Source organism: Micromys minutus (assembly GCF_963924665.1).
Source record: "Micromys minutus genome assembly, chromosome: 1".
Taxonomy (NCBI): domain Eukaryota; kingdom Metazoa; phylum Chordata; class Mammalia; order Rodentia; family Muridae; genus Micromys; species Micromys minutus.
The window spans coordinates 223,025,066-223,097,154 of record NC_137969.1 but is presented as its reverse complement, the minus strand read 5'-3'; the positions used below and the strand labels follow the sequence as shown (position 1 = coordinate 223,097,154).

General features: G+C 37.9%; 2 protein-coding genes across 9 annotated transcripts in view; both read right to left on the bottom strand.

Moving 5' to 3' along the window:
* The window catches only part of GPHN (gephyrin), a 448,543-nt gene extending 435,476 nt beyond the window's left edge, over positions 1-13,067 (bottom strand). For all 8 annotated transcript variants that reach the window (XM_080942493.1, XM_080942494.1, XM_080942495.1 and 5 more), the window contains exon 1: positions 12,856-13,067. In XM_080942493.1, the coding sequence (XP_080798619.1) occupies positions 12,856-12,919 (64 nt within the window). In that variant the 5' untranslated portion in view covers positions 12,920-13,067. The remainder of the gene's footprint in view (positions 1-12,855) is intronic.
* Positions 13,068-31,410: 18,343 nt separating this feature from the next.
* Positions 31,411-42,822, bottom strand: CCDC196 (coiled-coil domain containing 196; the record flags this gene model as incomplete). Its single annotated transcript, XM_080912895.1, is given in 10 exon segments — positions 31,411-31,572; positions 31,857-31,915; positions 37,028-37,169; positions 37,551-37,610; positions 38,078-38,134; positions 38,138-38,161; positions 38,337-38,414; positions 41,132-41,228; positions 42,521-42,673; positions 42,776-42,822. Coding segments are annotated over 10 exon segments (879 nt in total).
* Between the last annotated feature and the right edge of the window lie 29,267 nt (positions 42,823-72,089).

The window sequence follows — 72,089 nt, the reverse complement described above, 5'->3', positions numbered from 1 at the left end:
TTAATTCAAGTGTAACTTGTACAATATGAGTGTTAATTTTACAAATACCATTTTTAAAGTTTACATTAAAACAAAATGTTCAGCACTAACTTTTAAATACATAAAGAAGGGGCTCATACCATTGAAATGTTTCATTTTTTTATATTCAAAAATAGTATTTTAGGTACTCAAGATATTCAATTATTCTTACCTGAATAGTCTAAAGATCATGTAAATTACTTTTTTCTTAATGTTTAAAAATCAGAAAATAGATAAGTTTTAAAGTTTAATTTCTAAGAACTCAAATTAAATTTATTTTCTTAGAAAATAAGGATTTTTTTCCTTAACATTTAAATATCAGGCAAGACAACCAGTCATGGTCCTGAAATCGTCAAATACAAAAAAAAAAGATATTCTAATACTTCCCAAGGACATAATAGGTTAGGATCTAAGAAGGTAAGAAGGGAATGTCATGTATATAAACATCATAACTAAAGTTAATATATTATAGATTCAGGTATTGGAGTCTATACTAACTAATCTTCAGAATAGATTGAAAACATGACTGTTAAGAACATAGTCATACCTAGGCTTGAATCTTGACATTGCCACTAGTATAATCCTAAACAAGTTACATAACCTCTCTACTATTCAGGAAGGATGAAAGGAATAAGATAGTACCTTTTAAAAGTTGAAAAGATTAAATAGCATATCCAAAGCACTTTATATAAATAGAACCTGTAAGTGCCCTATAAATGTCTTTTAAACTTTAGTCAGCAAAAAAAAAAAAAAAAAAAAAAATCATGTCCAGTGTCTTATCTTAGCAGAAAAGATATAGAAACTTAAAATTTGATATCAAAACTTACTAAATGTAAAAAAACAATCAAGCTTTAGAGTTATACTTAAGTCATTCACAAAAAAAGGAAAATACAACAATATAAATAAGCCATGAATGTTCTCAAGTCAGTGTTAGAATATAAACTCCAAGGGCAAAAGATAATTTATTTACTGCCTTATTACTTACTTAACGGAAGGACTGATGTTTCAGAAATTCATAAGTATATCTTTTCATTTGTTTCTCATACTAATCCTACACAGTAAGCATAATTACATATATTTAAACCCAAGAACACTAACGTTAAAAAAAAAAACTGGCTCAAATGTCTTTTATAAGTGACAGAGGAGGCATAACTTTTGGCAAATGTCAAAATGTTGTTTTGCCCACTAAAAGAACAAACCTTCAAACTAACAAAATTTCAAATTTTTACCTATAGTTTCAGATTGTCAAGGTATTTTTTAAAGAATTATTTTTATTTATATGTGTTTGTGTATATCATGTGTGTGCAGGTAGGAGAAGGCACCCAGAGTTGAGGTTACATATAGCTGTACACCACCTGATGTGGGTACAGGGAACTAAACCCAGGTCCTCTGGGTGAGTAGCAAATACCCTTAACCTCCGAGTCATCTCTTCAGCCCCATCAAATGTTCACTTTTTATGAAAACATAAAACTCCATTAATGTAAAATACTTGTGCAGAGTATGGTCAACAACTAAAACACTATCTAAAAAACTGATACAAAACACAGCATTATTATATTTCATCAAAAGAAATGTAGAACTTTTAATAAAAAACTCCTCAATTCCATCTATATGAACTCTAAGTCCAATAATAACAGCCAAATATTGATTTATATAAATGTTGACAGGTGACTTTCTAAGGTAGTGTATATATTTCACATCATCTATTTTTTTTAATTTATTACTTCTATGTAATTATTTCATTAGTCAGTAATAAAACAAAAGAAGCAAGAAATGCAAACACCTACGTGAAGAGTTTTAAAACTTAGTTTTAATAAGATGTATACACATGAAACTGCTAGAAAACCATGCAAAAACAACATAAAAAGGATTAGAAATACAAACTAGTTATTTTCACATGCATTATCTTGCTCTTAAAAGTTTATATTGAAGAAGAAATATGTTGCCAGTGTAATTCTAGAAAAAGAAATTCAGAGAGACTAAATAACCTCCCTGAATAAAAGGTACATGTATTAGTGAGAATTGTCGTAAAAGACAATGACAAAGAAAACTAAGGAAGCACTTGACTGGGCTTATATGGCTTCAGGGGTTACACCATTATGTAGAAAGAAGGCAGCTAGAACACCTGAGAGTTCACATCTTGTTCCTTAAACAGAGATAGAAGACACAGGGAATGGCCCAACTCTTTTGAAACTTCAAAGCCTGGCCCAGGTAACACATACCTCCTTCAGTGAGGTCAAAAACCCTAATCTTCAAATAGTTCTTACACTAGAGATCAAGTATTTAAGCATATAAACCCCTAAAGACATTTTCACTCAAACCACCACAGATGACATCCAAGTTTGTCTGGCTCTAAAGTCTTTTCTTCACCAGGAAGCCTCTCAAATGTATATCACTACAGGACACAAACATTTTTAAGACTGTTTCCCTACAGAAAAACAAGCAACACATAACTGAAGAGTTTAATTTCTAGGAAAGATTTTATTAAATGAAGTTTAACCTGAGTCTTAAGCTAAGTAAGTGTAAGAGTAAAATGATTTGATGCCATGAAATTTTTTCATTCTTTTAGTTTAGAAATTTTAGTCTAAACTTTCATTTAGTTCATAATTATATGAACTTTTAAACATTTTAACATGTCTTTCTTATTTTCTTAAAATTTTATGTATAATCTTCCTTCCCCCGTAATCTAATTATAAAGACAAAAAAATTAAATCTAATATCCTGTATTTTTCTTTTCTTTTTTTTTAACTGTAACCAGATTTATTAAAGATACTTTTCATAAACAATCATGTTATTCATGCAGTACATGGGCAGACAATTAACAATATACAAGAACTTCCAAATTCCCTTCTTGTATAGACTACCAAAATCAGAAAACAACTGTAAAACCCAGTGAAATCTTCATTCACTGCTTCGAAAAGGGGAAAGTAGCTTAGAGTGAGGGCTGACACTTCACATTAAGGATGTTGTTTAACAACTTTTCATGAGCCAACCCTGACTTTCAGGAAATGAACATGGCAGAATTATCAATCTGAAGATCCACAATCTTTTATAAAAGAAACCATTGCTCTTCTGAGAACACTTGATGAAGTCACTGCAAAGTCCACATTGTCCAATAGACTTGAAAACCAATTTTGGGGGTCAGGTTTCAACAGGTCTCTGGTTTTAAGGCAATTATGTTTACAATGATGGTACACAGGGGAAAGAAGTTATAAAAATGAATTTAGAGTTTTCCCAGACCACAAGGCATGTTGTGCCTTGGTTGCCACCTATGCAGGATACGGTCTCAAAATTATCAAGGAAAAAGGTTTTCTGTCCTCAATCCAGCTTAGGTGATATTTTGTTATTGACACATGATCCTCCCCTACCCTCCCCCCACAATGAAGTGTTCAGCATTCGAACAATATAGTTTTTTTTTTAAAAAAGTAAAACAAAATTCTGCATTTTTATAAAACTTGATAAAAAATAGTATTTCAAACTATACAGTCACCAGAAGTACACAGTTATCAAAAGTGCACATACATCTCTTGGCATCTCCAGCACCTTCCGCTTTCTGTACCTGGTCTGTGTTGGCATCTCCATTTTCTGCAGGATTATTTGCATCCTTACCGGCATTGGCTTCCCCCTTCTTCCCCTTGGATACTTTTTCTCCCTTCTTTGCTGGGGCCTTTTTAGGCTTGGGCTCAGGTTTTGGAGAAGCAGGTTTATCAGACAACCTTGGAGATCTTGTCTGTGGCTCATCTTTCACCTTGGCTTTGTCTCCTTTAGCATCCTCTTCAGCCTTTCTTTTGGGCATGGCAGCCACAGAGGACATCTGCACTGAATGCGAGTATACAGCAGCGCGCCAGTTTGGGTTTGGTCCATCCTGGGGTTGTCCTCGCTGCTTCTTCACACTGCTCGCTTTTTTTTTTTAATTTATTTATTATATATAAATACACTGTAGCTATCTTCAGACACCAGAAGAGGGCATTAGATCTCATTACAGATGATTGTGTGAGCCACCATGTGGTTGCTGGTATTTGAACTCAGGACCTCTGGAAGAACAGTCAGTCTTAACCACTGAGCCATCTCTCCAACCCTTAAATTTATTCATCTATGTATATGAGTGCTCAGTCATACACATATACTTCTGTAGGCCAGTAGTGGGATCAAATCAAACAGGTGGTTGTGAGCCACCATGTGGGTGCTGGGAATTGAACTCAGGACCTCTGGCAGAAGAGCCAGTGCTCTTAACCACTGAGCCATCTCTCCAGCCCATCCTATGTTCCTAAAGGAGAAAATATTGTCTTGAGAGCTTCTATCATCTTACAGAATAAATATTCCTTTATAGTGGCTTGAAACAAAGAGAAGAATTTAATGTGTTTAAAATATAGAACTTAGCCAGACTAAGATTAAAAATACAGGGAACCACCAAAGAAGCTAAACAACAGGGAAGACCCAAGGGAGGATGCTTAAATCTCACTTAGAAGGGTGAATAAAACAGTCATAGGAGACAGATGAAGGGAGGGAACTGGGTCAAGTGAGGATGGATAGGGGAATATGGGGAGAGACAGGAGAGAGGGCCAGAAAAGTGAATGGAATTTGGGGGCTGGGTGGCATCTCTAGGATGTACTGGAGAGCCGGGATGGAGGAGGCCCCACGGAGTCTGGGGGAGGTGACTTTAGCTAAAACTTCTAACAGAAAGGGATATAAAACGTCTTGTAGCTCGCAGGACTCCCAGTGGAGGGATAAGAACACAAACCCACCTACAAAACTTTTGACCCAAATGTGTCCTGCCTACAAGGTGTACAGGGACAAAGATGGAGCAAAGAATGAGGAAATACCCAACCAATGACTGCCCCAAAGTAAGACCCATCCCATGGGCAAGAACTCTGACACTATTAATGATACTGTTATGCTTGCAGACAGAAGTCTAGCATAACAGTCCTCTGAGAGGCTCTACCCAGCAGTTAACTGAAACAAATGCAGAGACTAAGAACCAAACTTTTGATGGAACTCAAGGAATCTTATAGAAGTGTTAGGGGAAGGACTGAAGGACCTGGAGGGGAAAAGGACTTCACAAGACCAACAGAGTCAAGTAACTTGGACCCTTGGGGGCTCTTAGAGACTGAACCAAAGAGCATACATGGGCTGGACCTAGTGTTCCCTACCCCCTCAACCCTGCACATATGTAGCAAATGTGCAGCTCAGGTCTTCATGTTGGTCCCCCAACAACTGGAACGGGGGTTGTGCCTAAATCTATTGCCTGCCAGTGGATTCCATTCTTGTAACTAAGCCAGCTTGTCTGGATTCAGTAAGAGAGGATGTGCCTAGACCAGCAGAGACTTGATGTGTCAGGGTGGGGTGATACTAGGGTGGGGTTCTCCCTCCTCTCAGAGGAGACAGGGAGGGGAATGGGGAGAGGGACTGGGTGAGGGTAGGCCCGGAAGGAGGGAGGCAGTGATTAAGCTATAAAGTGAGTAAATAAATTAATTCTTATGCATATTACTCTACATTCCCAAGCAGACTTCTTTGGTATATATGATAATAAAAATCACAGAAATTAAATATATGTGCACACACACACACACACACACACACACACACACACACACAAGATGGATGGATGGGGGTGTCTTCCAACATTCTAAACACCATGCTCTTTAAATCAAATCCTAATACCAGAAAAGAGTTTAAAATCTCAGAATAAAAGGAACTGGAAAAAATGGCTCAGCTGTTAAAAACACCTGCAGTTCTTTCAGAGGTTCCATGATTCAGTTCTCAGCACACATATCAGACAGTTGACAACCACCTATAACTTCAGGTCCAATGGATCCAAAACCTACTTTTCCCTCCCTAAGCAATTAAATATACATAGTACACTTACAGACAAGGAGGCACACACACACACACACACACACACACACACACATATACACAAATTAAAAATAGTTTTAAAAATAGACTGGGAATCAAATAATGTGTTCTCTTTAAATTTCTTTGACATTTCTGATTTTATTTTAAACACACACAAATACTCCACACTGCCTGATTTACTTATGTTTATTTTAATGGGTGCTCTCCACCCATTTACAAATGAACTAATATAATTGACACTGAAAAAATAGATTGTCCAGAGTCAGATTATCCCTTGATACAATGCCATGTACCCCAAAACTATAGTAATAAATTTTTATCTCCTTTTCTAACTCCGTTTTCAAAGTAGCAATGTTCTTAATATAATAGATTTAATTCTTCTCTTTCAGCACATATAAATAAAAACTGGTAAGCTACTGTGAAAGTTATTAGAGTTAAGTTATAAAATTTTCATAAAGTTCTATTTAATCAATTAAACACAAATTAGCTTATTAATTCATTAAACAATCTGGAAAGAATATTAAATTTTACTTTTTACAATATTAAAATTTACTTTTCGGGATCACACAGAATTGCTTTAATTATCATTTAACCAGATAAAGTAATATTTCTTCCTTATTTTTTTCTCAGCCCAAGTCCAAAGGAAGAAAACTTTGTGAACTGCACTGCTTTTTCACCCAAGATTTCTATTTTTAACACCTCAAATCCCAAATATACTTCATTGTTCTTCAATCCTATTTACAGAAGCAAAGCATATATTATCTACTTAACTGACTTCCAAAAAAGTACCCTGTTCAACTTATTCAGCAATCTATCACTAGCAAGAATAAAAATAGACTCTTATTCATCACTTCTTCCCAAGTAGCCGACTGTTGACTCTCTTCTACATTCTCTCAAGTCAGGGAGTCAAATTTTTAACTTATTTTCATTTTGTATTTATCAGTGTTTTGCCTGCATAACACATGCATTCTCAGAGCTCAAGGATGACAGAATTTCAGACAGGATGAGCTTTCATTTAATTGCTGGGAACCAAAGCCAGGTCTTCCTACAAGAGCAGCCAGGGCTCTTAACCAATCAGCTATCTCTCCAGGCCTCATATGTGTTTTTAATATAGTTGAAACTTGCTATATACCAACTAATAACCTAACGTCTTTGGCAAATAATGTTAGTATTGAGTTGATTGGAAGTTAAATTGGAAGCTGGGATGAGGCTTAATTGATAGAGTGCTTGCCTCGCATGAACAAAGCCCTGGGTTTAATCCTAGTACTTCATAAAATTGGGCATAGTAACACATACCCATAACCCCATCCCTGGGAAGGTGGAAGTAAAAGGACCAGAAATTCACATTTATTCTTGGTTACATCATTCAAGGCCAACAGCTTTTTTTTTTCTATATTGAATAAATCTCTCATTTTCTCTAATATATTGCTTATATCTATGAATTCAAGAAACAACATAGTTGAGAAGTAGACTTCTCTTTAACTCTAACTCTACTCACGAAAAAGGTAAAATTGCCATAGCATGCAATTCCTTACATAGAACTTAGGTTTTATTTTCAATAGTGACTTGCCTACCTAATGACATTATTCTTAAAATAAAGATGTATTTGTATATTATTAACAGGAGTGCAGCTCAATGGTAGTGCTTGCCTAGATTGCAAAAACTCCCAGAGTTCGATCTACAGAACAAAACGAAAGGGGACTTGGGGGTGGGGAGTACAGGGAATAGTGTTATATGACTTTGAAAAATTAAAAAAAAAAAAAAAAAAAAAAAGATGTTTGGACAACCCCAGAGTTAAAGAGTAGAATCTCCTAAGCTGACAAGTTAGTATTTTGTCTTATGTTCTAAACAATTACTTCTAAATGACTGAAATACTAAGTATTCTTATAACTCTACTATCTTTATGTTCTACCTTTTATTTAATTCCTACTCTTATATTTGTTCAAACATCTCTTAGTAATTTTGAATCCACAATTTAATATAGAAGTATATAATTATTTGAGGAAAAAATGTTTTATTCTAGCCACTTGTGGTACACATCTATCATCATTATAACACTCCAGTACAGAAGCAAGAGATCCCAAGTTCAAGACCAACCTAAGTCATACAGAAAGGTTCCATCATAAAAACTTAAAATTTCAAAAACAATCATTCACCAAAAAAAAAAAAAACAAAAGTGCTCATCTTTTTCTAACATGAACTAACTACTCTTAGTCAAAATTTAGGTAATGAATTATCATCTTTTTTTAGGTACCTTGGTAACAAACATTATCAGAGTTACCTACTAAGATAGAGAATTCAAACTGGAGCATGATCTCCACTGTTTCATGCATTCATTATTTCTCTGGCAATATTGCTATAGAGGTTTTAAAGTAATAAAAGTATTTGCTGCCTAGATAAACAGCTTCTTTCAAAATAGGAAAAAAGATGTAAAACTTGACACATACAAAATATAATGTCTGCTATGTAATTGCTAAGACTGACTCCTAGTATAAATACTAACGTTGTTTAAAAGATTCTACATCTGCCCTACATCTCTAGTTTTGTGGTAGCAGGTATTTGTTTACCTGTCTTACATTAATCATTATCAAAATATCACTAGTCTCCAATATAAATAGTGACAAACTAGAGAACATTAGAAGAAACATTACTAAAATACTAGACTTAGGTCACCAAAACTATTTAATTTTCATTTCCTACAAATCTACACCAAATAATGACCAGTAATATATTTATTCTTAGAGACATATAATCTTCAACATAAAATGTTTCACTGTAAGGCTAGAGAGGACTTTGGTGTGTAAAGTTGCAACCTGAATTTGGTCACCAAGATTCACATGTTAGAAACAGAGAACTAGCTTTTGAAAGTTCTGACTTCCACACATAATCTATTACACCACATGCACACAAATAAAATCAGAAGATGTATAATCTAATTTCATGTATATACCGTATATACATTCTTATTTTCCAGATAAACAAGCAGTATAACTAAAATAACAGCATTACTTTATCACAAGCTGAGTTTTAAGTCCTAAATGATTCAAGATAGTCAGGCCAAAAAGAAAAGCCATTGTTAGCAATGTTTAGACATTTCCCTTTCTTTTAAAATTCCAAAAAACTTAATTCATATAATAAGTTGCACAGACTATACTATATTTGTTAAATTCGTAACTGAAATGAAGATCAGAAAAACACTGAAGGAATGGAGAGTTTCAGAGGACAAATTCTATCTTTCAACTGGGGACAACAATGACATAAAGAAGTCAATTAAGAACTTTATAAGTGGGCTGGAGAGATGGTTCAGTGGTTAAGAGCACTGACTGCTTTTTCAGAGGTCCTGAGTTCAATTCCCAGCAACCACACAGTGACTCACAACCATCTTTAATGGAATCAGATGCCCTCTTCTGTTCTGTTTGAAAACAGCTACAGTGTACTCATATACATAGAATAAATGTTCAAAAAAAGAAAAGAAAAAAGAACTTCAGAAGTAACAGTACAGTATTATTCAGACACACTGTAAAGTGTTTATAGGGGTAGAACCATTCCATATTTCCCACTATGTTTGTAAAACAGCTTTAGACAAAACACTTAAAATTACTATTGTGAAATATTCTGGGAGACTTTTCCCTATTCCAGCCTTGAAATTGAGATCCTGCTTTGACCTCAGTCTGACCAAAGCTGTTATGGATATATACCATCGTGTCTAGCACCGGGGCATTTTCTTAAATCATTTCTTCTACCTTTAAGAAAGCTACAAACTGCCAGGGCCATGGCGGCACACACCTTTAATCCCAGCCCTCCGGAGGCAGAAACAAACTGTTGGTCTACAGTTCAAAGCCTGCCTGGTCTACAGATGGAGTTCCAGGGCAGTCAGGGCTACACAGAAAAGCCCTCTGTCTTTAAAAACAAAACAACAACAACAAACTAACAAACAAAAACAAAAGTCATAAACTAGCTAGATATGATGGCACAACTATAATCCAGTGTTTGAGAAAAGGAGTAAGATGGCAGGATAAAGAGCTCAAGGCTAGCTTGGACTACATAGCCTTATCTAAAGGGGGAGGGAGGGAGGGAGGGAGGGAGGAAGAGAGAGAGAGAAAGAGAGAGAGAGAGAGAGAGAGAGAGAGAGAGAGAGAGAGAGAGAGAAAGAGAGAGAGAGAGAGAGAGAGAGAGAGAGAGAATATAACTTGAATGAATCAGTTTCAACTTTAGCCTTTTAATTTACTCTAAAATTTAGGAGGAAAAAAATCATTTAAAGTAAAACTTCTAAAATCCCAGACCTTGAATGGCATAGCTTCACTTTCAGAGGATTGTTTTCCCACTGCAAAGATCCCATGGAATGTCAATCCACTGGATTAAGCTGTTTGTAATAAAAATCAACTACTCGGATTGGAAGTTAGTGCTATTTCTACTGATTTTTCTCCATGCTTTTAGGTTCTATCATAGTAAGCAACATTGCATTTATATCAGTAACTCAAGAAACATCCCTAGAGTTACTTCTGATTTTAAATATCCATTTTATCATCAAACTCTATTGTCCTGTTAACATTTCATCTAAATTTTCAGCTTCTTTTCATCCTTCAGCTACACCACTGGTATGGCTGGCCTTAGATGTTTCCTCCCAGACCACTGCTGTGTCTTCATTCTCATGAGACAGCTCCCCTAAACTGTCTTTAACTCCATTGTCAACCTTATCTTCTCTCCCTGACACTATGCCACCTACCTCTTCACCTGGCTTTTCAAGGCCTTCATGCTGAATTTTTATTCTGCTCAAGAGCCTCATCTTCAATCACATATTTATTTATAAGGTTGCTGCTACTGACTTTCAACTCCCCTTTAAACTGCCAATTTCTTCTTGACCCTATTAAATGTACTAAATTTTTCCTTCGGGTAATCACATTTTCTGTTAATCAGTTTGAACACTGAATCCCTTTCGCATCTATGCCCAAAATTCATAGGCAATATATTTAGACAACTTTTAGTAATGTTTAGACAACTGTATAGTAATGATGCATTTAACAATTTATCACTCATCAGTGTTATCCCTATCAGAGCACAGACAAGGGCTGTATCTTTCAAACCACTCAGCAAAACACCTATGTACTGTCAGTTGACCAAAATAAGATAATTAACCAAGTGAAAATACAGGGCAAGAGTCAACAAAGCATGCGCTTTACAAACAAACCCTTCAGTTTAAATATTAAACATCTAGGGCCTTTCAATTTCTTCAGAGAGCTTACCTATTTTTGTTTCTATAAAAATTTCACGTTCATTCGTCTATTAATTTTCCAAAAAGCATGGCCAAAATCAAAAGTTAGTAGTTAGTAAAAGGGTATGCACACTTACATCACACTGTCAGATTCTTTTAAAGTCAACAAGATCAAATCTAAGAATTGTAAGCTACAACTGAGTTTTCATACAAGGAAACAGTTGCAGCCAGAAAAGATGCACACCATCTGCATATTCTGATGGGGGGGGGTCCTTCCCTGCAACTGATTTAGATTAGTTTCTTTACTCCAGAGGATTTGATTCAAAAAAAATTCAATAAACTGCTCTTAACATCTGCAAATATGCATCATGGAAAGGAAACCCAGTTACTAAAAGGGGGAAACAAGAACAGGGGTATCCTCTTTTCATAAAAGTCAGCAGCTAAATTAAGCTTTGTGGTCCGTATCTGCGGGCAGAATCAAAGATTTGTTTCTACTTTATAATAAAAGACAGTTGCATTCAATTTAGTTCCTTCCCAGGCATCATCTCAACCTGTCAGAATTCTACAAAAAAAAAAAAAAAAAAAAAAAAAAAAAAAAAAAAAAAAAATTAAATGAAGTAGGGAAAACACTAGGATTCCCTTCTACATAGCTTCTTTTTCCGAAATCACATCACTAAGTCTTGGATTTCCTTTACTCCACAGTAAGCCTCAGACTCCAAATATAATTCTTTAGCCTCCGCTTCTCCATTCAATTACACTTGAACCACGCCAACTACAGAACCACAGCCGAAACCCCTACAAATAGGCTTGCTATTCATCTTGGAAGTCGTGCCCTGCAGCAACTGCCTATCTCCAAACCCAGGGATATCACCCAAATACAACGCAACGGAATCAGACATGCAGAGCACACACACGACTTCCGCGAGGGAGGGAAACGCGACCCGGGAAAAGTGCGCTCCTCACCAGCCTCGGGACCATCCACCGAGGAGGTAGAATGGGGGGGGTTCCCAAAAGGGAGGGGGAGAAAAGAATCCAACTGGGGGAATCCTTCCTTCTCAAGAAAAAAAAAAAAAAAGGTTGGATCTCCTGGCCTCGGGAAGCAGCCGGTCCTGGCTGAGGAGAGGCAGACAGAGAGGGAGGGCCCTCTGCTAGGAAAGGCAGAAGGAAGGCACTTTCTGGGGTCCGGACTAGAGCCTGTCACCTGGCTCCCGGGGGAGGTGAGGAGTGTCCCGTCGTCTGCTGGGGAGACACCCGGCCCGCGAAGGGGCAGCAGAGGCGGAGCAGAGTTCGCCTGCCGAACCCCGAGTTCTGTCAGGCAGGTGCCATGGGGCCGCCGGGTGGGGGGGAGGGGAGAAAAGGGGGTGGAGATGGGATTCCCCCCTCTCGGAAGAGCTTTAGTGGAGGAGGCGCCCGGCCAACCCCAAGCAGCGTGCTTTAGACTGCTGAGCCGGGATCCCGCCGCCCGCACCGGCAGCGCGGAGCCCCGCAGCGCCCGCCGCACCGGCCCCTCGGTCCCCGGGGGCCAGAGACTTTGGCTGCTAGGGCTCTGGGGCCTGACACCCCACCGAGCCTGGCCCAGCTCCCCGGGGAGCACACGGGAACACCCGACTCCCCAGCAGCTCTCAGCGGTTGTAAAAGACACCCCCCCGGTCCCCCTCCTCAGCCTGCCCTCTTCCCGAGGCCGCAGAGAAGCACCACGGCCGGCGAGAAACCTCCGGCAAGTCGAGGGCAGTGGCCGTTGAGGCCCCCAGACCTCCTCCCCCGGTTACCTGTGAGGACTCCGACACGGATTTGATGGTCGTGGTTGGTGAGGATCATTCCCTCGGTCGCCATGTTTCCCAGCGCAGTCACCGCACTGACAGGAGCCGGGAGAAGCCGGAGCCCGGAGCGCGCCGGCCGGGAGCGCGCTTGCCTTGGAGAGCGCGAGAGCGAGGCGCCCGGGGAGCGCGAGGCGAGCGGGAAGGAGGGGGCCGAGCGCCCAGTGGCCTGCGTAGGGGGGGGTTGTGGGGGGGAGAGGCCGCTCCAGGAGCGCGCGGGTCCGCGGAGGGGGCGGAGTCGGGCCGCGCGACCCCGAGTCCGGCCGGGAGGAAGCGATCCTGGGGTGGGAGAAGCGGCGGCCTCACGGAAGACAGAGCGCGGAGGCGGCGGGGCAAGGCCGGCGAGACCCAGAGGCTCTGCGGAGTGAGACCCAAGACGCCTGGATGGCAAGAGACCGAGGGGAAAAGGGAGCACACGCTCTGGAGGTTGCGGGGGCGGGCTCGGGGACAGGGGCGGAGCTACACCCCGAGGCGTGCAACTCGTGGAGAGTGAGGGGAGGAGTGCGAGCTCGGCTGCAGAGTGCCGGGAGCGGGAAGGAGCCGGCCCAGCCTGAGAGGGACCGAGGAACGTTCCTGGGCGCGCGAGTAGCGCCGGATTGGCTGGGCGGACGCGGTGCGGGTGCGCGCGAGGCACGAACGCAGCCTCGGCGGGCCCCCAGACAGAAGCAATCCCCCGCCGAGCCTGTAGCCTCGTCAGTTCGCCGCCGCCTCAGGCCGGCTCTGCCCGCGTTGGAGCCACTCTGGACCAGGTGCGGCAGCGAGGTGGACTCGGCTCCTCCGAAGGCGCGGGAGAACCTAGAGGTGGCTTAGGAAGCTGCATGGATGGCAGAACGGTGGCCACAGAGACAGGTTACCCTGTGCCGCCCAAGCTGTGACCCGCAGCCAGCCATCCTTCGCTTTCGCCCCCTTCAGAGACAGCACACCAGACCTCGCAGATGAAGCTTAGGTGTCTGCAGCAGGGCACATGGACTGGTGATAGCCGGCTTCTCTCTGTGTGTGTCGTCCCCTAGTTGTAGCCCTAAGCTTCCTAGCCACGACCTATGGCTTTTGGTGAGAAGTATCCATCTATTTAGAATATGGACTAGTGTCATACACGCTGAACCACAATCAGTTGCCATGGCACTTAAACTTTATTTCAGTATTTCTGGAATGTGGAATTACTATGAAAATGTGGTATTTAGTTCAGTGTCTTTTTTATAAAATGCTAACTATTTTGTGTAGTAGGTTTGCTAAATACCCTTTTCTGCCTCTGTAATTTTTTTAAGTGCGTGTATGTTTTCTCATTTGTTCACCATAGTAAACCTAAAAGCAAATAAAGTATCAAAAATATTTAGTAATCTGCACTTAGTCTAAAATCTCAGTTATATGGTTGTATGGGGTTTGTATTGTTCCGGTTTGAACATAGTGTTACTCATCCTATTTGCTAAAGATTCACATTGTGTCTTTAAATAATAGAGTACAAAAGAAATAATGGATGGAATTGAGGAAGGAAAAATTCCTTTTGAAGATATGTATAGCTAGTATTTCTGACAATGGATTAAACTTTTAAGCTAGATCATGAACTCACCTTCCATAATTACTACCAAAGATCCTGGTGGCAAAATAAGTCCTAACTGGTTTCAAAAGAGGAAGAAGATTGGTGAGAAAATAAGCCCAAGTGTATGATTTATCTCAAACTAAAGATGGAATAAAATTGTTGATTACATCATAAGCTTTCAGGCCTATTCTATTCTATGTGGTACATGCAAATTCTGTATGATTGGAAAAGTTTCTTAGTATTTAGAACTTCTAAACCTGCCCACTAACAGATTCCTTCAAACTTTAAGGAAAGTTAATAGATTGATTGGGCATGCCCTCCAACTTAGAATATTTTATAGCTTTTCATGTGCAAATAATTAGCACTTTCACAAATCAGTAACAGAACAGAGGACTTTTCTGCATCTATAATAGTAATGATGAATTTTATTTTTTTCATACATACTGAGTACACATTACTACTGAACTACATCTCTCATTAAAATGTAGTTGTATAGGGTGAATGTGAAATAAGTCTTCAGATTACATGGATTATTTTATTTTACTAAATACTAGCACTAAGATTACTGAAAAATAATGAAATTGGACAATTGTAAATGCTTGTCTTCCAATTCTTTTGTTTGTATATTTCTCTCCCAAATTCCATAGGCTGTAACAAAATTTATAAGAGAAAAACTTTACTATTCCCAGTTCCCACACTTTTCCTTTCTGTGATTTCAATTTCCATATTATCTATGGCCCAAAAAATATTTAATAGAAATTTTAAGTTAGAAAGTATATATGATCATATTTTATTGTGTACATGAATAGTATTCAGAAGGATAAAGAAAATTAAACAATTTACCTTAGTTCCTCAAGGTAAAACATTAAAAAGTTTTGAATGCATACCATTCTTAGTGTAATACAATCACACGTAATTCCATTTGGTCCTGCCTGCGCTATGAATCATTGCCCTATCCCACCCACCTAAGCAGTCCATCCCTTAGTCACTGAACATTATCCTGGTCATCAGGACAGCTGTCCCAGTACCAAGTGCTTAGTTGTAGCAATTCAGCTATGCCAAATAAAAGCTGTAAAATGTGCCCAACAGTGAAAAGATAAAAGCTCTCTGATGTTATTAATGTGTACAGTGAGCTAAGGAAAGTCTATATAGGATTTGATGCTGTGAAATTTCTAGTATACATTGGGAGTCTTGCAATCATAGTGGAATTGTCATATTACACTATGTCACTTATTACCATATAGAAACATCTTAAAAGTCATTCTAAAATCAAGTTCAAGGAAATTTTTCTGGATGATAGAAGTAAAGTATTTGTTTCAGATATTAGCAGTTCATCTTAGGAAACTCAGGACCAGGAAAAATCAAGGGTTTCTTGTGAGGAATTGGGAGCTGGCCAGGGGTTTATTGTGTTTATATGGATTTAATAGTTAAAAAAATAAGAGTTTACCATCTAAACCAATATAAAAGGTAAACATAGAGCTTCATTATGAAGGTGAAAAATTGTGTTCATCACAAGAAACCAAATTTAAGGATTTTTATCTAGAAGTAGTATATTTATACTTTACTAACTTTTGCTTTTACTTCTATTTATCAAAATTTTCAATACACATAAGGCAAAATCTTACTACGCTTTTCTGGGGCAAGAAAATACTCAGCCCTAGACACTTTCAGAATGGATATACCTCTAAGGCTTAGTTCACAGTGTCTTTCCCGACTGGCTAATGCCCAGAACTAAAACTATTAAGAATGTGTTTGAGCACCCTTTCAAATATATTTGGTACCACCAAATAAATAGTGTACTTTCCAATGGATAAAATGGTGGGCATTGTATTATTTTATTACAATTAAAAAGTTGGGTAGAAAGTGAAGCTTTGATTGTAACCAGTATTTTCCTCAAAGAAAGCTAAATCATCATCAAGATGAACTACAGATTATAACGTATCCTAGGATCATCAAAACTACGTACCATAGACTCTGGGCTAAAACTATACATATTTCATATATTTCATACCTCTGAGGCTAGAAATCCAAAATCAAGTTGCCAGGAGAACTACACATCCTCTGAAAACTCTAAGGGACAACATTTCTTTAGCAGTTAGGTCCACTCTTATACCTCGCCCCCTAAATTAGCTTCTTTTATTGCAGAAACAAAATTACAGACAAAAGCAACTTACAAAATATTTATTTGGGCTCCTTTGGTGGTAGTTGTTCATCATAGGAAGGAAATAATAGTCTTTGGAACATGTGGCAGCAGGTTACACTGCATCTTCAGGAAACAGGGTGATAATGGTAGTACTTAAGTGTCTCCTGTCTCAGTCTAGGGCTCCAACCCAGGGAATGATACTACCAAGTTACAATAGGGCCTCCTCCTCGATTATCCTAATACAGAGAATTCTTCAGACACCTGCAGTAGGTTTTTATGGTGATCCTAAATCTCATCTACTTGACAAGATTGATCTCACACCCCTAGCTTTCTCTACTCACTTTTTCCTAAGGGTTCCAATATATACCACCACCCACATATTCACTCATTGATAGTTAAGTAGATAAGTTCTCAGGTCTGTACTGAAAAATTACAAATGTAGAAAATCATAACTTATTTATAAGGTTCCTTATTTGATATTAAGAAAACCAGGGACAACAACAAAAAAAGTTTCTGAATTGTAAAGAAAGTATCAATTTTTTCCTTAATAGAAAAAAATCTGTAGAATGATATAATTTTAAAAAGAAGGAATTACTGCTAGATAAGAGAAGTGAAAGTTTTGTTAAATTTAAAAACTTAAGTTATTTGATGTTGATTTTTTTAAAAAACTGATGTGACTATTGAGTATTGTCTGCTATTGATAATATATAATTGTATAATGATAGAGTAATTAGCATGTCTGTCACTTCAGACATTTATCATTTCTTTGTGCTAAGAACATTCTAAATCCAGTTTTACAATATATTTAAATATGCATTAGTGTTAGTGACAGTCACTGTGATGTACAATTGAATGACAACCCTTTTCCTCCCAGTTATAGTTTTGTATCTGATTATTCTCATCTCTTCCATATACCCTCGCCATTTTGTGGTAACCATTGTTCTTACTAACATGAGAACATTTTTAGATTCCATATATGAATGATATGTGGAATTTGTCTTTCTATATCTAACATTTCATTTTACATAGGGCCTTTCTGGTTCATCATATTAACTTAGATGCAGGATTTTCTTTCTATCACTAAATATTTTATTGTTCATGCATTCACATTTTCATCCATTCATCTGTCACCTAGCTTGATTCTCTGTCTTGGTTATTGTGACTAGTTAAGGAATAAACATGGAAATGTGACTATCTCATCAATATACTAATTTCATGTCCTCTTTTTTTAATCTCTCTGGCTTTGTTGGGGTCTTTAACATTTGTCCTTCCCCCATCCCCCATGTACGCATGTGTTCATATCTATCAGTTGCGTGAGGGCGAGTGCTGGGAGGACAACTTGGGAGAATTGTCTTCCTCCACTTTAGGAATTCCAAGGGTCACACTCAAGTCCTCAGTCTTGGCAGCAAGCATTTTGACCTGCTGAGCCATTTCAACAGCACTAATCTCCCTGTTCTGAGGAACCACGTAGTATGGCAGTAATCAACCTACTAGTTTACATTCTTACTAGTACTCAGCTCCCTTTACATGTTCACCAGAACGTTTGTCTTTTTGTTAACCACCAGTCTGTCTGACTAATTATGGTTTTAATTTTCATATCTCTGCCTTATATATCTTCTTTTGAATATCTAATCAAGTCTTTTGTCATGTTTCTAACTGGATTACTTGGTTTTGCTACTGAGCTTCTTCCATCGTCTGGATATTTAATCTCTTGTCAGATATAGTCTTCACATATTTCTCCCACTCTATAATTTTTTCTTCCCTCTGGTGTTTCCTTGTTTTGTTTTGTAGTTAAATACCATCTTATTTGTCTTCTTAAATTTGTGTTTTATTGCCTCTGCTTTTGAGGTATCCAAGAGTCCTTGCCGAGTATACTGTTGCAGAATGTTCCCTCTATCCTTTTTCCTATTCAGTAGTTGCATAGTTCAGACCTTACATTTTCATGATTTTTTTTCAAATGCTTAGTTTCATTTGTCTGCATTATTAATGTGTGTGTGTGCATGTGTGTGCCACAGTATGTGTATGTGGAGATCAGAGGACACTAACAGGAATTTAATCTTATTCTCCTTTTACTGCATGGGTCCCAAGGATCAAGCTCAGGTCCTTAGGTGTGACAACAGACACTTCTGTCCACTGTCACCAGCCTCCCACCCACACCCCAAATCGATTTCAGAGGATACATATTCCCAACCACATTGTCAGAAGTGAGATGGCTTCAGTCTTACTACAACTTGATATGCCATGTTTGATTGATATCCATGGGAGGTCCGCCCTTTTCTGAAGAAATGGAGGAGTGGTGGATTGTGACGTGGGACAGAGGGGAGGAGGGAAGGGAATTAAGTGGCTGTGATGGATAAATTTACTTTGGGGCTCTCTGTTCTGCTCTACTAGTCTATGTGGCTACTTTTATGTCAGTATCATGATGTTTTGTTACTATCAATTGTAATATTTTGAAGTCATATAGTGTGATATCTTTAGCTTTATTCTTTTGGGGGTTCAGTGATTGTAGTTATTTATGACTCCAATTTTTAGGGTTTTTTCTATTAATGTGAGCAATAAATATCAATACTTTGATAGCAGTTGCATTTAATCCTTAGATCTCTTTGGGTAATGAGATACTTTTTAATCTTTCCAACCAAATCAATATTTCATAATTATCAGTGTAGAATCTTCAACTTTTTGGCTACACTTATTCCTGAGTATTTTTGTACCTATTTGTAAATGATATTGTTTTCTTTTCTAACACTTTAAATTTTTCATTTATTTCTTATTTATATGTATATGGGCCTATTTGTATGTGCACCACATTGTGCAGTGCCCCCCACAGGCTAGATCATCCCCCTGGAACTGGAAACCAGACCTGGGACCCTCTATAAGAACAGAAAATACTCTTAACCGTAGAGCCATCTCTTCAGCCCCAGGACTGTTTTCTTGATTTCCGTTTGTTCATCTATAGTGTCTGCAAACACTATACGGTGTACTTTCAAATGGATAGTGGTGAAAATACATCAGAGATAAAGTTGTTGCCTAGCATAATCAAATAATCTGGGTTTGGGCACAAACACTAGAAAAGCCAATTTTGTATGTTGGTTTCTATCCTGTGGCTTCACTAAATTAGTAGTGAAAGATTTGAGGGACTGTGTATTCAGTTTTCTGTGTAAAATCTTGCTATTTGCCAACAGGAAAAGCTGCACTGATGGCTTTCCTGTTTGGATTTTCGTTTGTTTTTTGACTAATTGCCCAGCTAAAACTTTCAGTATGAAAGTGAATAGATGTAATAGAAAAGAACATTCATAGCTTATTCCAGATCTGGAAAAGGCTTTAAATTTTTGTCTTCGTTTAGTGGGATATCACCAGTAGACTTACACTCTTGACCCCATTATCTTGAAGTATGTCTTCTAGAGATACTTTTTAGAATTTTTGTGTGAAGGGTTGATGGACTTCATAAACTAATTTTCCTACCTCTAGTTTTTGTCTTACTATAATGTACATTATTGTTTTACATAGATGAAACTGTCCTTGCATCCCTGAGATGAGCATCACTTAGTATATTTTTCATGTGTCATGGTATTCAGTTTGCTACTGATGAAAATGCAAATATTTTCATCCACGATATTGACATGTACTTGTACAGTTTTTGTCTTGCTGTCGTTGCTTTGTTGGGCTTTGGTACTGGGGGAATGCTGGTCTCATAAACTCATTCCCTACTCAGTTTTCTTGAGGAGTTGTAGAAGCAGTTGTTTTTAAATCACATTCAGGAAGCCATCAGGGCCTAAAACTACCTTTTTTTCCAGATGTTTTATCAATCAAAGTTTAGTTTTTTGGTTCAGATTTTCCTTTTTTTCAGTAGTTAATTCTGGCATGTGGTACATAAATGAAACCTGGTTTTGTTGTTATTGTTGTTTACCAACTTTGAATTATTTTCTAGTTCCTTCAATTGAATACTTGCTTGAATAATTGTGATCATATTTTCATTTCCTGATATGAATATGTTGTGGTAAATATTAAAAAATAAGATACTGTTTATCTCTTTACCAGTCCTGAGGTCTTTCTCAGGCCTGACTCTGATATGCAGCCCCGCACACCCTGTCCAAGCTGCCACCCGGATTTCATTCCATTCACTCAACTCCCTTCCCTTGGTGGTTTACTCCAGTGTTTTCTGCCTCTGTGGTGAGGTGTTTCTGTACCCCAAAATCCCACAAACACAACTCTACAGCCCGATAACTTTTCTTACAGGTTGTCTTAGGGGTTCTATTCCTGCACAAAGTATCATGACCAAGTAGCAAGCTGGGGAGGAAAGGGTTTATTCAGCTTACACTTCCACATTGCTGTTCATTGCCAAAGGAAGTCAGGACTGGAACCCAAGCAGGCCAGAAAGCAGGAGCTGATGCAGAGGCCATGGATATTGCTTACTGGCTTGCTTCCCCTGGCTTGCTCAGCTTGCTTTCTTATAGAACTCAGGTCTACCAACCAGCACAGAGATAGCACCACCCACAATAGGATGGTCCCTCCTCCCTTGATCACTAGTTGAGAAAATATCTTACCTCTCATGGAGGTGTTTCCTCAACTGAGGCTCCTTTCTCTGATAACTCCAGCTAGTGTCAAGTTGACACAAAACCAGCCAGTACACAGGTTTATATATTCAACTCTCAATCCACAAACCCTCTACACAAAGATATAAACTACCTTTTTATATGAGATACTAGACCTGTAAAATCCTTAATGTTTATAACTATTTGATGCCGATCGATATCTCCTGGGTCTAGCAGGTCCTTGGGAAACTCCATCTTGCCAGGATCCTTCCTTGGCCTCTGACTTATTCAGACCTCTCAGCCCTCTCTACCCCCTTGCCCCGCCCAGTCACTGGCTTTCCTTTATTTTACTAATTAAGATGGGCAGGTTCAGGTAAAGCCACTCCTTGGCAGCCCTTCTTTGGGAAGTGGAATTAACATTAAAATACAAACAGCTTCAGGACAATCTACATGGATATTTATTGGTGTAAATTTCCTTTGGTGCTGTTTTTGTTATATGCTATAGGTTTGGATATATGATATTTCTATTTCCATTCATTCCCAAATGATTTTAGTTTCTCTTAATTTTTCCCCTTTACTCACTGGTTGTTCACTAATGCATTGTTTAGTTTTCATGTAACTGTAGTTTCTGAAGTTTCTCCTGTTTTCTATATACTATTGTTGTCAGAAAGAAATATTTGCAATGATTCTTGTATCTAAAATATGTTAAGGTTTTTTGTAGACTAACATATAATCTAATTAGAAGACTTACACTGAGAAAAGAAAAATGTGCGTACCAAACCTGTAGGCTGGAATGTTTTAAACATCTCATAGGTCCATTTGGTTTAGAGTGTAGTTTAAAAACATTTTATTTTGTCTGAATGGAATGTTGAAATCTGTTTACTGGATTGTAATGTCTCTTCTTTAGATGCAACAACTATTACTTTATATATGGATGTATTTTGATGTTAGTTGTGTATAGGCCCTTCATTGAATTAATTCTTTGAATATTATTCTTTGAATTATGCTTATATTTTACCTAAAACCTGTTATATCTCATATAAATAAACTATTCACACTCAGTTTACATTTGCATGGAATATTTTATTTCTTTCAGTGTGTGTTTTTAAAATTAAAGTCAGTTTCTTGTAGGCAAAATATTATTGGATCCTATATTTCTGTCCATTCATTTGGCCTTTTTATAGCTTTAAATTTTTATGTAATATTACCACGTGTGTGTGTGTGTATGTGTGTGTGTGTGTGTGTGTGTGTGTGTGTGAATACAGAGGAATTTGGGGCATATACATACCATGTGTGTGGAGGTCAGAGGACAGCTATTAGGAACCCTTTATCATAAGAACAAACTCAGTCCCAGTCAGGTTTGCCCCTCAAGAGCTTTTACCCTCTGAGCCATCTCACTGGACATCTTTAACTCTTAATTGGAAAATGTATTTGATTTACATTCAAAATTGTCATTGTCATATGCATACTTACTACTTGCTGTGTTATAATTAGTATCGGTCCTTTGGTCCTTTTATTTGCTGTTGTTGTTTGATAGATTCCCATAGTCATAAGCTTTTATTTTTGTTTCTCCATTTTCTATATTCTGTAATTTTTTTCATTTGTGGCTACTCTACCAGTTCAACCTTTTGGCATTGTGATGTCATTTAAAAATATATTGAGCTACATTCATATTTATCTTAGGATTCATATATCCTAGGGGTTGCAAGTTGGACACCCATACATAAAACTTATATTTAAAATGTAATTCTTGGTGGAGAGATGGCTTAATGGTTAAGAATACTTAATTCTTTGGGGTAGGGTTGAAGTTGGTTCTATCCAAGGTCTCTGGGCTATCTGGCTTCTGGTTCCTAGCCCTCCAGGCAGTGTCAGGCATAGGCTCCCTCTCATGGCATGGGTCTCAACCAGTCGTTGGTTGGCCATTCCCACAAGCTCTATACCACCTTTACCCCAGCACATCTTGTAGGCAGGACCAACTGTTAAGTCAAAGGTTTTGCTGTTGGGTTGGTGACCCAATCCAATTAGAAGCCTTGCCTGATTATATAGAGCACTTATTGCAGATGACCTGAGTGCAATTTCCTGCCCCCAACACGTGGTGCCCAGACATATATAAGCACAGATCTCTATGAGTTTGAGGCCAGCCTGATCTACATAGTGAGCTTCCGGACACCTGGGGCTCCGTAGAGAGACCCTGTCTCAAAACAAACAAACAAAACCCCCAGAGACAGAAACAAAAGGGGGTGGATAAAATAGTTGGGAGCCTGAAGAGATAGCTCTCTGGTCAAGAACACTGATTGCTCATCCAAAGGAACCTGTTTCAGTTTCCAGAATCTACATAGTGACTCTGTAACTCCACCTCCCTCTTCTGCCTCTCTGGACACTAGGCACACACATGGTTACACAAGTGCTCCCAACCACTGAGTCATCTCTCCAGCCCCCTCTTAATTCTTTTAAATGACACTCGGCAATATCTATTTTAAAAAACAAAACTCTTGTGCCTATCAAAGATACACTTGTTCTTACAGAGGATCCAGGTTTAGGTCCCAGTGTCCACATGTTGGTTCATCACTGTAACTTCAGCCTCAGGGGCTCTAATATTCTTCATCTAATCTTCTCCTGTACTAGGCACATAGAAGACACACATGCATACAGGCTGGCAAAGAGTGATATACATAAATCGCTTAAAAGGGCAAACACCTCAGTTCCACACCTAGGTATTCATGATTTTATGGCCTTAATTTAGAGCTATATACTTTGTGTTCCTTAATGACTTTATAGATATAATTACCATTGATAACTTTGACTTTTTAACTTCTTACTGGGTATTTCAAAGGTTATGTTCTACTATTAGAGTAATATGTCACCGTGAGTTTGATTATGAGTTTATATACATTAGTAAAATTTGTACTTCAAATGTGTTTATGTTAATAAAGTACTTCTAGTTTTTGTTGAAGCACCTTCTTCTTCTTCTTTTTTTTTTTTAAATGCTAGGCTGGTGGCTTAGCCTTTATTTGTCTGAGAATATACTTATTAAAAATGAAAAAAAAACCTGAAAGATGACTTCTCAGGGCATAATATACTTGGCTGGCTTTTTTTTTCTTTTCTGTTCTAGCCTGCAAGGTATCATCTGATAAATCTGTTAATATTCTCATAGGGATTTCTTCATATGTAATTTTATGTTTCATTCCTCTTTCAGAATTCTTCCTTGACTTTTAACTTTTTGTTAGAGTGTTCATCAGAGAAGAGCTGGGCAATTTTTGAGCTTCAAGAATATGGATGTCTTACCTCCCCTATAACCTGGTAACCTCTCAGCTGTTACTAAATGTCTTCTGTGCCTTTGTCTTTTTTCCCTGTGGAATTTTCATAACATAAAGATTTGATTGCTTAATTATATCTCTTAACTCCTATAGGCTATATTTACTGTTTATCATTCATTGTTTTGGGATTATTTCAAAATACGTTAGAAATTAACATTTAGAAATTCTTGATTTTGTTGGCTAGTGATCATCCCACTTACATATATATTAAATTCATTCATTGAGTTCTTCAGTTCTGATGTTCTACTTGGTCTTATTTTATGATACCACTGTTGGATTTATTTGGGTAAGAATTGTTTTTCTGATTTTATTAACCTATCTGTTTATATTCTTTTGTATCCCTCAGTTTTAATATGGTCATTATTTTTAATTCACTCTAAGGCAGTTCATAAATTTTTCATTTCCTTGAAATCATGTGTTGGATAACTTATGCTTTTGGGATGGCCTCATGATTCCTTGCATTTCAATTTTCTTGTGTTTTATTATATATCTAGTAGCATGCTCACCTTCTCCAGTTTTGTAGAGTGGTTTTCATAGGCAAAGACGCACATCTGTAGATATGTTTTAAGATGAAAATTGAGTAGAATATACTGGCTTTGAAGTGTGTACAGTAGGGAGTCTCTGTAGCCCTTTTTCAAATAGTTTTAATACTATGTGTTCTGCTTCCTGACCATCTTAGGGCAAGGAGCTTTGTCACCACCCCAACCATCAAGTACTGATTATATTTGTATCTGCCTGCATATCACTTGATGTAGAACTGGTCTAACCTTGATTTTTGTTTTCATTCCCTACTCTTTGATAACTACAGAACACATGAAGCAAGAGGGACTTTGAGTTGGAAGCAGTTCAGGCTCCTCCTAAGGTTCCAAAGAGTCTGTTAGATGTTTGCCTGGGATGTAACAGATTACAAAAGACTCTACCTTTGAAATGAGCCGTTGTCTAAAATGGCTATAATTTACTTAATACTGAAGGTGAGCCTCATGCCTAGATATAAAAACATACATTTTAAAATGTTATACACTATCATCTTCTGTCTAATGAGTGTAGTTCTGTACTAAAGATACCATTGCCTTGCTACATTTAGGAAAATAGGGTACACTTTGCTAGTCGCTTCATGGTCATTGCAAAAGGCAGTTTGGAGGGTGAAATGTCAGCAAATGTTCTTTGAAAGATTAGGAAGTCAAGCTCCTACAAAATACATGTTACATGAATAGTATCTCCCAAAGAGATGGTTCATAAATGTATTGCTGATAGGACAGGGTTTTTCTTATCTGGCTTTGATGTTTTCAAAAAAAAATATATCTTTGGGGGCTGAAAAGTGGATTCAGCAGTTAACTTCACCCACATCAGGCAACACACAGTCACCTGTAATTCCATATCCAGGTATCCAACACCCTCCTGTGTGGCATATACACATAGAGGACTTAAAAATCTAAATACAGTCAAGGATATTAGGAGTTTTATTATCAAAGAAACATTGTAATATGAATACTAATACAATGAATGCTATTTCAAAAAAATTCTCCCATGCTCACCAGTTCAGTTCACCATAGTTTGAATAAGACAATACCACCTTAGGTATAGATACACTCTAACTTAATAGGAAGATATACCTGTGTTTTCAGGTTTTTTATGTTTTGTTTTTCTTATTCTGGGTTATATCCTAGGCTGGCCATAAACTCACTACATAGCCAAAGATTACAAGGGCTAACCTTGAACTTCTGATCCTCCTGCCTCTACTTTCTGAGTGCTAGAATTATAAATGTACATGCTCTGTAATTTAAGAGTTTTAGTAGCTGCTCATCTTTTGGCTAAGTTAACCAAATAAATTTATTTGTGCCCATAAACCTGAAAACCATGTCCTTCATTTATCAGAATTTGACACCACTTGGTAAATAGCCAGTCAATCTAGCAAATGACTTTGTATTGCCATCAGTGAAAGTCAGAGGCTGATGTGAAATCTTTTTTATGGTGTACTGAAGAAACTGAAAATTTTAGAGTATTTGAAGAAAGGAAAGATGATAAGTCTGAGTGATACTGAACTTGTAATATCAAACTTTGAAGATAATGAGACAGGATCTCAGTTTGTAGCCAAGGTTAACTTTGAATACATGACCTCCTTGTGTCTTGTCTCCTGAGTAGTTCTGGGTTTACAGGTATGTACCACCATGTCCAGCATAACAGGACTCATTACTAAAGAAAAATGAAAACCTCTGCTCGCAAGCAAACCAGATTATTTCAGACCTTAATTAACAAAAAGGGTAAGTATTCATATACTAATCTCAATTTATTATCATGGCAAAAAATATTTAATATACACAGGGTACTCTTAATACAGTGTTAAAGTTCCCTTAGGTTAAATGAAAAATTCAAGGGAGTGAGCAGTAGTTAGATTTTATATTATTATGTTCTGTTCTCAAGGTTCTGTCTGATGTAATTGGTTTCAAAAATCTGAGGTCTGCCAGAGTCTCTCAGGGTCTAAGTTAAGAGGCAGTTTTCTTGAAAAAGAATGTGGATTATATACTCAGCTAACTCAGTTGGCAGAACGTGAAACTAATCATCTTAGGGCATTGGAGACTCTTGTTTTTATAGTCAGAGGGGAAAGATGAGTTAGGCTGGAGTGTGAGCTGGCAGTAACAATGTCTGTACTCTGGTAACCAGAGCTGGCTTGAGTTAACTACAAGTCTTTGGACACTTTGAAAGGTACCTGAAGTTTAGTTTCTTCTTTTGTAAAGTGAAGGAATTTTATACTTAAATTGACAATATTCTGTGAACTTGTAAACCTTTTCCAGTTGAAAAGTACATTTCAAAAATTTTCCAGGGGTCAGTGAGGTGGCTTAACACATCCCAAGCCTGATCACCGGAGTTTGGTCCTCAGGACACATGTCATGGAAAGAGACAACTAGAACTGACCTCCACAGCACACCATACATACAAACTTGTTTTTAGGAAAATTCACCTTTTTCCTATCTGCACGCAGTCTCCTTTACCCCAGTAATTGTTTCCTTTACTGTACAAATGGAATTAAATTCCATTTGTCAATTATTAGTATTTTGTCCTGAGTTATTGAAATCCTATTCTGGAAGCCATTGCCTGTTTCTGTATCTTAAGATGTTTTTCATATGATTTCTTCAGGCATGCTAATCTTTCATCTTACATTAAGGGCTTTGATCCACTTTTAATTGATTTTTATACAGATAAAGTAGAGAGAGAGGTTATTTCAGTCTTGTTTATATGGATATCTAGTCTTCATAGCCCCATTTGTTGAGGAGGTGTCTTCTAATATATGCTTTGGGTACCTTTGTTAAGTATCGAGTTGCTGTAGATATTTGGGTGTATTTCTGAGTCCTCTGACATTGTATTGGCCCATGTGGCTGTTTTTGTGATGATGCAATTTTGGTTTGTTACTGTGGCCTCCTAAGTCAGAAGCCATGTTACTTCCAGCATTGCTCATGCTGCTGAGAATTGCTTTGACTATTCAGTCTTTGATGCTTCTACTTGAATTTCACTTTTCTATTTTTCTAGTTCTGTGAAGAATTTTGCTGGGATTTTGATATTTGATAAGATGTCAATATTCTGAGTATATAAAGAAGTCAAAATGTAAATTTAAAAATCTGTTTTCAATAAAAGAAAAAAACTAACTCAATCAGTATATAATTAAGTGAATTTCAAAAAAAAGTTATTGAAATCTAAGTATCCAGTAAATACATGGCAGAAAAACATCTCAGTTCCTTAACTGTAAGGAAATCAGATTTAAACCACACTAAGATTCCATCTCAACCCAGTAAGAGTGACTGTCATCAAGAAAAAAAAACAGATGTTGCCAAGAATGTAGAGGAAGGAAACAGAAGTGCTGAAGTAAATTTATCAGCCACTATGGAAATCAATATGGAAAGTGCTCAAAACAATTAAACATAAGGTCAAACAAAATGGCTCAGCAAGTAAAATCAGTTGCCATGTGTTTGATCAGAGTTCATCCCTGGAGCCTACAGAAAGGTGGAAAGAGAAACTTTGGTTTTTACACATATACCAAAGCACATACCCCCCCAAACACACATATCATGTATACACACACAAAAATAACTTATAAAAAACTAACAATAAGACTACTACCTGATCATGTTATATTACTCCTGAGTGTATTGAAAAGGCCTATAATTAACATACAGTAGAAATAGCAGCACACACTTGCCTATTGCAACACTGCTTATAAAAGCTAAATTATAGAATCAGCCTAGGGTCCCATTAATGGAAAAGTGGGTAAAAGACTTGTATATATGTGGAGGATTATTGGGCCATAAAAATTAAATTATGTCATTTGTGGGAAAATGGATGTAAGACGATAGAGTGATTGCTTGTAAGTGAAATAAGCTAGACAATGAAGGACAAGGCTTTAGAGTTGTCAAGGTTAATGTACTCCAGGTACTTTGTATAAATGTGTGAAGGTGTCATGACGAAACCCATCCCTTCATGAATTAATACATACTAATATTTTAAAATTTATCTTTAAAATTCATTTGAAACATTTTTAAAAGACTTATTTATTTTATGCATATGAGTGCACTGTCCCTGTCTTCAGACACACCAGAATGAGACACACCATCAGATCCCATTACAGATGGTTGTGAGCCACCATGCTGGGAATTGAACTCAGGCCCTCTGGAAGAGCAGTCAGTGCTCCTAACCACTGAACCATCCCTCCATCCCCCTCATTTTAACATGTTTTAATTGAAATAGAATTACATCAATTTTCTTCCTCCCTTTTCTCACTCCAGGCCTTTAAAGTACCTTCCTTTTAACCCCTTCTATGTTTCTCCCATTCTCAAGCTGATAGTCTCCTTTTCTTTGAATATTATTGTTAAAATGAGTATATGTGCATATGTATGCATCTGCACAAATATAAGACCTGTTGAGTCTGCTTTTGTTGTTTGTGTATATGTTGTTTCAGGACTGACCACTCTACATTTTACAGCCCGTAGGGGGACTCATCCCTAATTTTCCTTCTTTCAGCAGTTCCTGGTTACCGAAACATTTCAAAGGGGCTGGAAAGGGGTACCAAGTGCACCCTACTCTTTGAGAGGGAGCCTAAATTCAGTTCCCAACACCCACATCAGATGGTTCATAATTGAAGCTTCAACTCCATGGGAATATAATGCCTCTGTTCTCTGCAGACACCAGCATGAGCATTCATGTGCATGACACCCCCCCCCCATGAGATACATGATTAAAATATCTTAAAAATCATTAAAAAAATAAAATCTATTTTAAGAATTTAGTTTTTACTTCAGTGGGAGGACAATTAATTGGGTTACTTAGCTTACTACCAGGAAAGTAGTATTTTTATTATTTTTGTTTATTTTAATCAAAATATTTGAGGGAACAACTTAGTCACTTGGCCCCATGAACTTAGGAAAGACATGACAGCAGCTGAAGTATACAGAATTTATTTGCCTTTAATGGCAAACAAAAAGTAGAGAGAGGTATCTTCAAAGGCACATACCATAGTGCTTACTACTTAGAACTAGGCCCCTTTGCACATCGCTCAGAATAGCACTACTCGCTATGACCTACTAGCTATGTGCTCATTTGACACATGAGCCATGGGGACAACTTCATATTTAAGCTATAGCAAATCCTTGTACAACACCATTTAATAAACTTCTATTAAATCCGAGGCAATGTGTAAACTGGTTAAAATGAAAAGATGAACAATGCATAGTTCTGTGTCTCAAAGAGTTCATCATCTGGTGTGAGAGAGATCTGCATAAATCGATAACCGCAATATAATCCATTAAGTGCCGTGATATAAGAACTGGGAATAAGAATTCTCAAATCTAGCAAGATGTGGTAGTGCGTGTCTTTATTCCCAGCATTCTAAAGGTAGAGGCCAGCCTGGCCTACATATCGAGTTCCAGGAGATCCAGGACTACATAGTGAGACCCTGTCTAAAAACAAAACAAAACAAAAGCCCCTCAAACCTGAATGAACATTAGAATTTTCTGAGGATCTTACTAAAAAATGCATAGGTTTTTGCCTTATCAAGTAAAAATTTTGATTTAAATAACCTGGGGAGGAAAACATGCTATTTGTCAGAGTCTACATGGAGATTGAGAATCACTGGGATAAAACAAAGATAACAAACTTAGTTCTTCAGAAAAGTTCTGCAGGCATTTTTGTCCTAATCCTAGCACTCAGGAGGCACACAGATCTCTGTGAGTTCAAGGACAGCCTGGTCTAGTGAGGGCCAAGAGAGCTAGTGCTGCATAGCGATGTTCTGTCTCAACAACCAAAAACCAACCACAAAAAAACAAAAAAAACTTTACAAGTATAGCGGCCAGTGTTCACATCCCCAGAAAGTGGTAGTGTACGTCCCACAGCAAGATGAGAAGTGAACACAGTAGAATCACCCAGAAGCTCTCAGCCAGTTAGCTTAAAAGTGATGGGGAATGACGTAATCTAATTTCTCTTTAAGGAAAAAATAGCTTGTCTGGTACTGTGAAAGATGGATTGGAGAGGCTGGAAGCAGGAATGCCAATTAATAGACTGTGGTAACTCAGGCAGGGAAGGAGGCCTAAAGGAAAAACAGTAATACTAGTGAGTTTAAGGCATTCAAGAATGGTAACAAGGAAACAACCCACAAAGCAGTGCAATGTGAGCAAGGAAGAGCCATGCAGGGGTCTGAGATCTTTTTATTTTTCGTCTAATGCTTACTTGCCAGCAGTGATCAGTCCAGAAGTAAATACTTCAAGGTAGAAAAATGTCTTTCTATGAATTTAACTATAAACAATGAGAAATCCAGTCATTTCCCAAAATTTACCAACACAATTTGAGGCTATTTACAATACCTATACCGAAGGCCCAACATGCTTAGGGACAGCATGTGCAACATCTCTCCCCCAGTTTGGTGGTAGAATGGAAGAACAGAACTAAAATAAAGGTTTGAAAGATTTTAGTGAACAGAAAGGCTGTACCTAGTCTTCAAATCTGTCCAAAGCAAATGTAGTTAAAGCCTTGTAATCCTTCAGAGCTTCTTCTGGCACTGACTTGAGAAAAAAAGAGCCTCTGTCCTACATCATCATACTGACTTTCTCTAGTTCCTTCTTGTTGTTCTGTGTAGTAGTTCATTGATCCTGGGATTCTCTTTAAAACAGAAGGAGAGGAACAACAAGAGGGGGTTAAAACAGGTGTTTGCAAATCTAAACAATCATGAATTAGAATGCATAGTAAATACATTGCAGGCCTGGGGTTGCTTACAATAGAACTCTTAGCTGTCAGGCACAGGGCCATGGGTTGAATTCTCAACATGGCCAAAGTAGACTGATAAATGTATAAACAAAAAAATGTTTTGAGAAAATCTATACACATTATCGAAGCCTTTTAAAATTGGAGCGGGTTTGTTGTTGTTTTGAAAGTTGTTTTCTCACCATATTATGTTCACTTCTGTTGGTTGTTGCTTTCATTGTGGTTGTGGTACCCATTTTACCTGAAGGAAAACATTTGGAAAATGAGGTCTATTAACATTCGTCATTTAAGGAATCCTCTTAAATTTTAATTTTAGTACACTGTAATTTTTAGTTCATGTTCCATGTAAAACTTAAGAAACTGATAATTATTCATTGCTTAGCTGAAATTCAAATCTGTCTTTAAAAAGGTGAAAACCTCACTCCAGACATCCTGCTCCTCTCCTGAGCACTCAGTATGAACGGGTGGAATCGTTGTCACTCATTAAAACTGTCTTAATGAGTATGCAATTTACTTTTTAAATGTTTTACTTAATTCATGTTTAGGTGGAAAACTAACCTTATTCTTCTCATCTGAACTTATGTAAGATTTTATGAAAAAAAAAAAAAAAACACAAATTAGTTTCATCACCTGTTAATACCACAAATGCAACTTTAAATGTTTAAAGGGTCCAGGTTGCCTCAACATTTACAGAATATTTAAGAGCAATACTTTGGAGAAAGATCCAGATCTGGACTAGTTGTAGTTTCTGCCTCTGCTTCCCAAAATTTTAGCCACCAGGAGGAGAAATTAAAGAAGGGAAGGAAAGGAGAAAGGTGAGAGGAATAACTTGCTTTCAGAACAGAGGATTAGGGAGTAAATGGGTTCCCAGGCATATTCATTTTCCACTTCCCTGAGCTTCAGTGTCAATTACAAATGTAACACAGTATCCAGCGTTCAGGTTCTTCTAAGAAGAACCTTCTTTGTCTTCTGAGAGAGCTCAAAGAAATGCTAAGAGCCTTGGCTATGGGGGAGTGGTGGTCAGAATGATCCTATAACAGTTACATTATTACTTATTATTACATAGTAAGATTATTGCTGAAGACAAATCACCTGAATTTAAAGATTGCTTAGTGCCTGTGCTCTTATGGTAGGTGACTAATGAATGTCACAAACTGCAATCTTGACTTAGCACAAGGAATCGGGGAGGACTGACACAAACCCTGAGCCAAATTATAAGTAAACCCTTTGAAATGTGCCATATCTCTGTGGGGTAGGGGAGGAAAGACTTATCCCAGAGTGTGAACAACAGACACACTTTCTTTTGTATCAGATGCTTCAGGGAATTCCCCAAATAGGGATTGCTTGAACTGTGACAAAGTCTCTATTATTTGCCAACAAAATAGAAAGCACCATTAACTCAGCCAGACAGCACACAGAACAGGGGACAAAGGACTTTTGGCCAAGAGCAGGGAGCAAAACTTCCTTCTATTTGGAAATATCTGAAATGGAAAGACCTGTATCTGCCTGATTGCCAAAGAGGTGTGTCCAAAATCACATGCCACTTTACTCTAAGCCAAGTTTAAGCAATTCAATTCTTTTGAAACTGGAAGAACCACAACACCATCCAAAAGGGCTGCTGATCCTCAACCTTCAAATAGTCCTTGTGTAATAGCCCAACTTATTTTTACTTCATTGCCCTAATTGCCTGATTTCTGTGTAGTAGAGACAAAGAGTGTTAGGTAAGAATAATGGAGGAAGTAGGCAACTGCTTTCATTTTTTGTTTCTTTGTTAAGAATGGGGTGAACTAGTTCAGGGAGGGTAATAATAATAGTTAAGGGTTGCAGGACAAAACACCATGATTAATCTTTAATCAAGCCTGCCAGTAATACATCTTGATGCCATATAGCATGACACAAGCATCAATAGGTTGTTTTCGTCATTTTTCATTTGGTTTATAAATGTGGCACATTTTGTCCTAGGGGTAATAGAAAGCCAGCCTCCAACAGCATTTCCCATTTCCTGAATTACCATTTGTTTTATGGATTTGGCTTAGATGTGGTTGGTGCCACCTACCGGACTAAATACATAATTACAGGCCTCCTGCTCCATTTGTAAACATTCTCTAAACAGTATTAGGGGACATGATTCTTCTTTGGGAAGACGACATTATATAGTTAAGTTTGGATTCTCCTCATAGTTTTTAGGATTGGAAGGGGCATTAATACCACCATTGTGTCATTCAGTCTAGAACCCAAGCTTTATCTATGGACACAGAAGCCTGGTTTTCTGAGTTTGCTTCTTGTTCCGTATTACAGATCTCACAAGGGTTACACAAAGTGAGGTTAAAGTGCCCTGTTACTTGTGCTTACTGTAAATATTAGATACAGAAAAAAAAGAAATCAAATAGCTTCCCCATGCTGTGTAGTAAGGGGTACAACACACACATCTGATTCTAGGGCCATGGCTTTTCCAATTGAATTAAAACTTCTCAAGGTTTGGCACCAAAATAGTTTTAGGTGACACCTATAATGAATTTAAGAGATGTTATAACATGGCTTTAAATCCTGTAAATTACTTTGAATTCAACTCTCAGCCCAGTGTGACTTTGCATTACTGCACCTTGTGCCCTGCATGCCGGGATTATAAGCACGTGCTTTAAGCTTCTAGCTCAGTTACTACCCTTTCCAATTCTTTGTCCTTGATAGAACCGAGGCGAAAGTTCAAAGTTGATTCTTGTTTCTTTGAAACTCTCTGTCTTGTTAACCGTACTTTCCAAGAATGATAAAGCAGGCCATAGGCTTGACCATCTTTCTAGAGCTAATTTTCTATTTCAGCATTATATTTACTTGTGAAAACCATATCATTTTTTCACCTGGTAATACAAACTCTGTGGCTGAACATGGTAGACAGTGTGTGAGACTGAGTCCTAGGAGGCTGAAGTAGAAGGCTCACTCTGAGTCTGAGATAAGGATGAACTGCATAGTCAGTTCCAGACCAGCTTAGGCCACAGAGTGAGATCCTTATTCGTTTTGCTTTGTTTTAATGGTCTTTGTTTCCAGTCAATGCATGAATGAAAGTGAAGGCAACCTGAGTAGCAGAGATGAAGAATAGGCAGCGGTCTGAAGCTGAGAGGGTAGAGCTGCTACGCTAGTCCCATGGCTAACACTGTACCCTAACAATTCTCCTGCTGTCTTAGTTCACATTCTGTTCTGAGAAAACCATTCTGACCAAAACCAACTGAGGGAAGGAAAGGTTTGTTTACATGTCCCCATGATAGTTCATCATGAAGGGAAGTTAGAGCAAGGAGGTCAAGGCAGGAACTTGGAGTTAGAAATTAAAGCCAAAACCATGGAAGAAAATTGCTTACTGGATTTCTCAGCCCACTTTCTTTTATAACCCAAGACTACCAGCTCAGGGTTAGTACTGCCCACAGAAGACTGTGCTCTCCCAAATCAACCATTAATCAAGAAAATGACCCTAAAAGACTTGTCTACAGGCCAATCTGAGGGAAACATTTTTCTCAGTTGAGGCTTCCTTCTCCCAGATGATTCTATCTTCTGTATCAAATCAACAAAAACAAAAACCTACCAGCATACCCATGATAAGAACTAGTATGCATTTTTTAAAATAATAATGAAAACTAGAGTTTATAAATAAGTCAACAAAACAAAATTCTATGACTGTTGAATTTCAGATCCATTTGGGCTCAAATAAACCAAGACTTTGAGTATGTGTAAGCATATATGCGGTCAGTAAACCATAACATCACTGGCTCTCTCCTGCCCATGGCTGTGGAGATGTGTAGTGGCTGAGCACTATAGAAAGCTATCACGTTGTTTGCCGGGAGTGAAGAATGGAATGGAAGTATGGACCTGTGGGCTGCCGCAGTTCAAACTGATTTAGTGCTCTCTGTGTGCATAGCGGAGTCTCCTGGGGCACTCACATGGAAGGAATTCACTAATGAGGGGCTGACTCAAATCTGGAATTTAAAGAACTGTTTCCTTACTCTATGGATCCCTTGAGATGATCCTTGGCTAATTTTCAATGGCATTAAAACTGAGCTTTCTGTTTTTCTCTTACTATTTCTTTGTCTTTTAATTTTTGTATATTAATGACTTAATGCCTCCAGGTTCTTTTCTACTTCCTGCTGTCCAATTCTCAAAATATAGGTGGAAAGAAAAATATGTGTGGAATTCTGCCTGAGTATATGTACACGATCCAGTTTTCTCGATTTTCCTGATTTTGTCTGTTAACGAAGATTGAATGCTATGTACCTGGGCCAAGTTATACTAAGTCGCTCCAACCCATTAAGTACTTCTTATATAATGACCTGCTCACATATTGTGTCAAGGAACAATTAAGAAATAGTCTGGGGAATTTAAATATCCTGGAAATGTTGAAGATATTGACAAGCGTTATCCCATAGTAAAGTCCTGTCCCACTCTGAAGGCCTGGGGGAGAAATCACTCCTAGGTCTCAGTAACATGATCATTTATATTTGTCCTAATCAAATGGCTTATGCTCACTTCCTGAACACTGACAATCCACGGTCTCTGGTGAATTCCAAAAACACAATCATAACCTACCTCCACTAAACAGCACTTCGATCATACATTATCATGCTTTGGACCAACTTATTTTTTATTTTCTTTGGCTTGCTCATCTGCTAATTTGATCATACATGCTTGCAATGCTTGTAAAGACATCCAAGCTCTTTATGGACTAAGACCGAGAAGAGACTGCATACATAGTTACTGACAACGGTAGAACATTGCTGTTCTTAGAGTAGGATTTCTACAACATGCCCCCTTTAAAACATAGACGTCAGATTAATAGATTCTTGAAAATGTAAGAGTCATTTTTCTGCCCATTATAGCCATGACTTTACAGTTTATGAACTACTATGCTTTTTCTATGATACCATTAAATCTTCAGAAGATATCACTGGAATTCCCAGAAAGATATCTGAATTAGTGAGCTCAGAGCCCTTGCCAACTGTCTATCTCCGATGCCTTCAGCTCTAAAACGACAGTCTTTCCCAGTGTGATTTATGAGGCCAATTCTAGTTCTTAGGGGTAAAGGTGAAAAAGAAACCAAATTTTTTGAATGTCAAATATTATCATCTGTGTATTCTAAGGATATGGCACATTATCTTTACAAAGAAAACTTAATTTCTTCCATGGAGATTCTTTAACTTAGTACAATAGCTTTTGAATACCACTATTAATAATAACAGTGAAAATTTTTATTTATACCACATTTAATTTACATTGTGTGCCAGACACTGATGCTCACTGTTAAGTAATGGGACCTTCACTGTTAACAAACAAAACAAAACCTCAAACTATGTGCCTATGATACTTTACCCACCTTGAGGCCTCAGAAGATTCGAAGCTCCTTGCTTTGGCTCAAAATTGTGTTGTAGGTACAGTGATAATTTGAAACCACTGGTCTTCTGGTAGTTCCTTAGGGCTTCAATTTTCAGCTCAATCACTTTGTTGTGAAAGCCATCTGAAAGAGAAATTTTCCAATACTTGTAACATTGAGTTTTCTAAATGCACTATTACCTATTTTTTAATAGAGATGTTAAAATATAGCCCTCTGATTTTGTCTTTTAGATCTATGAAGATGGTATTTGTTATTTTTACATAATTTCAAGTAGCTCAAAATCAAAAGCATGGGAAGAAGTTGTTATTCAAAACTCTACAAAATATCAAATATTGAATATTCAAAAATGTTCAAGGTAAATCCAGAAATATGTGACTGCAGCTCTCTCACACAATTCAGTTCTTTTAGCCAACAATGAGGATTTGGCCTTAATAATATGAAGTTAAAAGCCCTTGAATTGTATGAACAAATATATCCCATGACCAGCCTTGGAAAACCTTAGTACCTGAAAGATGGTGGATTGTTCCTCATATTTGACCCACTTTATTTTCCTCTGTTGCCTTTCCTGGTGGAAGAAAGACCTTCTGGGTGAAAAAGTAAATTGAGATAAAAATCAATTTTTCTCAATAGCCAGAAAAAACCTTATATAAAATTATAGTACAGGTTCACTGTTAGGTTGGTTTTTATTTCACAGTCTTCTTAATTAACCTTTCCATGTAATGTATTCTCTAAAAGCTAAGAGAAGAATAAACACTTCATTTTCTGTGAATGATTTGTTTTGGAAAGATGGGATGGAAATGTTATATCTCTAAATAAATTTTCAAGATAAATCAACAAGTGCTCAATGTGTATGGGATTGTAAGTGTTGGTATGGATTTTCTCATTTTAGTTCAACATGATTTTGCAGTCAGTCTGATATAAATACAATATCCCAAGGATACATACATTATATAGGAGCGTACCACATCTTAAACAGATTAAAGATTAATGTATCAGTTCCAAAAGCCACTACTGCTCAGAAAGATTGTCTACCTTTTTTATGTCTCCCACTTTGTCGACATCTGATGTCTCTGGCTCACTCTTGGCCTTCTAAAATGATAAAGAGGATTTCTGAGCCTGATAGGAAAGATATGAAATAAAAGAATAGACAAGTCCAGATGGGAAAATAGTGTTTTGGCAAACCAGAAATCAAATATATTGCAAAAGTCCAGATTCCCAAATTAGCCTTGATTATAGAAGGCAGTTTTCAACAGTATGGCATCAATTTGTCTAACATTCTAAGTCCACTCACCTTTCCGTCTTGCATGTCTGCCTTGGGCTTTGCTGGCGATGCTTTCTGTTGATCACGGAGCTCTTCTGACTCAAATGTCTGTGGAGAGACATTTTGGCAAAGCTTTAAATTGGTGGTAATTATGAAGTCAAGGCCTTTGGTTCCTGCCAGTCAGCAACTTCTCAGGACTGAAAATAAAAATCATCTGCCTACCACAGGGGATTCAAAATGGTTCCTTATCTTCCTTATAATAATAACTATTAAGTGAATCTATATAATATGCGACTGACAGTTAAGTGTCTCACTTCATTACTTACTCACTACTACATCACAGTCCTTCTTGTTTAATCTTCACAGTATGGGAATTATTCTTATTATTGATGAAGTTGAGACTTAGAGAGGTTAAACCACTTGTTTATGGTAATACAGCTGCAGAAATATAGGGAGCTAAAGATAAAACCAGACTCTGAAGCCTTTGTGTTAGCTATTGTGAATACTGCTCTTCTCCATTTCTCCTTGTATAAAGGTTAGGCAAAAAACATCACATAGAGAGACCAAAAGCAAGCTAAAAATAATGTAACTAAAAGTATAAATTAATACCGAACAATATGACTGGGGTTAAATAGAAGAAAGCCAGGGGAGGCTCTGTTTTACACAGAGGAAACAAGGGCTTTTATGGAGAGGTGACAGTTAAATTAAGGCCTGAAGGGTGACAGTAAGTAAATCATGAGAAAATAACTTTGTAAGCATACAGCAAGAGCAAAGACATTTAGCTAAGGAGAGACAAGTGTGGGAAACTACAAGGAGGCCTTTGGGGTAGTTGTAGAGACAGCACGTGAGTGCTCATCTCTCTGTGAGTTCATCTGTGCATTAGTCCTGTTGGGTTGGGAAGACACTGTCTTACTGAAGTCCTCCACCACCTCTGGCTCTCACTGTCTTCTGCATAGATCTCTGGGCTGTGAGAATTTGGGAAGTGCTGGGGGAAGGGGAAAAACATGATGAAAATACAGACTATATATATAAAAAAATCTATGTCACAAGAAAGAAAGGAGGAGAGAGAGGCAGACTTTTAAGATTGGAGACTGAAAAGGTGGGTACAGACCAACTCAGTCACAGTAAGGTGAACTGTAAAGGGTTTTCATTTACCCAAGATACAATCCACAGACCATACGATGCTCAAGAAGATGGAAGACCAAAGAGTGATGCTTCAGTCCTCCTTAGAAGAGGGGACAAAATGTTCCCAGGAGAAAATATGGAGACAAGGTGTGAATCAGACACTGGAGGAAAGGCCATCCAGAGACTACCCCACCTGGGGATCTATCTCATATACAGTCACCAAACCCAGACAATATTGTGGATTCCAAGAAGTGCATGCTGACAGGAGCCTGATATAGCTGTCTCCTGAGAGGCTCTGCCAGGGCCTAAAAAAGAGAAAGGGGTGCTCTCAACCAATCATTGGACTGAGAACAGGGTATCCAATGGAGGAGTTAGAAAAAGGACTAAAGGGACTGAAGGGGTTTTCAACCTCATAGGAAGAGCAATCAACCAGACTTTCAAAAGCTCCCAGAGATTAAACCACCAACCACAGAGAACACATGGAGGGACCCATGGCTCCAGCCACATATATATTGGGCATCAATGAGAGGAGAGGCCCTTGACCCTGTGAAGGCCCAATGCCCCAGTATAGGGCAGGGAGGTGGGAAGGAGTGGTGGGTGGGGAACACTCTTATAGAGGCAGGGGACAGGGGTTGAGATAGGGAGATTTCAGAGGGGAAACAGGGAAAGGGAATAACATTTGAAATGTAAAGAAAATATTCAATTTTTTAAAAAAGAAAGGGTTTTTATCAGATGACTGAAACATTTTGAATGTTTTAAAAATATATCACTTGGTTGTACGAATAGAGCATCTCTGGAAGCATGGCGTGAGAAACCGAGTATGAGGGGGCCAGAGGAATGAGAGGTTTTTGAGTTATCTGTAAGATAGTACTTTTGAGAGATCCTTAGAGGCACACCTTGTTCCATAGCATGTCCATTTCCTCCCGAAGCATCTTGTTTTTCTTTTCCTAGTAGAAGAGGAAGAACCAAACAGACAGATATGTTTGTCTGACTGTTAAGTAATAGAAAAAACCCAACTGTTTAATTAACGGTAGAAAGAGACTCATAGACACAATAAGCCACAGAGGAAGGCAGTAAGTAGGCCTTGCCTTTCATGCAGAAACTAAAATATGATTTTGATGATGACAACGATGATGATGGTGGTTAAAAAGTTATTTTAAACAATAGTTTTTTATAGTGTTTATGAGCTGTATCAGTAGAAATCAATTCTTAACTCTTATGATGCCCTCATATGATAAGTCTCTTGAGAGCTTAGATCATTAACTTCTAGTATTTAAAGATCTTTTTACATTATTGATTTCAAAAAGATCTATAACTCTTTCAAAACATTCTTTTGATAGGTGTTTTTTAACCCTTTAGAAATGACAAGAGTTAATATTCTTGTATTTATTAGCCACTAAATGAAATCTTTGTTTATTTGGTTGGTTGGGTTTTTTTTTTTAAGTAAAAAAATATATTCCATGACAGCCAGAGCTACACAGAGAAACTCTCTTGAAAAACAAAAATTAGAATCTTGCTAACTAGCCCCTATTCTTTTTCCATCATCCAACTTAATTTCCTTAGCATCACCTTGCATTTTGTAGATACAGGAAGAGGTACAGGTTTGAAGCATTAAAGACTAGAGATGAGTATTCATTATTTCCATGTGACAACAGCAGTTCAAGAAGTTATGCCCTTAGTATGTACTAACAACATCTCACCAGGTTCTGTTTCATCTCCTCTGCTTCCTTAATAAACTCCACAACTGAAGATTCATCACATCCCCTTCCTGCCATGATCTGCCTCATGATCTGCAGACTAGAAGAAAAGAGAGAAATCATTAAATATGTATGCCCTTTAAAAGGTAAAATTAATATCTACAATCAGCCAGAAAGTATTCTCTCATGAAGGTTCAACAGAGGCTGAAAACTCAGGAATTAGAGAGGTCCTGAATGTTTTCCTGGGATGATTCCATTCCTAATTTGAAGGTATATACTCAGTAATGAATTCAATGCTCTTTAATATTCAAAACTTAGGTCTCCAACAGCCGGTGAAAGGGCTTTGAACCCTCTGAAAAGAATGTTTTATTGTATGACTTGAGGGAAGGAGTGTTTCTGCCTCTATGTAGAAGAACTTGAAATTTTTGACATTTTTCAAACTAATTCTAGAATTATTCCCCATCACACATCTGTCTGCTTCCTTCTATCCTGTGAGTATCCAAATATGAATTAGTATCAAGTCTATGAGAACGATACTATTTAAAGGCAGTCAATAATTTATGTTTGTGTTACTGTCCTCCCTGGATCTGAAAACAAAACCAGATCTTGCATGTTCTCTTTTCAAGAGAAGTCTACTATTGCTGGTTTACAAACAGCTGGTGTTTGTCCACTTCTTTTTTTTTTTTTTTTTTTTTACATTTTTTAAATTGGTTATATTTTATTTACATTTCAAATGTTATCCCCTTTCCTGGTTTCCCCTCCATAAACCCTCTATCCAATCCCATCTCTTCCTGCTTTTATGAGAGGGTTCCCCCACCCACCTACCAACCACTTCTTGCTCAGTTTTATTCTCCTGAAATATGAGTTTCTTAAGTTCTAATGATAAGGCATAAAAAGAAGGTAGATTAATTGAAGTGATATTTCCTGTGATTAGAAAGAAAGCAGAGGCTTGGAAATTGGTAAGAACAATTTTCTAACAAGGATTTAAATTCTCATCTCCCTAACCCAAAGAGCTCCTAGGCTCAGAAAGAAATCGTCACTTTCCTGATTAATATAGGAAAAGCAAGTGTTTGCCCTAAAGTAGCTCTACAAACAAATAAGCAAAAGTATCAGTGATCAGTATAATAAGGATTCGTCTATGCTATGAAAGGAGTTCACCTGTTTTTTGGGTGGGCAACACAGGAAGAGTAACTAGCTTCATGAGATGAAGACGAAATCATACTTATTTGAAAACAAATAAAACAAAGGGTTCTATTTGTCCTGAATTTGTAGTGGGAAATTCTTTATATTTTACTGGAGCTGATTGTCCACATTCATAAACAAAACAAACCATAATCCTATGGTGGCTGCATTCTACAGACTATCTCAACGAAACTGAATAGAGACCCTTACCTCTTTTGTTTTTCCTCCAAGTTGGCCATTAACTTCTGCAATAAAAAATTGTTCTTATCTTCCAGAGGTTTCAGCATCTCTAGAAGTTCCTGCTTCCTTAACTTTAAGTCCTCATTCAATTCTTTCAAGTAGTTGTCATATAATTTAGAATTTCTGTGAGAACAGATACAATAATCTATCTGTACACTGGGTAAATAAACAACTCTTTCCCCTCCCTGGGAAGCTGCCATTTGGCTTCCCCTACTGAAGACTCACTTTTTTGAGGACAAGCCAGATCCTGAAGAGTTTGTGCCACTTGTCATCTTGAAGGGAAACTCCTAACAATAAAGAGGCCTTCTTGAAAATATGTACCTTCTTTCCACATTCAGTTAAGATAGCATCTTGAGGCGGTTGTTCTTGAAGCTCCTGTTGCACTGGACTGATTTTAGCTACAGTTTGAGGTCACAATAGCACCAAGACCACAAAGTGAGCAGATACTTTTAAGTAGCATCAGTAGCTGCTCGATGACTGAAAATACCTAACTATGATATTAATACTTGTCTTAGGTTTAGCCAAACCCCAAATTTTTCTTCTGAAATCTTTGAGTGAATAGGATAGAGTCACAGTGAGAGTGCTTACATTATAAAATTGCTGTTAGATTAGAAAATGGTGATTTATCAAGAAGAACTCATCAACACAATGGTAACAGATCTTTGTATGTGACAAAAGGGTAAAAAGATAACAGCACCCATTTCCAGTGGCTTGGGAAAGGAAAACACCTCTAATCAACATTTTTAAATGGGCAGAGATTAAGCTGACAAACTCTATGATGTAATGGAGGAATGGGTAACTTGTTATCACACACCCCTCCCCAATCTTTAAAACTCTATTTGTCAGATGGGTGTGGTGAGTCACACCTATAATCCCAGCATTAAGGAGGCAAAGGAAAATGGGATCGAAAGTTCAGGGCAGCCTTGGGCTATGTAGCAAGACTGTCTTTCAAAACTAACCCAACCAACACAAAACAAGACTTTGTCAAGGGGAAAGAGTATTAGGCAAGTGAGGAAAAGATACAGTTTGGGAAGGTCCACACTGTCAGGTGTTCTTCCACCGCCAGATTCTTTTCTGGAGGGCTTAACTTCCTAAGTTCACCTCCACAGATTAGTTTTGACTCTGTTACTCTACCTACATTAGAACCACACATCTTCTGGATGCTTAAGATCAACTGTAGCTGAAACTCCTAGCACTGGGGGATAGGAATCCTGAAGTGGTTACTTCCTGTAGCCAGGCAGGACTCCCAGGAGAGAGATAAGGCAGAAACCCACCCACAAAACTTTTGACCCAAAATGCTTCCTGCCTACAAGATGTGCAGGGAAAAAGAAAGAGCAGAAATTGAGGGAATGGCCAACCAATGACTGCCCCAAATTGAGATCTATCCCATAGACAAGAACCAATCCTAGCATTATTAATGATACTCTCATGCTTGCAGATAGGAACCTAGCATAACTGTCTTCTGAGAGGTTCCCACCCAGCATGTAGAGATTCACATCCAAACATTAGATGGAGCTTGGAGAGTCTTACAGAAGAGTTGGGAGGACTGAGGGATCTGAAGAGGATCCAAAGTTAGAGTCAACTAACCTGGGTCCTTGGGGGCTCTCAGAGTCTGAATCACCAACCGAAGCTCATGCTGGACCTAGGCTCCTTGCACATATATAGCAGATGAGCAGCTTGGTTTTCAGGTGGGTCCCCCAACAACTGTTCCTGAGCCTGTTGCCTGCTTGTGGATCCTCCACTTCTAAATGGACTGCCTTATCTGACCTCAGTGGGAAGGGATGTGCCTAGTCCCCAGTGACTTGATGGTGAAGAGGAGGAAGGGAAGTCTTGAGTGAGGGTGATACCTAGAGCGGGCCTCCCCTTCTCAAAAAAAGAGAAGGGGAAGGTGGAATGGGGGAGGACCTAGGTGAGGGGATACTGGAAGGAGTAAAGGCCTGATATTGCGTTGTAAAGCAAATTAATTAATTAATTAATTAATTAATTAAGATTGCCTTCCTTACCTATGCCATTTGAGAAGTAAAAGATAGTCCAAGGAATTATGTATTTTTAAATGTGCCCTTTAAATAGTTTTATGAATTAATTTTATGTGATATCACAGATACACATAAGGCATGCAGTTTCAAATACTGACCAACCAATTTTCAAGGATTTTTTTTTCCCCAAAGAAATTTTAATCCTTTATCTCTGGGGAAATTTGAAAGGCAAACCTTTGTGCTGAAAAAAAAATGTGAAATCTTATTTGTCAGAACTTGATTTGAGTCTCAGCTTCACTGTGAGCAGTGGGCTGTCTGTGAGCAAGTTTTAAAATTCTCTGGTCTGATGAGCTTTCCATTTTTACAAAATATTGACCTGAGAAGCTTGTTGTGAGCATGAAATATGTAATGTGCCTGGCTCATGTCAGATGTTCACATCTAGTGAGATTTTATTTGGTTTGGGTTTATCTAATGCCCCAATTAAATGGCCAGATTTTTTCAAAAGCTGATATCTGTAAATCTTAATCATATGAGCCTTTCATTTTTAAGATCTCTTCCAAGGGCTCTGAACCCTTTTCTGACTTTAATATCACTTTTGAAAATAGAGACTTCTCCCAAATTTAAGTATGACCAGAGTCTTACAAAATATGAATCTGCCCTGGGTTAGATATAATACAAGCCTACCTATCCTCTACATCAAAGCTGCTTTTCAGACAATCTTTACAAATACTTAAAAAATTTTTTCACATGTCATTTGAAGGTTGTATATGACAGAAATATTTAAATTAGAAAAATCACAGCATGTTAATAATAATTCATGTTGGTTGCCTTAGGACTGTCCACCAAAACAATTTCAACTGAATGAAGGGGAGTAAAATTCTCACTGTTAAAAGGAGGTAGTGGATGGACTAGTTATTATTGATAGTATCTTAGACTACATATGTGGCAGGTGAAAGCAGATAGTAAAGGACAAAAATGGCATTGCTCACTGAAGTATAGCCTATTTAAATTTCATGTTGTGACATTTGGCAGGCAGAACTGTGATAGAATATTAAAACATTTAATGGGCAGGCAGCATCCCAACTCACCTTCTCCTCTGCCCTTGCTTGTGAACGATTCCAAGAAGAAGAACACTTGCTATTCTGAGGTAGTCTTTGCTACAGCCAATCAGCCACGTTTATTTCCTAACATTCTAATGTCTATTTCTTCAACTTGGAATATGAATTCCAGGGAGTATATTTGCCTTATAATGATGTATATAGATATTATAGTGAAAGCATTTAGCAAAACAAGTCTTTGAAACAGAAGCCAAGTTATACTGAGAGGGACTAGCTGATGCTTTGTATCAGCATGTAGTGCAGGAAGAAGGGAGGGTGAAATTTTAGATGATCGTTAAAAATGGAGGAACACAAAGTAGAAAGTAGGTCATTTGCTGACTGGCAGTGTTTGGTGGGAAAACCCTAGAAGAGTGATGTCATGAAATTCAGAATTGCCTCTGAACAGTAGGAAAAGAAAGCCAAACAGCAAGAGTCAAAAAATCACTATGTAGTGCTAAAGGTCAAGTTGGATTTAGAAGTTGAAGATCTGTCATGCTGTTAATCAGCAGATAGACCGTTTTGCCCATTAGTAGCAGGAAAACTGGAAACTACAGTTGAGAAAGGTGATTGGTGGGTTCTGGGTTGGAACTTGGCAGAACCAATAACCAGAAATTCAAGGAAGAAGATTTTGAGGATGTTGGTGAGTGCTCATCAAAAGGTTCACTTAAGTCTTCAAGGTATTCAGGATAAAAAATGAGGATGAGTTGTGAAGTGGAAGCTTTTAGCTTCTTTGGAAAGTCATTTATGTCAAATGATGTTTTGTTGGGGCACACAGGGGAAAGGATGAAAGCAGAAGAATGTTGCAGTAAATATTAAAAAATTAAAAAAAAAAAACATTTATCTCTTTACCAGCCCTGAGGTCTCATTCCTCAAGCCCGGTTTTAGTTCAGAGCCCCACGTACCTCTGGAGCCCTGTCTGAGCTGCTAACATGACCCAACTTCTCCGTGAAACCCCCTTCCCTAGGTGGTTTTCTACCGTCTGTTCTCTGACTCTGTCCTGGGGTGTTTCAGTACCCCAAAATCCCACACAAACACAACTCTACAGCTCGATAGCTTTTCATACAGGTTTATGTATTCAACTCTCAATCCACAAACCCTCTACACAACAAGATTACATCAAATAGACAAAGATACAATCTGCCCTTCTATATGATATTAGACCTGTAAAATCCTTAATGTTCATAGCTTTTTAACACCAATAAATCCCACCTGGGTCCAGCTGGTCCTTGGGAAGCTCCATGTTGCCACGAACTCTAACCTTTGTCCTCTCCCTTCCCTCGCCCGCACAGTCACTGGCTTTCCTTTATTTTACTAATTAAATTGGGAAGGTTCAGTTGGAGTCAGCCCTTCTTGGGGAAGTGGAATTAACATTAAAATAAAAACAGCTTTAGGACAATATACAGAAAAATATGTGATGAAGGAGTATAAATCTGACCCCACATACAGTGGGAGAGAGGGCATTGGTTTGGTTTGCTACAGCTCAATATTCTTCATTATGAACATATATTGGTTTGCCTTATATAGCATTGTTGAGCTCTGCTTGTGGTAATGGCACCTTTGAGAGAACCTCTCTAAAGTGAGTTTCTCTGCCTTTGGAGATTTCTCTCACTGGTGAGATTCCTCCAGATGGCTGCTTCCGTGGCCTCAGGCTGGTTCTGCAGCCTTGTAGTTTCTTCAGGATTGAATTCTACAGCTGCTGGCTCGTGCATGGTGTCCGCCTGCTGAGAGAGCTGGATCGAAGCTATTGATTCATATTTGGTGTTTGTTACAGGACTGAACTGCTGACAAAGATTATTGAGCTTACCCACAAAAACTATTGCTAATCAGGCCCACTTGCCCCATATCCTAATAACTTTTTTCTTCTACTACCTCTGGTGGGTGGTGGGCAAGAGGAGAGGTTGAATGTTTATTAAAATAGGCTGCAAAAAAATTGTGCCTACAGGATTGGCTGAGAAAGAACAAACAAGAAGGAGTTGAGATTGAGGAATGTGAAAGAGAAGAACAGAGGTCAATGGATGAACACCTTGTGAAATAACTCGGGGAACTACATCACCAGTTGGATAATCATAGTAGCAACCATAATGTCTTCTGCAGGAACTTTGCATCTTTCTCTTCCTTTCACTGCATAATCACTGACATTCATGTGGTACCCCAAAATAGGTCTTACAACAGGTTATTCACAATGACTTCATTCACCGTTATAGCCTTTGGTTTTAGTGTCTGTTAAGAAAAAGCGTGACTGCTCTATAATTAGAGAACTTTCAGCCATTTCAGTGTTAGTTTTGCCATCGGAAAGTCAAATTAGTCTAATTAAGTCAGGGCTCCAAAAGTAGAGGCAATTATTTTCATATTAGTATGAGAGATTAGGGGGAAAGGAAGAGAGAGAGGAAGAGTGGGTGGGAATTATAATTCTGTGTTGTTTGTTATAATCATTTTGTTGGCTTCTTCCCCTTAATTCTTTTTTAAAAGCAATTTATTGCTTGTTTGCTTTTGTTTTATATTGAGACAGGGTCTGACCACATAACTTTGGGTGGCCTGGAACTTGATAAGTAGACTAGAATGACTTTGAACTCACAGAGATCCAACTATCTCTGTTTCCCAGAGGCTAGAATTAAATGCACCACCACACTCGTATTTTTATTTTTAAGTGTATGTGCACATGAGTGTGGCATCTGCAGAAGCCAGAAGAGAGCATTGGGTCCCTTGGAGCTAGAGTTACAGGTGGCGATTAGCTGCCTGACTGGATGTTAGAAACTGAGCTAGGGCTCTCTGCAAGAGCCCTGTGTACTCTTAAGCATCAAGCTAGCTCTTCAGTGTCCCAACCCCTTGCTTAGCTGCATTTTATATTTGTTCCAACCTAATCTGTATCTATGTTTAGAAAGAACCCAAGTACTCAAGACATCTGAGATAAATTTCTGTTATTCTTTATAGTTTTGTTCGGTTCTCTGAAAGTAATACTTCATCTTATTGTCTTCAGATTCTTGGTATAATCATCTTCAAACAAGTGTATGGACTTCCACAAAGACTTTTCAAGAAAAGTAGAAGCAAGGGTTGTAAAATGGCTAAGCATGAAGACCTGAGTTCAAATCCCAGAACTCATTCAAACATGGCCATGTGTATACCTGTAACCCCAGCTGTACAATATGGAGACAAGAGGCTTGATGATGCTTGCTGGTTTCAAGACAACTCCAGTTTACTGAGAATTCCTGTCTCAAGGGAATAAAGCAAAGAGTAATAGAGCAGGTACCTCCAGTCCTCCAGTACAAAGATGGGTGCACAGCCCTTCACCCATCTACACACACATGTACATGCAGGCACATGCCATGGAAAGAAAGAAATACAGAGGAGAAAAGAAAATATTGGATCCTAAAATTCACAAGAATTCTCTACTACATGGATGTGCCTGCATCTACCCTATCCAAATGCATTTTGCTCACTTACAGGAAATATGTGATACATTGCAACCATCTTGAATCTTACTTCAGTGACTTTCTTTTGAAATTGCAATTCAAAATTTTGGCGTTGTGGCTAAGAAGAGTGAAGGATCATTAGTGACCAGGAATCTAATATTCCAATTCTTTGCTTTCAGCAAAATGGAGGAATATCTAGTGGAATCACAAGCTTACATTTATCAGAATTAAATTTTGATAATGAATTACTATTTGAATTTTGACTTATAATTCAGGTGTTTCAAACTGTCTGAAAGACACTGCTATAACAAATACCTTCTATCCCAGTCCACTTATTTATATAAACAAGTTTTCCCCCAGTGAGGACTATATGTAATACAAACAATATGAATGGAATTGATTCTGAACGCCTATCTTATTCAAAGATTAAAGTATAAATGCATGGACAAATTACGGAGAAAATGCTATTATTTTAATATTTTTAAAATCGTCTTTACTTAGAAACTGCCTTTGAAATGGTTAAAACTTTTGTCATGAATGTGCTATATCAGAAACATGAACAAATAGACTTGAGTCTTTCTACAGTGTCAAATTTTATTGAATAATAATTTCTCAAGCTACTTCTATTTTCTTAGCTCTAAGTTGTCAAGTAGTCTCAATTTCCCTTGGTTGTTAGTCAAGGAATACACAAGGTTTTTTATTTCAATTTTAACTATTAATGTCAACCCTCAGATCATTATACGTGTTGCCCAGCAGATGTACTTCTCTCTGTGTGAGGATGTAAGCTAAAAGATGGTCCCCTCTTAGACTCTTAGCTCACATACTACTGGACCCTGAGGCTGCCACAGAGTTCAAGGAGTTCCAGAGAGGAGGCCCCACTGAAAAGAGAATCTTTTGGTTACAGATGCAAAGAGACTCATTGCAGGTTGCCAAGTAAATTAACAAATCAAGTTATAGGCCTGGTTTGTGGGCCAGAGTTGAGCAAGTTCAGGGTGCAGTAGAGTGTGACCTAGGCGTCTAATAGGGGGACCATGGAGACTATAGGATCACTGCGCAAAACTGGATCCAGACAGATAAATGGGTAAGTAGGCTATATCACCTTGGAGACTGAACCAAAACACCTGGAATAGTGAGTTCTCTGCCTGTTGGTCCCTATCACCCTCTTTACAGGTCCAGGTGAGTGTGTTACACCCTTTCCTCTGTCCGATATGTTTGACATTAAAAATGGAGTAAGATGCTACTTGTAACATCGAAGTTACTCAGAGCAAGCCTGAAAAACCACTATTGGAGTATTTTAAAGCAGGGAACAGTCTGATTTCAACAATTTTTGACTGTTGAAGAAGGGTCTATTATTTAGATATTGTCAGATATGAGCATATGTGATTCATTAAATATGAATTATTATAAGAAAGATATGCCTGTGAGTTTGAGACAACCCTGGTCTAAAAAGTTCTAGGCTAACCAGAGCAACCAATTGTATGGTCCTGTTTCAAAATTCAAAACAAAACAAGAAAGAAAGGAAGAGAGAGAGAAAGAAAATTTCTTTGAAAATATTATAACATTCCAGAAATTATATTTTTGTACCTATTTAAAATTACAGTGAAAAATATTTAATTTTTACTTTGTTATGAATGTGTGGTTAGTGGACTATGTGGAGGTCAGAGAACAACTTTGTGGAGTCAGTTCCTCTCACCCACCTACCTTTATGTGGATAACAGGAACTGATCTCAAGTTTGTCAGGCTTTTGTGGCAAAAGTTTTTAAGTATACAGTCATGTTGCCAGCCCCCAAATCTAAAACATTTTAGATGCCAACATAAAAACATGTGGAATGGTACCTACTTTTTCAAAAATTTCTTGCAGAACTTAAGCTAACCATCTTGGAGGTCACAGTAGTAGGACTGAAGGTTTTTTGTTTGTTTGTTTGTTTGTTTGTTTGTCTCTTTTGGTTTTTTGGGTTTTTTTGTTTTTGTTTTTTTGTTTTTGTTTTTGTCTCTGATGGGATTTAAGAATAGCCGGGGGTTCTGGCAGGTGCAGGGTGTGTGTGTGTTGGGGTGGGACCTAGGGGGCTGTGAAAACTACAGACTTTCAGGCTCTGGGGGTGGGGTGGGGCAAAGGTTCTCACAGGAACCTGGGTGACTTCTACAGTCACTCCCTTGTGATTCTGGCATGAATTCTGTGGATCTGTCTTCAGGGAAAACAGCCTCAAGTTTTCTTCTTCAATCACAGTGACTCAGCAGAAAAGCTTACCTTTGGTAGGGTTTTGTTTTTTTTTTTTTTTTTTGTTTCTGGGCCATCCACAGACAAGCTGCTTCTGAGCTCTGTGCTGTGTCACCTCCACCCCTCACTCTGATGCCCTGAGTTCTGCTGCAGAGCAGGAAACCATCTCAGCATTTGCAAAGAAAATTATTCAGGACACAATTTCGTGTTGAACACTCCCTGGCCACCGTCAGTGCCTGGGTCCTCCACTGCAAGGCACACTGGTATTTCAGGACCATAGTCCAGTGAGGGAAGTAAGAAACTAAGGCATTTGGAGGTGACAGACCAGACGTTAGATGCTCAGACTTCAGGCCCACCAAGGAACTGTGCAATGATAGTAAACAGCAAAGACTCTCTCAAGATGGAGTGATTCAATCAGCCTGTGAGAGTTTATAGGGACACAACATACCTGAAAGATCTAGAAGGACCTCAGGAGGATGGTAACTATGAAGGTGCCAGTGTTTCTCCAAACACATTTTAAATCATTCAAGAATCCTTGACAACAATCTTGGTAAAGAATAAAGGCTAGAAATGAACTCAAGAACCATTTGTTTGTCCTACAGCTTTTATTGTTGATTCGTTGACAGTTTCATCCTCGTATATAATGTGTTCTGATTGCTCTCTCCCCCACATCTTGCAGTTTTCAAATCCAATTATATAGATTTGTCTAGCCTTAAGTTTATACAGAGAAATGAGACAAACGATTTTGTTCTTAGGATTTGCCAGGTTTAAACCCTTTAGCTCCTGCAAAGGATGCAAGTCTTCTGCTAATGTGAAAAGGATGCTATTCATGAGCAATAAGGCTTTTCCTTACCAGTGAAACAGCTACACAGCCATATGCCATATGCAGTCAAAGCCGTGTGGGATATGAAAGTTGTAACTTGCAGATCATGTGGGATTAGAAGACTGCAGTGGCCTTGTACACGGACAGGTATGAGGATGGGGCTTCAGCTCCACCATAGATGTAAACTCAGTCCTATAAATTCTTAATCATTTTCAAGAGAAAATAGAAACCTAGATGTTTTGGTTGATCTATTGACTTTTAAGGGCTTCATGAACCATCTGTTTATTTGTGGCTTATATTTGACCTGCAGATTGCATATGTGGGGAAGTCAATTCAACATCACATTTTGTTTTTTTTGTTTTTTTTGTTTTGTTTTTCCTGTTCCAAGATTTTCTTTTTGCATTGAAATAGTTCTCAAAATAAGTATTTACATGTAGATAATTAAACTGTATTTTCACTTAAGTATCTATGAAATAGCACCTTGATATCATTTTTTAGCTTGATGATTCAGATTCAATGTGTCCAGTGAATGTCAGGTAACACCAAACAAAATCCAACCCAAAGCAACATGTATTTTTTATTTGTATTTTTCACCCTTTCACTGTTGTGACCAAAATACATGTCAGAACAATTTAAGGGAGGGAGCTTTTATTTTGGCTCATGGTTTCACAGAGATCTCAGCCCATGCTAAGAAGGGAGGGTGTTGCAGAGTGGCTCAGCTCACAGAAATGGGAGCATGTGGCAATGGCCGTTCACATGGCTAGAGACGAAAGGCACAGAAAGCCGGTTACTAGTAACCTGCTTCTTCCATCCAGACCCCACCCTTGGACAGCTCCACAGATCAAAATAGTGTCGAAGCTAGGGGCTACGTGCCATAAGCCTATGGTGGACACTTCACATTTAAAACATAATAATATCCATTGTCAGGCATTATAGGGAGACAGTAGACTAATCACGAATTAAGCAGATAAAATGTCGCCTTTGTCAAGGTTTAGAGATATAGAATGGGTCTCAAATTCAAAAATCTAGTCATATCACATGAATGAAATAAAAAGTAGGTTCGGTAGTTGAAACAGAGCAAATAATTCTCTAAATTTACTTTAGCAATGGCTTTTGTTCACATGCCATTTTAACAAAAATGGATGGCCTAGAGTTTTTCCCATTGCAGTTTTATTTTTAATTTACTAATATCTATCTATAATTTTTAAAAACTACATAATTATGTGTCTTTATATTTCTTTAATGTCAAATGCTAAAAGGAAGATGACATTTGTCATAGTTAGACTTTCCTCTGCACATCAGTATTTTCTGGACCTTTTCATTTGCATTTTCAAGTATCAATTAAGGCGCTATAAATAATAATTAGGAACCTACATAGAAGCAGTATCAGAACAGAGATTGTATTTTTAATGACTTTATAGTTCTGATGACAAATTCAAGAATCTCCTGCAACACACACACACACACACACACCAATTATTCAGTTTTGTTTAAGACACTAAGTCAATTTGTTTGAGTACATAATAGCAAACTCTTGATATTATAAAATTAACTATCAAAACATTATTTATGAATTACAGAACATTTTAAATAAATGAAATTTTATTACTTGGGTACATGTGTTATAAATTTAATCTATAAATGAAGCAGTGTTTACTAATAATTAAACTAAAACACACTACATAGTAACATATTACAATAATAAAAGATATGCATTAGTCTAGTGACTCTAAATTTTGTAATTCATTCAGAACTACATTTAATCCTGTGGCCAAATAGACGTAAAACTTGATTTAAGGGGTTTGTGTTAACTAAATAAAATTTCTTTGGAAATTATGACATAGATAACTATTTAAAAATATGACTGCCCTGGGGCTGAAAAGATGGCTCAGTGGTTTAGGGTACTGTTGGTCTTGTAGAGGACTCAGATTCAATTCCTAGTACCCATATGGCAGCTTTTAGTTGTCTATAGTTTCAGTCCCAGGGGATCTATTGTCCTCTTCTGGTCTCCACAGACACTAGGCACACACAAACACATAGTGCACAGACATATGTGCATATAAAACATATACACTCATAAAGTAAACACTCTGTACACAGACATGCAGATAACACACACATACACACGTGCACACATAAAATAAAATAATAAAAATTTAAAAAGTATGTGTCTGCCCTAGAAACACAGGTTTTAAAAGGTTTAGTATGTTAGCAGCTATGTTGAGACATTTCCCATGAACCCTTTCTTGGGCATGAGATCCAAAGAATTGGATATGTTATTTTTTCTTGTTCACTGAACAGATTCAATGGTTATTAAATCAAACTGAAGTTGAGAGTTGAAGGCATCAGCATTTTTTCAGGTGAGAACTTTGCATGTGTCATGTAGAGCAGTCACTAATGTACAGCCTTGCTACTTCATTTTCTTATGTCTCACCCTAAAGTTAGACTCACAGCTTGTCTGAGCCAGGAGTAGCAGCTCAGGTTCTCTTTCCCATCGAGAAAGAGGTCTGAGGATATACTTGTGATTTTGTGCTAGATATGATGTTTCTGGTCAAGAGTTTTTCTTTCTGAAAAAGGATAAGGAGAAAAGGAAAACGAAATTAAAGAGAACATCAATTTACTTTCTTTTCTACTTTGGGTACCATCCTAAAAGGACAAAAAGTGTAAAGCTACTGTAGTCAAAATGAGATAGAAAGCCAAAAGAAACTAAAAACAAAACAAAACAAACAAACAAAAAAAACAAAACCAAAAAACAAAACTGATTAAAAACCTTGAGATGAAGGAATTTTGAGACCCTAAAGTAACCTTTGAACTACTAGGTCCAGGCTTCTTGTGACATAATTAGATGCTATATAGTTTAGTCAATGGCTAGTTGAATTTCTCTAGTTGCTATAAATGTATTCTACCCACAATATCATAGAATTCCATGGCCAGCACTGTGTTAGAGACAGCTCATAGTGATGTGTGAAATAATCACCCCCCCCACACACACACAATTCTATATCCGGTGACTTTAAGTTGGTAACTTTATACTATCTATGATGGGAGTTCTTATATTATGAAACTGGAACAAGAGTACAAATTGGTGTTTGGTTTTATTTCCTTAGAGATCAGGTTGTTATTCATTTATCAGTATCACACTGCTAGGTGAGTAACCTTACTTCTGTGGAATAAATAAAACAAACAAAAAAATAAAACAACAAATACTTTGCTACTATTACTTTCTTAAAGTTACATTTATTTGGGACTGAAGAGATGGCTTAATATTAATATTGGCTGCTCTTTCAATGGTCCTGGGCAAAGTCTCCAGCACCCACAAAGCTGTATACAAATATCTGTAACTCAAGTTCCAAGAATCTAATGCTCTCTTCTGACCTCAAAGAACACTGCACTCACACGACTCATGATTTTGAACATATGTGAATGGGTGTGTATACACTAATGTACACAACAGAGGGCAGTTTGCAGGAATTGGATCTCTTTTTTATTGAATAATTTATGTATTTACATTTCAAATGTTATCCCCTTTCCCATTTCCCCATTCTCCCGTCCCCTCCCCAGCTTCTATGAGGATGCTCCCATTCCACCTCAACACCCTGGCATTCCTCTACACTGGGGAAATGAGCCTTCACGGGACCAAAAGCTTCTCTTTCTATTGATGCCAGGCAATGCTATCCTCTGCTACATATGTGGCTGGAGCCATGCCTCTCCTGCATGTGTACTCTTTGATTGGTGGTTTAGTCCTTGGAAGCTCTGGGGAGTCTGGTTGGTTGATATTGTTGTTCTTCCTGTGAGGTTGCAAACCTCTTCAGCTCCTTCAGTCTTTTCTCTAACTCCTCTATTGGGGTCCCTGTGCTCAGTCTGATGGCTAGCTGTGAGCATCTTAGTCTGTATCAGTAAGGCTCTCTTTTTTCTAATACGAGAGTCCCAGAAATGAAATTCAGGTCATCAGGCTTGACAGCTACTGTCCACATATGCTGAACCATCTTTCCAATCCCTCTATTGTCTTTTAAAGTGATTTTTAGAATTGTAATTATTTTGAAATTTTCATACATGACTATCCTATATTTACAAGTAACAAATGGGTAATGAATATCCAAGACATTTTAAGTTACTGTATTTTAGGAAAAAAAGAGACTAGAAATCTAAGAAAAGCAAAATAAAGTCTCAAATTATTTTAAACTAACTCAATATTATGTATAACTACTTAATAGCAGAGTCAAGTTTATAATTTGATTTTTATTTTCAAACATTTTTGTGGTGGATTAGACTCCAAGGCTTCACATATGTTAGGTAAGCAACCTATACTTAGCTGTTGAATTAACCAGTAACATTTGATTCTTTATTCCCACTTTATTTAGTTTACCAGTATACTACTGAGCCACTATTTAATTTATATAACTGTGGTAATAACCATAATTCTTTACTTGCCATATCTAGCTTCAAATTAAAATAGTAAGTCAGGGATGCATGGTTTTCTATAAATGTAGCAGCTTAGTTTTTATAATGCATATAATCTGAGTTTAATTAGATATTCCAAAATTTGGCCTATTCAGCAAAGATGCAGCTCTTGAAGAAGGCTGACGTAAGGAAAGTGTGAGCATGAGATTACAAGCTGCCAACAACCTTTAATCACTGTTATTCACAGTAAGTCCTGATGAGTAACCGGATGATCAGAATGAGCTTTGATGGCCCAAGTGCAGCCAGGATCCTCTCACAGAGGCCACGAACTGCCCACAGACCTTCTCCAACGGGTGAAAAATTGTCAGCCCAAGTCTGAGATCACGTAAAAATCATCAGACAATCCTGATAGATAAAAACTACACCCACAGTTGAAATTAATTCTTAAAAGATTTGTTACTGAACTTGTGGGACAATATAAGGCAGATAAGTTTGAAAAAGTTGCCCACATCTGCCAGCAAAGATGATATACTTAAAGTATTCAAAATTTGTGGAAACTTCCCATGCTGGTGAAAGTGGAAAGTGGAACATTTCTGGAACATAATTATGTGATATTCTATATATCAAAGCCTTAGGTGTTGCACAATTTTGTTATGTTAACTGTGGGAAATTACATATAAAAGAATTTGCTATACATTTTTCTATTTGAGAAGACAGTTTAATTTACAAAATTGAACTGTCTTCTCAGAAATAAATATAGCAAAATTTAAATGTGTATGGGCTGGGGAGACTGTTCATCAGGGAAGAGGACTTGCTGCAGACGCTTGAGGATATGAGTTCAAATCTATAGTTCCTACATAAAAAAGCGTATGGCCATACAAACACACACACACAGATTCACACATGTGCACACACACATGCATGTGTGCACACATATACATGAACCACACAAATACAACACACAGATACTCACACATACTAAAAAAAAGTTTTATTTTAAATTTGTATTTATTTTGCATGTATGTTTGTTTTGGTATGTGTATGTGCTCATATAGGTATGTACACTGGTACATTCAGAGGCACATGGCTGTGGCAGCCAGAGGTTGACATCAGATTTCTTGTCAATTGCTCTCCACTGTACTTGTTGAGACAGGTCTCTCATTAAATCCTGATCTAAGTGTTTATAGGCCTACTGACCGGAGAGCCTCTGCCTTGTCAGTGCTGTGGTTATAGGCATGCACTGCTCAGGTTGGCTTTTTATGTAAGTAATAGAGATACAGACTCAGTTTCTCTTTACCAACTGACACATATTACCAGCCCCCTTAGTATTTATCTCAGAAATTATAATTTCTGTGACTAACTTTATAGAAGTTTGATAAATGTAATGGTTAATAAAGATCAGTTATGTATTTGTGAAAATTGAAAATGACCTAAATGTCTGATAGGTGGTTAAACAAATTGTGATGTATTTATGCAATGACATTTAATGGAGTATAAAATAATATTTTAGGGATGATCAAGAAAAAAGAAAAGATGTTAAAATGCATTGTCAAGTATGTTTGGAAGTCTGAGAAATGAACTAAAGTCAAGATTATTTTTTTAAATAAGTGTCAGTTTTCCATTTTTTCTGAAATTCTTGTTCCTCTAACAAACCCCTATAAGCCATTAAAATAAAAACTTTGTTTTTTTATAAAATCAAACCATATTAATTTTATAAATAGCAAATATGATAAGTATGCTTTTCAAATATGCTACTAAAGGGAGCCCTATGGTTGCATCTGTGAGCATTTATGGCTTTTATAATGGCAGAGAGGCAAAAGCTCAGTATTGTGAAATTGTTTAAAATGAAGTACCTTAAAATTAAAAAGAAAAAATATAGTATAAAAGAAAAAAATATGGAAACATATTTATAAAAATGTAATATAAAATTGAAAAACAAATTCTTTAAGTCAAGTCACTTGGGAAAAAATCTGACAACCAAGTGAGTGGACTGTTACAGACTGACTCCATGACAGGCTTCAAACCGGCAGTTCAGGAGACAAGGTCTAAATCTCTGTTTCCAAGAACTGGGCAAGTCGGCTGCTAGAAAAACCCCAGGCTTCAGGCAGCCAATTAGAAACTGCCCTGTCATCAGAAACTGCCTTGCCACCAGGCCTGAGGCAAGAGCAATGAACCAGCAACAGTTTCTAGCCTCCCACCCCCAGCAATGTCCCCAGCAATGTCCCCAGACGCCCGTAGCCAATCCCAAACACACTCCCCCCACACACACCCTCCCTGGAATTCCCCTAATGTGCTTTAAATTGGGCCTGCAAGCTCACCTTGTCATCTCTATCTTGGTAAATAGTAGACCTCGGAATGCTGGACTTCAGCAGAATAAAATGCTCTTTGCTTTTGCATACTATTTGAGTCTAGGGTATCATTCTTCAGCTAGTCATAGACCCTTACACAAGCACAAACTGTCTCACTTAGCATTAAAGTCTAGGAAAGAAAACTATGTTTCTGCTTCACATCCTCTTGAAGGAAAGTAGGTTGACTCACAGTGATATATCATAGAAGTGGGGGAAGAAGAAAGAGATGGTGGCTGTGGGTAATGTTTTACAGGAGTTAGGGATTGAGAAGGGGTTGGAAGGATGGCTTAGCCATTAAGAGTGCTTTCACTCAGTCACGAAGATGGGAATTTGGATCCCATTATTCACAGAACAAGAAGAGCATCCTACAAAATGTAACTGCAGTTCCAAGAGATCTGGTGCCCAATTCTGGCCTCCATGTGACACACAAATGGGCATGCATATGCACATGCACACACACATGTAAATAAATCTTTTAAAGAAATTAAGTAGAAGTGAAAAGAAGCTACAAAGACAGTGAAAGGAGAAGGGCTAAAATGTTAGTGTTCTACACGCAGAGTGCCTTTTCTTCCTTAGAGTTTTTATCAAGAATCTTAAAGAATAAAGGGTGAAGCAAGTACTAGTGATTATTTTGTGATTCCACAGCTGTGTGTCTTTGAGTATGAGAATGGGCCGATCGAGACTTAACCCAAATTATCTCAGCCAGAGCACGATCCCCAAACTTAATACCTTGGTCGTCCCAGATATATAGTTACATAGCTTTAGAAATCTGGACAACTTTTTCATGTGACCTTAAAAGCCATTAGTCGTAGACTAGTGGTTGTTAAAGCTTTTCCCTCTCTCCAGCCATACCTGGGACAGATGACATTCTCATATCAAGCGACACATACCCACGGTATAAACAGTACTGAGATATTTTTAGTTCTTTCCACGTTAAGAAATTAATACCAGTGAATGTGGTGTTATAAGGAAACCTTCACTGTACTTTGATCTACTCTTGAAAATGGTTCATTTCCTTCTTAGGTGGGATCATCTTAGGCAGGAAAGGCAGCTAAGGAGCCAGAAGCCCAGGGTGGTCTGGGCGTGGCCTGGTACTATAATTTTCTTGAGATCAAATTAAAATTTGGAAGGTTATGTTTGCATTGAAAATGGGTTCTTTTGCTCTGAAATCAGTCAGATGACAGAACAATGCTTGGTAATATTTATTCATTTATCAATAAATGATTTCAGCACTTACTCTAGGAAAGTGACTATTCTATCCCTGGGGCTTTTGCAGAATTGAAAGAAGATGTACAAGGCTTATCTGTGCTGTGGGAGAGCTCAGATAGGTGGTGGAGCCCTTAGCATAGGTGAGGCTTTAGGAGTTAACCTGATCTTTGAAAAGAAATATATATATATTGAATTTTCATTATCTATCTATCTGTTGATAGACAACTAGGTTAATTCCAATTCTCAACAGTGAATAAAGCAGCAATAAACATAGGGGTACAACTATATAGTAGAGTATTCATTCTCTGTGTATATGCCCAAGGACTATATAAAAACAATGTTTCTGTACAGCAAAGGAAACAGCCAACAGAGTTAACAGACAGCCCTCCAAGTGGGAGGCAATCTTTACCAGCCACACTTCTCACTAAGGACCGATATCCAGAATCTACAAAGAAACGCAGAAATGAAATACCAAAGAAATAAAGCTGTCAGTCAACAAATGGGCTAGTTTTTAAAAGAATAAATATAAATGGCCACTGACTTTTAAAATTAAAATATGTCCCTAAGGATCAAGGAAATTCAAATTAAAACTACTTTGAGATTCCACCTCACCCCAGTTAGAATGGCATCATCAATAAATCTGACAGCAAATGTTGGAGAGGATGTTGGTGTGGGTAGAAATTAAAACAGCAATTGTGGAAGTCAGCTTAGAGATCTCTCAAATATTAAAACCAGAACTATCATATGACCCAAAGAAAATGTTGTTAGGAGGGCAACACTTAAAGCAAGGATTAACATCAGAATGCCTTTATTCAGTTGTATTTGAAAAGTAAAAAAGCTATATAAGTAATTCAACAGTGATCACTTCAGGAGAGCAGAGAAGGTGGTTTAGGATGGGGGAGATACAAGCTTTTGTTTATATAGCCATTTTTCCTTTGGTAAATAAAAATATTAACCACATGTAGTAAGAGTTAAAATTCTTGTTAATACTTTTTTGTTCATAAAAGGTTTTGCCTTCTAGGAACTTGATCGGGATATGATTGCTTGCTCATATACAAGAGAATTCAGCTTCTGTGTTCTCAATTTAAGAACAAAGGTAGGGAAATGTCATTCAAAATACATATTTAGTTTTCTGTTTATAGGGAAGTGCAGAGGTTGGGGAGGGCAGATGGGATCCCGAGTCAGTGCTGAGGAGCCCAAGGTGAAGGAGAAAACAAAGATGTCACTGTTTTGAATGCTTACTGCAGGAGAAGGTTTAACAAAGATGTCACTTTTTGCATGCTTACTGCAGTTAATATCTCTTCAAAGTGAGCAGGATTCCATGACGACGCTAAAGGTGAGAGTGCAAGGCGGGTTATCTGAGCGAGGTAAAAGCAGTTGCTGGGTTTATAATATAGTTTGATCGTCCTGGCTGAATGAGGAAGCAGGAGAAAGTGTGGTCTGGAATATCAATTACTCAGTCCTTCTCATCAGCAGGTAGAAGCCACATCCCCCCAAGTCTGCTGATTTGGAAAGTCTTTATTTTCACAAGGGCTGAATTCCCTTGCTTGCTATTTGTCAGCATTCTGCTGACAAGTATTGTTCCTCCTCTGTCCTTAAGAGTCCCTCCTCTCCTTTTTTTCCTCATTAAACTATTCTGAAAATCAAAATAAAACAAAACCTCCAAACCAGCTCAGTAGCTCAACTCTTTAAAAGCCTCTTTTCAACCCATGTGTTGGTCATTTATTAATGGGGTTATTTTCTCCCCAGTGTTTCCCATGCCCCAGACATATCAGAGGGAACTTTAGGTCCCTGAGGCTCTTATTACATCACTAGGTCTTTTTTCACTGGCTTTAAAATATTCAGACTCAAATTTTAATAATTCTATATATCACCGCCCCCTCTTCTTTCTTATTTAAATATTTTTCCCTACCAAATGTAGTGCTCTGAATGATCCCTAGTAAGTCCAGCCAAATGTGTATTTGTTTTAAGGAAATTATGAAATGCATTATAATTTTCACTGATTGTTTCTTGATTATTTGAACACAATCTGCTCTTTTGTCATGCTAACAATTTCTCAAATAGGAGAGCATTAGAGTTCCCAAAGGAGCAGCTTGCTTGAAGAAATCTCATATTTTTCTCTAATTTTGATGTGCTATTGGTTTCTTACCTTTTAAGAATAGGTTTATTTGAAACTTAATTTTAATTTATTTATTTTATAAAATATTATTATAGCTCACAAAATTTGTTACATAATAATATATGATGAATACATGATTTATCTTTTTCTTCAGTCTGCTACTCAGTGGGACCAAGTGAATACTGAGAAGCAAAGAGAGAACATTAAAATGACCCTTAGAATTGAGCAGGAGGAACATTTTTTATGTGAGAATTTATTTAAAAGAAGAAGAGACTTATTTTTTAAAATAAATTCTCACTTCTAAATGTTCTTCCTGCTCAATTCTAAGGGTCATTTTAATGTTCTCTCTTTGCTTCTCAGTATTCACTTGGTCCCGTTGAGTAGCAGACTTAAAAAAAAAAAAAAGAAGAAGAAAAACCAAAAACCTTTGCTATCATGAGGATAGTAGAAAGAACATGAAGTACAGAGTCAGAAGTCCCTTGTTAAGCTCTCTGCCTCACATTGTATTTTTTATTATTATTTAGCTTTTTTTTTTTTTGGATTCAAGCTTTTTCTATCTCCCTTTCCCATCTAGAATCAACCACCCCCCCTTTCCTTATCTAACATCAAGAAAATGGATAAGAAATTTTGCAGAATGCTATGAATGCCCGTGAAAAGGGCATTATGGAAATGTCCAGGATTATTATGCTGGCATTTTGCCACTATTCTGTATGCAAAAAGATGCGGTTTAGAAGAATAGCAGCTCCTTTCACCTCAGAGTCCAAAGGAGGGCTGTCAGGAAGTACTTGGAGCATCACACAGTGGGCTCACAGGAAAGGGCAAAAGCCATGGATTGACTCTTTTCTGTGTGATTACTGCCATTATCATTACGCTGGCATTCCCGGAAAGAGCCATGGCAATGGAAGAAAGTGAGGATAGAATGTCCCGCCACGACTTACTTTACTGTGATGAAGGAAAAAAACAACAGAAAAGTGAGTCCTGCCCACAGTCCAAATGGTCTAAATAACTTAAATGTTAGAGGAAGAAAAATGGCATAGTGATGGGTGCACACAAAGGTATCTAAATCTTGACACTGTGTATGTAAGACATAAGGGTACAAACTGACTCCAGAGTCACCAGGAAGTATAAAGTAACACAAGCATTTCTATATTTGATGGGTCACCATCCCATCCTGAAGCACATGAAGCCCAGTCTGAAAGCTTTTCTTCCTTCCTTTCTTTCTTTCTTTCTTTCTTTCTTTCTTTCTTTCTTTCTTTCTTTCTTTCTTTCTTTCTTCCTTCCTTCCTTCCTTCCTTCCTTTCTTCCTTCCTTTCTTTCTTTCCTTCTTTCTTTCTCTCTCTTTCTTCCCTCACTCCTTCCCCCCCCTTTCTTTCTGTGCCACAGTATAAAATATCCATGAGACCATTCCCCCCCCTTTTTTTTGAATTCTAACTTTGTGTTTTATTGGGAATACTTAAAGGAATATGAATGAGGTATTACTTATTGGAGTAAAATGACTCAAAGACAACTGTATTACCAAAGTTCACCCTCATATTAATGATACACCACAAAAGCTTGGTCTTGGAAGCATACTGCATAATCTGCAAACAGCTCAACATGTTGGGGTGTGTCCTCTCTAGGAGGCTCAATTGGCCTATATAGTTACTAGAAAGCTTGACTTTTTTCTGTTTTTTCAAGGTATATGGTCTAGCATTTTTGCAACTTGGCTTGTCTAGGACTCTTTATTACTTACTCTTGGGAGGGAAACAGGTAGTGAACCCAGTCACTTTTAGAAAATTCCTGAAGCAAGATTGAGCCTCTTATCTTCTCACTTAAGAAATTTTTATATAAGATGAAATGTTTCAATTTGAGCTCATAATGAAATATGCTCACCATGTAACAGTGAAAAAATTCATTTGAAGATAAATGTTCCTGCTGTGACAGACAAGTTTAGACATACCAAGAAGTGCTCAAATTTCAGAAGAAAATCTTCACACATCAATAATTTTTTTCTAATTTAATTTTAAATTAGTATTCAAAATTTTTTGTAATTGAGTTTTTCTTTTTATTTATTTTTCTTTTCTTTTCTTTCTTTTTTTTAAACGACTTTATTTTACAAAACAAAGATAAATGTACAGATTTTAAACATTTTTTGCTTAAAATTTTACATTTTTGTCAGTACTGTTTTTTCAGATATTAAGGTAATTTTTACATAAAACTATGTGAATATATTTTTTAGTCCGTACTTGATTTTTTCAAGGGCTTGACAGTATGCATTGAAAACCTAATAGTTACCATGAGCGTAAAGTACATGCAAAACAAAACACAACATGGAAATAGTCAAAGTCTTCTTGTTTTGTAAATATTTTTTTTTCTTTTCTTTATTTCTTGGACTTCATACAGTCTGTGAGTTGTTTCTGGGGGAGTGCAAGCCTCTGGGGTTAGCATCCCAATATCAGTGACTGCATATTATGTCTGTTCTTTTGTGACTGGGTTATCTCACTCAGGATGATCTTCTCTAGATGCAGCCATTTTCTTAAGAATTTGGTTAAGTCATTGTTTCTGGTGGCTGAGTAGTATTCCATTGTGTAAATGTACCACAATTTTTGTATCCATTCATCTTCTGAAGGACATCTGGGTTTTTTCCAGCTTCTGGCTATTATAAATAGAGCTGCTATGAACATTGTGGTGCATATATCTTTGTTGTGTATTAAAGTGTCTCTGGGGTATATGCCCAGAAGTGGAATAGCTGGGTCTTCAGGTAGTACTATATCCAATTTTCTGAGGTATCGCCAGACTGATTTCCAGAGTGGTTGTATTAGTTTGCATCCCCACCAACAGTGGAGAAGTGTTCCTCTTTCTCCGCAGCCTCTCCAGCATCTGCTGTCATCTGATTTTTGGATCTTGGCCAATCTGACTGGTGTGAGGTAGAATCTCAGGGTTGTTTTGATTTGCATTTCCCTGATGGCTAAGGATGTCGAGCACTTCCTCAGATGTTTCTCGGCCATTCGGTGTTCCTCAACTGAGAACGTTTTGTTTAGCTCTGTACCCCATTTTTTAATAGGGTTATTTGATTCTCTGGTGTCTAGCTTTTTGAGTTCCTTGTATACCTTGGATATTAGGCCTCTATCTGATGTGGTGTTGGTAAAGATCTTTTCCCATTCTGTTGGTTGCCGTTTTGTTTTCTTGACGATGTCCTTAGCCTTACAGAATCTTTGCAATCTCATTAAGTCCCATTTGTTAATCTTTGACCTTAGAGCTTGAGCCATTGGTGTTTTGTTCAGGAAATTTTCTCCTGTGCCTATGTGTTCTAAGGTTTTCCCTACTTTCTCATCTAATAGTTTCAGTTTAACTGTATTTGCAGTAAACTATTCTACTAGAAACTTGCATAAAACTGCAAGTTCCTGCATAAATACATTTTGTCTTTAATAAAACTGACAACTGGTCAGAAAGTATGCAGAGCTTTTATTGTCAAACCTCTGTAGAGAAAATGACTTAGAAAATGACTAAATGACTTCAATAGGTGCTTTTGTTTCTGGATAAGAGTCATATCCACTTCTTCCCTCATTACAAATCCTATGGTATGGCCACATAAAGCGTACTAAATGCTCTGTAGTAATCTTTAACCATCAGTATGAGACCCTTGACTTAGATTGATGAACAGTGGGGAAACACAGATTGAAAGAATCAGAGGGAAAGGTGACTTGCATGCTACTTAAAAGAACCCTATTGATTACCACAGAGACTGGCAGTATTTCAGAAGGGGTTTAAGAAATGGCCTATTCTTTTGAGAAGATAGAAACTGGCAAAGCAAGATCTGGTAGTCTGGAACAAGCAGAGGTTATCATGATGGTGTAAGAGTTAAAAAAAATATTGCCTATAATTAATTTCCCTATTTATGCTAACATATTCTTTAAAATGCAGGTGTCAATCAGAAAAAAATTTTAAACAGATCACCTTGTATAACCTAGCTGAGATTAACCCCAGGAAGAAATAGAACATTGTATGGGGGAAAAGGAAGGGGAAAAGTTTAGAACAGGAGGCTTGGTTAGACGTAAAACTTGTGGGTGGGTGTGAGTGCTCTGGCAGACAGAGGCAGAGGATGAGCCCTCAGGTGTGGGGGGGTGAGTATTGCAGGAGAGGGAGGAGGCAAGCTTGCCTACTGTGCAGTTTTGCCTAGGGCAGCTAATTGCTTGTGCCCAGAAAATTACCTCTGGAAGCCTTGGGCAATATGAAGTCGGTTTTCCCTGAAGCCTACTTTATCAGGTTAAGTTGAAATTTGGTGGGAGAATAGAAGGAAAGGGGGGCTGAAAGAACTGAGCTGAAGGAAAAGGAAAAGGGTGGGAGGGGTGGGAGGATGGGAGGAGAAACCAAAGGTCACTAGCTGTCTCAGCAACACATCTCTAATGCTGAGAGACAAATTCTGAACTCTCGAGGATCTGAGGTCTTTTGATATTAAGTTATTTGTTTATTTCACGATGAAGCAATTTAAAATTACCACACACTACCCCCCAATCTCCAAATAAAACGTTCTAAGGCTTTCCCCTTCCCCCAGCAGATGAAATAGCTTGACCAGGATATATAGCTAGGCAGGGATAAAGACAGAATAAGGATAAGTCTGTTCATCCTGTTTCAGCAACGTGTTAAGCAAAGAGGGGAGATTCCAGTGCAAGATGGTGGAACAGGGAAAGTGGGGGTGGGGCATTGAAAAGGAAGATGGAGAGGGTGTCACCTGAACATTTCCCCCTTAGGATTGACTCTGGTGTAAAAAATGTAAATAAAGTAAGGGAAGGCCGCTAACATTAATTGAATCTCTGTTGATGTGCCCATACCTCATATACTATGTTTATTGTTATTGTATCGATTTTATAGCAGCTATAAGGCAGTTGACTAGCATGCTTGCTCAAGGCCCTGGGTTCAAACTCCAAGACCATAGCTATGGAGCAAGTTATCTCCACCGTAAACAAATCCTGAGATTAGCAAACTTGCTTATAGTTGCTCAGATGGTAAATCAGAATTTTAATCCAGGAGTACCTAATGAAGCCACACTGCTTCTTTTCTAAAGGTATTGATTAAATGTCTACTGTATGCAAGGTGCTATGCTAGGTACTTTAAGGATATAAAGGAGGAGCTGATTAGTGATATAAATAAGGAAGCCTTAATTATCTTGTTCTTGGAGTATATAACGTAAAGAAGGAACTGTCCTTAATTAATTAACTGGCCAACTAAGCTTCCCGTTTAATGTCCTAATATGATAAAGAAGCAAGTGAGATCAGCCACAGCCACATAAATTGGAAGATAGTCTTTGTGCTCATAAAATCTTTTTAAAGAATTAAGTGACATGCCACACACAGCTAAGGCCCATTTTATTAATCCTTTATGGCTTTTTGTGGCCTGTAGAACAAGGCTCCTAAACTGTCCTAACTTTTTATGGGTTCAGGAAAAAAAACAAAACAACCTAGCCTTAAGAATATTTTCTTCAAAAAAATCATATAAAGTAGATGCAAGAGAAACATACGAACACATTTCTTCTATTATTATATAAAAGTCTATCTTCGTTAAGTGGTAGGCAACCCTAAGAGCTAAGCAAGATATGTATGCTGCTGGAAGGATAGATGACTAGCAATCAATTTATTAGCTTAGCCTAGTCTTTAATGTATATATACTAGTCCGTGACCTTTAGCCATTGTTGTGCGTATTATTGGTACAGAACAAAATGTGATTATGGTTGAGAGCAGTGGTGCTTTCTTTGACACTATTTTTATCGCCCACTTTAACTTAGATGTGGATTATATTTCATGAGCTCATGCTGGCATTTCATTGCCACATTATAATGTGTTTCAGGATCAAACATGTTGGAGACACTCATCTGGGGCCTACTGCCATGCTCCGACTGCCAGTTTCTTAAAGGACGCGCTGATCTGGATCTGGATTTCTATGTTTTAAACTTTTGAGGCACCCCCAGACAGTACCAGTCACCTACAATGCTAAGTGCACATAGGCTTAATATTTTCCTTACATGCTCTATAATAAATACACAATCAGAATGGTTACAGAAGGAAGCTTTATGTCTACTTTACTGCATTAATATATAGGGCACATAAAGAAGAACATAAACATATACGTTACATAAATAATAGTTTGAGTATCATGACTGTACATGAAATAATAAATAATAATATTTGATAACTTTGAGGAAAACAAATAACAAGAAGCTAAATGTTTCCTAAAATATCTAAAAGAAAGAGAAAGAAAGAGAAAGAAAAAAAGAAACAAACAAACATACTAATGTTTTTACATTGTTAATGTATTTACATTGAGCTAAGTAAAAATCCAGGACATAATTTCATTTTGTTCACTGGCATCTTCTCAGGACTTAACATAATATATGACGTATGATGTAGTCAAGAAACATTTCTGAACGGGTGGTGTGATCATTTTCACTGTGAGCTTTTTTCTAGTGTCTGTTTGAACTGTTGGCTTCCTCTGGCAAATCACGTAGGGTAATCTGAGGGGATAAGCAGATTGAAGTCGTGTAATATGAAACTCTTGGTGAACAGTAGATGGAAAGCAGGCCCGTTGTGGCATCTAACATAGGTTTTTAAAAATTATAAATATTTTTAAAATCATATACTTCTATTTCCCTACTGGAGTGACTCATATGTCATAGTTAATTGTTATATGTCTAAAAATGATGGCTGCATAAGGCTTGGACTCAACTTATGGATTCTTAGCTAGTTCTGACCTCCAGTTTCAAGTGATGGAAACACTGAAACTTGGAGAAAATGTGCGTTAGTGTTCATTAAAAGGGCTCTTCTTTGCTTCTAAATGCCAGAGAAGGAAAAGTGATCTCAGAAATCAGAACAAATATTACAGCACCTTCATTAAAACAAGAGAGCTGACACATTTACTACTGGCTTTTATGGTCAATCACAAATCTCTTACCAGAGGCTGTGGAATGACCATCTGAATATATTGTAAAAAGACTTAATGGCCTTAAATATTGATTACCTTAACGCATAGCAGTCGCGTCCATTTCTGACTTTGAAACAAGCACTCCCAATTACTGTGGTTAAAATACAATAATAAAATGGATCTATAATTTGTTTAAAATATTTCCAAAAATGATTAAAGGCAGGGAAATGAATTGATCACTCACTACTTGAATAATTTTAAATACCTAAATGACTATAATCACTTGAATAATCCAAGAGCAACATTATTGACCATGGACAAAGTCCAACACAGAAAAGACTCAGTTTCTGTGGTCAGTCCCATCTTTAGCTGCTTATGATACTGTCAGAAAAGAGGCCTCAGAAAAAAATCTTCAAAGGTAAAAACATATAGGGGAGAACTAGAACCTGAGAATTACAGACTTGGTACTTGCATTAGGATTCTCAAGAGCAGCAAAGCTGATAAAATGAGTAGAATTAAAGTGTGTTTATTAGATTGGCTTACAGGATAGAGTCCGGCTAGTCCAACCATGGCTGGCACACATCAGAAAGACCAAGAATCTGTGAGTTTCTCAGTCCATGAGGTTGGATCTATTGGCAGTCTCAACCTGATGCTGTAAGCGGGTCTGTGTGTGTGTGTGTGTGTGTGTGTGTGTGTGTGTGTGTGTGTGTGTGTCTGTGTGTGTGTGTGTGTGGTGTGGTGTGGTGTGAGCTTGCCAGTGAGAGTGAAGTCAAAAGACTTGCCTTTTAGGTGATTCCAGATCCAGTCAAACTGAGGTCCAAGGTTTAGCCATCACGCTGCTCTTCTCACTTGCTAGCTTGCTTTACTCAATCTTGACGGGAAAATTGAAGCTGAGATTAAGGACTGGAGTTATTTATACCCTCTAGTATGGCTATCCCAAGTCATACTTGAGGGTCAAATGGATAAGTTAGACACAGCCTGTGTATTGCAGAACATTTGATTATGATTCATAGAAAACCTAATTATTAGCAAAGCACATAAGCTTAGGAAGATGTTGCATTTGTAAGATGCAGTTAGGTGTGTCCTGTAGAGCTGCACTTTGGGTGTGCCTCTATAAGCCTCCTTAGATTAGAATATTAAAGTTCCCACTTACTGTAAGGCAAATTGCTTGGGAGAGGTCTTGTGGTCTTTGCTGTCCGACCTGAGACAAAGTCAGCTAGATGGCTTTGAAGTGCCTTTCTTCACAAAGGTGAAATGCGTCTGCCTCTGTGCTTAGAGACCACTACAAGACCACGATGCAGCTCAGCCTGCCTAGGGTGTAGAAGAGGAGCAAGAGATTGCTTTTATAGCAATTGGACCTTTGAGAGGCTCTTTCAGGGCTTAGCTTTTTGGTCTGGCTCTCCTTGAGTTGGGCTTTCTTTTGGCTTGGAAGAACTTTGTGAAAGAAACTCTGAGTAAAAGATAAGGATTCTCTCTGGGCTTGTAGGAAGAAGCCACAGAGAAGCAGCTGGAAGGACACAGGTGAGTCAGAATTCTAGGCAAGAGGGCTAAGGAGCCCTCCTGGGTTTGGAGGAGCTCAACAAAAGATAGACTATTTTGGCAGTATGACATAGATAGAAAGAGATTTCTAAAGAGCTGACAATTTAGTTGCAAAATCAGGCTTGTAAATAAATAGATATTTTGTAACTAGTTAAGAAAATAAAATTACCTGGCTGAGCTAGCAGGTTTTTATATGAGCTCCCACCTCACATGTCATATATGGGTAATAAATATTTAATCTAATATTAGATTAAATTTAAATGACCATATAATATACCTGTGCTTATATTTACATATACATTGTGGTGGGAATGTCCCCCATAGGTTCATACATTTGAATGCTCAGGGAGTAACTATTTGAAAGCATTAGGAGGTGTGGCCTTGTTAGAGGAAATGTGTCACTAAGGGTGAGCTCTGAGGTTTTAGAGCCCCAAGCCAGACCCAGTAGCTTTCTTTCTTCTTGCTGCCTAAGGATCTGGTTGTAGAACTTTCAGCTACTTTTCCAGCACCATCTCTGCCTGCATGCTGCCATGATTCTTGCCTTGATGACAATGGATTAAGTGTCTGAAACTGTAAGGAAGCCCCAATGAGTTCTTTTATGAGTTGTTGTGGTCATGGTTTCTCCTCACAGCAGTAGAACGTTGACTTAGACATACATGAAAAAATAATATCACATGGCACATCTTGCTTGAGAACCTAATTTTTTTTAAAGAACCTTTTTCTCCACATATTTATAAAACATATTGTCTTAGTCAGGATTTCTATTCCTGCACAAAACATCATGACCAAGAAGCAAGTTGGGGAGAAAGGGGTTTATTCAGGTTACACTTCCACATGCTGTTTATCACCAAAGGAAGTCAGGACTGGAACTCAAGCAGATCAGAAAGCAGGAGCTGATGCAGAGGCCATGGAGGGATGTTGCTTACTGGCTTGCTTCCCCTGGCTTGCTCAGCTTGCTTTCTTATAGACCCAGGTCTACCAGCCTAGGGATGGCACCACCCACAATGGTGCTAAGCCCCCTTGATCACTAGTTGAGAAAATGCCTTACAGCTGGATCTTATGGAGGCATTTCCTCAATTGAGGCTCCTTTCTCTGTGATAACTCCAGCTCGTGTCAAGTTGACACAAAACCAGCCAGTACACATATTTTTAGAGTTTCTCAAAATTGTGTTATACTTGTAATATTCCTCAATTTGGCCAACTATTCTTCTATTGCTGAGCACCAAGTTTTTCTTTATTCATTTATTCATGGTTGTTAGTAGCAAGCCACAGCTAAATTGGATCAACACTTTGTAATACTTCCTATAGAATGGAAGTTGCTGCTTGATGGTGGGGCTGTTGAGTGGTTAGAAGGAAATGCATGGATCTTGAGATTGTAATCAGAGGGAGAGAGAAGACTGTGTGGAGCAGATGAGCCCTGAGTGAATGTTTTTTCTGACATGGGCACAGCCATATCAAGGACCCCATTGCTTCAGACCAATATGAGTAGCAAAGTCTTCTCAGAGT